The sequence below is a fragment of the Camellia sinensis genome, chromosome 6 (assembly GCF_055761805.1).
Source record: "Camellia sinensis isolate YWXY chromosome 6, ASM5576180v1, whole genome shotgun sequence".
Lineage (NCBI taxonomy): Eukaryota > Viridiplantae > Streptophyta > Magnoliopsida > Ericales > Theaceae > Camellia > Camellia sinensis.
Window position 1 is genome coordinate 23,728,107 of NC_138966.1, and position 72,089 is coordinate 23,800,195.

General features: G+C 36.5%; 6 protein-coding genes across 11 annotated transcripts; all 6 read left to right on the top strand.

The window, feature by feature from the left end:
* Nucleotides 1-4,104: 4,104 nt before the first annotated feature.
* On the top strand, nt 4,105-4,539 carry LOC145793215 (uncharacterized). The gene has a single exon (XM_082875975.1). The coding sequence runs from the start codon at nt 4,105-4,107 to the stop codon at nt 4,537-4,539; it is 435 nt and encodes a 144-aa protein (XP_082732101.1).
* Nucleotides 4,540-6,581: 2,042 nt separating this feature from the next.
* Nucleotides 6,582-7,067, top strand: LOC145793216 (uncharacterized). Its single transcript, XM_082875976.1, has one exon. The coding sequence runs from the start codon at nt 6,582-6,584 to the stop codon at nt 7,065-7,067; it is 486 nt and encodes a 161-aa protein (XP_082732102.1).
* A 6,213-nt stretch (nt 7,068-13,280) lies between these two features.
* LOC114279012 (ATP binding microtubule motor family protein) lies at nt 13,281-40,128 on the top strand. 6 transcript variants are annotated; one of them, XM_028221161.2, is made up of 23 exons: nt 13,281-13,961; nt 14,361-14,560; nt 14,740-14,863; nt 15,472-15,566; nt 17,382-17,517; nt 22,042-22,098; nt 22,562-22,627; nt 22,752-22,814; nt 23,021-23,071; nt 23,226-23,308; nt 23,391-23,505; nt 25,945-25,993; nt 26,098-26,300; nt 26,417-26,614; nt 32,099-32,185; nt 33,085-33,168; nt 33,244-33,312; nt 33,435-33,546; nt 37,020-37,129; nt 38,657-38,790; nt 38,903-38,981; nt 39,145-39,215; nt 39,715-40,128. In XM_028221161.2, the coding sequence occupies exons 1-22, from the start codon at nt 13,422-13,424 to the stop codon at nt 39,211-39,213; spliced, it is 2,724 nt and encodes a 907-aa protein (XP_028076962.2). In that variant the 5' UTR covers nt 13,281-13,421; the 3' UTR covers nt 39,214-39,215; nt 39,715-40,128. The 6 variants fall into 6 exon arrangements, with proteins under 6 accessions (XP_028076962.2, XP_028076960.2, XP_028076964.2 ...); XM_028221159.2 differs by lacking the exon at nt 39,145-39,215; XM_028221163.2 differs by lacking the exons at nt 33,085-33,168; nt 39,145-39,215.
* On the top strand, nt 34,015-35,598 carry LOC145792589 (uncharacterized). Its single transcript, XM_082873432.1, has one exon. It carries the CDS (start codon nt 34,400-34,402, stop codon nt 35,147-35,149), a length of 750 nt encoding a protein of 249 aa, XP_082729558.1. The 5' UTR covers nt 34,015-34,399; the 3' UTR covers nt 35,150-35,598.
* Nucleotides 40,129-58,436: 18,308 nt separating the features above from the next.
* Nucleotides 58,437-59,339, top strand: LOC114304210 (uncharacterized). Its single transcript, XM_082875978.1, has one exon. It carries the CDS (start codon nt 58,437-58,439, stop codon nt 59,337-59,339), a length of 903 nt encoding a protein of 300 aa, XP_082732104.1.
* Nucleotides 59,340-62,388: 3,049 nt separating this feature from the next.
* LOC145793217 (uncharacterized) lies at nt 62,389-65,322 on the top strand. The gene is made up of 7 exons (XM_082875979.1): nt 62,389-62,664; nt 62,777-62,939; nt 63,028-63,263; nt 63,388-63,609; nt 64,465-64,557; nt 64,633-64,737; nt 64,841-65,322. Exons 1-7 carry the CDS (start codon nt 62,389-62,391, stop codon nt 65,219-65,221), a joined length of 1,476 nt encoding a protein of 491 aa, XP_082732105.1. The 3' UTR covers nt 65,222-65,322.
* Nucleotides 65,323-72,089: the final 6,767 nt, after the last annotated feature.

A 72,089-nucleotide genomic window follows, 5' to 3' on the forward strand; every position in this document is an offset into this window, starting at 1 on the left:
TACTAGTTGGAAACCTATTAAGTTGTATTCTCAATTTGGTTGTCTGAATGAAATAGAACTGATTTCATGAATTGAAATATACAGTTGGTATTGCATGGTTTGTAAAAGAATTATGAAATGGCTTATCAATGGCTTTGTATATGCATATTACCCTTATATTTTCGTTAAGTTTCATATGTTGTATTGGATTATTTTTACTGGGCTTTGGCTCACCCCATATAGGAAAACCGTTTTCAGGTGTTGGTAATATGCCTCTGCTAAGGGCTTAGCTTGGGAGGACTATGGAACTGAAGGCTTATCTTGTTATTTTGCTTTTACTTGTATTTTGAACAAGCCTTGGGCTTAGACTTGTATTAGATTGAGAATCCACTTTTATTGTACTCAAGCAGTGACTTGAAAAGATGTAAGCCTTTAGGGCATATGATTACTTGTTTAGTTTTTATTACATTGGCGGTGTTTGGGAAGGATTTTTTTTTGGTTTTTTTTCACTAAAAGACAAATTGGTTACAAAACCAAAAAAACAAATTCAAACAAAATATCACATCAAACCCCATAATCATTTCATTTTTTCTCTCACAAGCATCACATCCAACCACAAAAAAACCCAACTATCTTCCCAAACACAAAAAAAAAAATTCTCCAATAATATCTTACAACCAAAAAAATCTACAAAAAAACTCATTTCCCAAACACCCACATTATTACTATTTGGTAACATATGTTGTAGATTCATGATGTACTATTTATGAATGTATATGGCATGTGTCACTTTTTTGTACAATCGAATATCATGTAATAGAAGAACATTATACTTTAATTCATAATGTTATTTGCTTATAGTTTTGGATGGTATATTGCATTTATTTCGGTGCATTACAGCCACTAGGGCTACAACAAATATGGTTGGTAGGAAGAACCTTCCAAACTTAGGTGAACTATACCCAATGTCAGGAGTATGGATTTGAATCCCCATTGGTGTATCGTACCTAGTGTCAAAAGTGTGGATTCAAGTCCCCGCTTATATACCAATCCGTGACTTACTGTTATATGGGTGAGTGACTCTGTTATGTATCAACCATCTAAGGGTGACCTCTAATGTCTCAACTCATTATAAGGTCTAACCCTAGAAGTTACACCTTTGTGGTTAGGCTTTTTACAATCCATATCAAAGAGGCACAATATCCCTTGTTATGCAGTGTCAGCCCGGCTCAACACGACTTGACATTTGTCCACTCTTAATTGGGGAGGCTCTAACACATAAAAGATTATAGGGTGTGTTTGGTTTAGTTTTGGGAGATAAGTTTTCAAAAAAATTTGGAGAGAGTGTTTAAATTTTTTTTTTGATTTGTTTAGTTATATATTTTGAAAATAGTTTTGGAGTATAGAAGTTTTGTTATAGGTAAGTAGATGTGTGTGGGAGAAAAAATGATTGAGAAGGAGAGAGGAGAGAGAAAAAGTGATTGATTGATGTGTAGGAGAAAGAAAGTGAGTTTGAAAAAAAATTTCAAAAAATTTCCAACCAAACAAAATTTTAGAAATTTGTTTCAAAATTTGCATTTTAAGAGTTAAACCAAACAAGGTCATAATTATTGAGAGGGAGATTTGCGTCGGACAAGTATGGCCGAGCTACGGTAACGCGGGTTATAGCGGGTGGCTGAGTCACATTGTTTGCTCGGTTAGAGCGGCTCCACTGGCCATCACACCGGGCCGAGCTAGTTCAGTCGATGGGAGCATAGGGTCATGCATGTTCCTGACCGAGCTATGATTCAGCTAGGCATTCGTCTTCCTGATCGGAACCGCGCCAAGCATAGCCTGGAATGAATTTAGACCAAGGCGAAGGCCGGTGCGCCTCATGGCCAGTCAATCCGGAAGAACCGACTTCTTACAGCTCGGCCGTATTGATCGTAGTTGTGTTTCTTCAAGGGATAGGTCGGTCATGATATCCCGGTTGAGTGTGCCACCTGGACCAATGATGTGGTGGAGGGAAAACTCGCTCCAAGCACGCGTCAATACCGCTTGGCAGTTCTGCATATATTGTTTGGAGGTTTTGGCCTTTACACGCGTATGGTAGTGAGAGGTGAGCACTGTCACCTGTCCAGGGAAGGACAGTAGAGGTAGTGCGCGCACAATCCCTGAGGCTGCATGGCCAGCCTAGAAAAAGGAAAGAAGAGGAACGTTGAAGGTATGCTATCTGAACAACTCTCTCTCTCTAAAACAATATTCTTCTTTCTCAAGTGATCTGACTTGATCGTCGGAGGGTCTATCCGACAACACACCGCCGGGCAGCTCACCGTTTCTCTGTTTCCAAGTCAGACGTCGTTACGTGAAGCTTGAGTTCTAGGAGTACGAAAAGCAAAGGATATTCCACCCCCGTGCAATTTGCGCCGTTTATGGGAAGTTTTTGATACACAAACCTTGCTCTTCAAGCTTTTTTGACCGTTTCCATGGCTAACAATGACGAAACTCCACTGTCCGTCGTCGATGGTGTCACACCAGAATCTGTTCGTCGGAAGAAGGCCCCCCAAACATTCCAGCCATGGCAGGCTAGAGACCTCTTCGAGAGGTGCGCGAGACAAACGCGCAAGGAGTACTGATCGCTCGAAGAGTCCAGAGGGCCGTCGTCGGCGAGGGGATTCACATGCACAACGCTTGGAGCACAAACTCAAAGATCATGATGCCCTCATTCGCAAGATGGCGGCTGAAATGGAGGTGCTGAAGCGCCAGATCAAGGGGAAGGGTGTTGCTTGAGAGGACAACCTCAATGAGCGCACCCCGTCTCCTCGTTCTGGCAGTCGCCGCCAAGGAAGGACGCATTCTCTCTCTATCACCAGGAGCTATGGGGTTAGGGACTCCAACCCACAGGAGGGCAAATCTCTCACTCGTGACAGCACCTACCGTCCCTCATGCCCATCATCGACGTCGCGATACTCTTTTTCTGCCCGTTCCAGAGACCTAAGGGATATGTTGGAGGAGAGGGCATGCCGTAAAGAGACTCAGAGATTGCCGGCGTTGCAGAGGCTAAGTTCCCAAATCCGGTATAGAGAGGAAGTAGCAATGCCAGCGCCCAGAATGGGGGCCCCAGCGCTTGTAGACAAAGAGCTGGCGAGACTTACAGCTACGCCATTGTCTCCTGAAATCGAGAGTACACCACTCCCTGCTGGATTCCACCAGCCTAAGTTCACCTTGTACGACGGCAAGACGGATCCGTACATGCACGTGAGTCATTATTGGCAAGTAATGGCTGGACACCGGCGCAATGACGCCTTGATATGCCTCATATTCCCAACAAGCTTGGGAGAACTGGGCCTGAAATGGTTCGAAAGGCTCCCGGAGGGGAGTATCGAGGGGTGGCAACAATTAGCGGAGGCCTTCGTCACCAGATTCATAACCAACACTCGAACACCAAATGAGGTCGACCATCTCCTAGGCGTCAAGATGGAGTCTGGAGGTTCGTTGAAGGCATATAATGCAAAGTATTGGGAAACTTACAATGAGATCCTCGACTGCCCTACCAATCTGGCGATTACTCAATACAAGCGAGGTCTCCCAGTTGGTCATAGGCTGCGAGAGTCGCTTACAATGCACCAGCCCATAACCATGGAATCCTTGGTGCAACGGATCAACGAATGCATCCGTATGGAGGATGATACCGCCTCTGCGACCAAGAAGGCTAATTCGGTCGCGGCGGATAGAAGAGTGGCGGGAAAGGTTCACTCAGTCGGGCAGAAGGACAACCGCTCAAACGACCGGTCAAAAGATCAACGTCGTAACTCAAACCGCAATGATAGAAACAAAGGCCGTAGAAACGACCGAGCTAACGCTTCCCGTGAGGGAGAGGAAGACGCCAAGAGGAAATTGAAGGCGTGAACTGGTATCACCATGGTCTTTAAGATCCCCATTTACCGTATCCTGAGTGAAATCCGAGGTGAGCCCTTCGTCCGTTGGCCAGCAAAGTTGGGGAATGCACAGAGAGACTTCAACTCAAGGTATCACTACACCTTCTATGAGGAACGAGGGCACCGAACGAAGGATTGCTTGCCACTCAAACAAAATTTGGAGGAGCTGGTGGCGGCGGGACATTTGGACTAGTACATAGATGGGGGTATGAAAGTCGCCCCGTCGGGGCAAACCGAGCCAAACGGCCTGGCCGCCTTAGAGGCAGCACCTCAAGGCGTAATCAATGTCATCCATGGCATCATTGAACCGGCAAGGGTCTACGAGCTAAGATGGATGATTAAGAAAGCCGAGCACATGAGGGAAGTGCTCTCCGTTCAGCCCGTTGTGAAGAAAGGAAAGTCCGAAGAGAATGATATCCTCACCTTTTCCAGTAAAGACTTAGAGAGAATTCAGATGCCCCACAATGACGCCCTAGTAGTGACTCTTCGCGTCAAGGACTTTGACATCAAAAGGATCTTGATTGACCTAGGAAGTTCGGTCGAAATCATGTATTACAACGCGTTCAAGCAAATGAAGTTGGAGGACAAGGACTTGGCCCCTATGATGTCTCCTTTGGTTGGCTTTAACTCTCAGCCAGAGTGACCGGTAGGAAAGATCATTTTGCCGATCAAGGCGGGTTCGATCATAAAACAAGTAGAATTATAGGTGCTCAAGGTCCCATCCACCTACAACTTAATCTTGGGCAAGGGCTAGTTGCACGCCATGCAAGCCGTAGCATCAACCTACTATCAGGTTCTACGCTTCCCGGCGCCAACCAGGCAAATAGAAGAGGTTCGGGGAGACCAGGTGATGGTGAAATAGTGTTTCGTTGTGGTGAACGGCAGCCGAGTCGCCAAAGGGTTCGTTCAAATGATAGAGGGACAGGAGAGAAATGAGGTCTTGGAAGACGTGGAGAGAAAGGCCGAAGAGAAATCAGTTGAAGATTTGGTGGAGGTGCGCATAGACGAGAATGACCCCAACAAGTTCTTTCTTTTGGGCTCATCCTTGTCCAGCACCGAGCGACATGAGTACGTTGACTTTCTGATTTCCAATATGGAAGCCTTCGCATGGACGCCTTACGATATGCCTAGCGTTGACCCTAGCTTCATTTGCCATCAGTTGAATGTCTTCCCTAATACACGGTCGGTCATCTAGAGGACACGTCGCTCGGCCTTGCACCACGCCGAGGTGGTGGCGGAAGAAGTCAAGAACTTGTTGGAAGCAGGGGCAATAGAAGAAGTGCAATACCCCGATGGATATCCAACACGGTTGTGGTTCCAAAAAAGAACGGCAAGTGGCGGGTGTGTGTCGATTATAAAACAGTCAACCGTGCGTGCCCAAATGATAGCTTCCCCCTCCCACGGATCGACCAGCTGGTGGACTTGACCGCTGGCCATCAAAGGTTCAGCTTCTTGGACGCATATCGCGGCTACCACCAGATAACCATGTATGAACCAGACCGAGAGATCACTTCATTCACCACACTGAGGGGCCTATATTGTTGCAAAGTCATGTCGTTCGGACTAAAAAATGCCGGGGTAACTTTTCAAAGGATGGTAGCTAAGATGTTCGCTCCCCTTCTGGGATGCACTATGGAGGCTTACATAGATGATATGGTGGTAAAGAGCAAGGAAAAGTCTCAACACCTCGCCGACCTAGCAGAGATGTTCGCTACACTAAAACATCACAAGCTTCGTTTGAATGCCTCAAAGTGCGCCTTTGGAGTCGGCACTGGAAAGTTTCTGGGTTTTCTGGTCACGAACCAAGGGATTGAAGCTGACCCATCCCAAATCAAGGCAATGCAAGAGCTGGAGCGACCAAACTCCACGAAGGACGTGCAACATCTCACCGGGATGACAGTCGTGCTGAATAGATTTATAAGCTGATCCTCAGATCGTTGTAAGCCCTTCTTCAAAACTTTGAAGGCCAAGTTCTTCTGGGACGACGAATGTAACCATGCGCTGGCGGATCTAAAAGTGTACCTATCCTCTGTCCCTATCTTGGTTACACCACAGCGGGGCGAAGAACTGTATCTCTACTTAGCGGTCTCTCAACATGCGGTGAGCGCGGTTTTGGTCCGTGCTGAAGGCACCCAGCACCTTCCCATCTTTTACGTAAACAAGACCTTGCTCCTTGCTGAATCGAGATATTTGCCGCTAGAGAAATTAGCCCTGGCCTTGATGATGGCTTCTAGAAAACTGGCACACTATTTTCATGCCCACACGATAGTGGTGTTGACCGAGTTTCCACTCAAGGTGCTCTTTAAAAAGGCAGACTTTACGAGGAGAATTTTGAAATGGGTCGTAGAATTGGGACAGTACGACATCAAGTTCAAACCGCGTACCGCGATCAAGGCTCAGACTCTTGCAGACTTTGTAGCGGAGTTTGCCCCTGGAATGCATCCGGTTTGCCCGGTTTATTTGGCTAGTGCGGATTTGGCACGGCCCATGGTAGAGGCAATAGAGACAAGTGTTGGGTCATAAATGGAAGAAGGACAAATGGTAGCCAAACTGGAAAAGTCGGATAACTCATCGAAAGACAAGCCTAACCGAGGCATGGAGAAAGACTAGAATGAACCGACCGGAACCTTGGAGTTGACGAGCTCCCAAAACCCATCCGATTGCTAGAAGTTGTTCATTGGCGAGATGTGGAAGCTCTTCGTCAATGGGGCCTCCAACAGACATGGCGCCAAGCTGGGTATCGTGCTAACTTCCCCGGACGGGCTGATTATCGAGCAGGCAATTATGCTCGGCTTCCCGGCGTCTAACAATGAGGCGGAATACGAGGCCCTCCTTGCCGGACTGAGGAGTGCATTAAGAATGAAAGCATCGGCTCTTATGGTATTCAGCGACTCGAAACTGGTGGTCAATCAGGTCTCTGGGGAGTATGAAGCCAGAGATGAAAGAATGGCCAAGTATCAAGCGCTGGTGCATGCAGAAATAAAGAAGTTTGCCGCAATAAGAGTGGAACAAATCAACCGTGAAGAAAATAACACAACTGACGAGTTGGCCGGCCTTGCATCTACGCAAACAGCTTTTCCCAATCCTTTGATGATAGAATTCCTACCTCGGCCAAGCATAGAGGAACCAGAAGTGTCCAAGGTACTCTGCATCGACGTGGGACCATCCTAGATGGACCCCATCATTGCCTTTTTAAAAGATAGAATTTTTCCAGAAGAAAAGAAGGCGGCCAACAAAATCCGGGCCAAATTAGAGCGGTTTTGGCTCTCTCCATCCGGAGCCTTGTACAAGAAGTCTTTTATTGGGCCGTATCCGAAGTGCGTCCACCTCGACAAGGTTGAAGCTTTCCTCTACGAGATCCATGAAGGCATCAGCAGGAGTCATACTGGGGACGATCTCTGGCTTACCGAGCGATTTCCCAAGGTTATTGGTGGCCATGCATGCAGACGGACGCACAGAAATACGTTCGTTGGTGTGAAAAATGCCAGAAATTTGCTCACTAAATCCACCAATCGGCTAGAGAACTGCTCCCCCTTACAAGTCCTTGGCTGTTCGCGCTTTGGGGTTTGGATATTATAGGACCACTCCCAGCTGCCCCGGGCAATTGCAAGTTCTTCATCGCTGCCACCGACTACTTCACCAAGTGGGTTGAGGCCGAGCCATTGGCGATCATAAAGGAAAAAGACGTGAAGAAGTTCGTTTGGCAAAATGTTGTCACTCGCTTCGGTATACCAAGGACCCTCATCTCAGATAATGGCACCCAATTTGATGGTAAACTTTTTTGCGGATTTTGCGAGGAGTTAAAGATTGAGTTCTACAACTCCACACCGGCCTACCCTCAGTCAAATGGTCAAGTAGAAGCCTCAAACAAGACCATCCTGGACAGGCTGAAGAAGTGGCTAGAAAAAGCCAAAGGGAAGTGGGCTAAAGAACTCCCCAACGTGCTCTGGGCATACCGCACCACGCCCAGACGCTCTACCGGGGAAACACCGTTCGCCTTAGCCTGTGGCATGGAGGCCGTCATCCCACTGGAAATTGGTATGCCTACCATCCAGTCTGAAAGTTTTGAGCTAGACTTGAACAATGAAGCAGTGGCATTATAACTTGACCTAGCCGAAGAAAGAAGGAAACGGGCTCTGATCCACATAGCAGCCTATTAGCAAGAGCTCTCCAGGAAATACAACAAGGCCATGCATCCAAGGCTGTTCAAGGTTGGGGACTGGGTCTTAAGAAAGGTGATGGGCAACACGGTAGTCCCTGGCGAAGGGAAACTTGGTGCAAATTGGGAGGGGCCATATAAGGTGACTGGCCTGACAAGCAAAGGGGCATACCATTTGGAAGACTTAGATGGAAAAGCTATCCCCAGACCATGGAATGCGGCTAATCTTAGGATTTTTTACTTTTGAAATGTAATCATTTTTGTTACTTAGCCTTTTGAATTTTTAGCCTTTTGGCATTTGATGTAAATCGCTGGCATGTAATGAGAAATAGCCCCATTTTTTTATATTATGAGTTTCTGTATAATGACATCATAGGGATATTGGGCCACTGAAGACGCCAGGGGCAAGAAGACCAACTTACACTGAGCCAACTTACACTGAGCCGAACTGACTTTTTCTCGTCGGTGTAGAGACAGACCGTACAAACAGTTGGTATTCTATCAAAATTGTATGAAGGCCGAGCTGATTTTTGCTCGTCTACAATGAAATGTTGGCGCTTGTCCAACTTCCTTAAGGGCCGAGCTGACTTTGCTCGTCCGTGTAAAAAGTTGGCGCTCTGACCAACCTATAAGGGCCAAGCTGATTTTGCTCGCCCAAACGAAATGTTGGCGCTTGTCCAACTTCCTTAAGGGCCGAGCTGACTTTGCTCGCCCATGTAAAAAGTTGGCGCTCTAACTAACCTATAAGGGCTGAGCTGATTTTGCTCGCCCAAACGAAATGTTGGCGCTTTGTCCAACTTCCTTAAGGGCCGAGCCGACTTTTCTTGCCCGTGTAAAAAGTTGGCGTTCTGACCAACTTGTAAGGGCTGAGCTGATTTTGCTCGCCCAAATAAAATGTTGGCACTTTGTCCATTTTCTTTCAGGGCCGAGCTGACTTTGCTTCTCCGTGTAAAAAATTGGCATTCTAACCAACTTGTAATGGCCGAGCTGATTTTGCTCGCCCAAATGAAACGAGCTGACTTTGCTCACCGCGTGAAATGTTGGCGTTTTGCCAAACTTCCAACTGGCCGAGCTGATTTTGCTCGCCCAACGAATAAGTTGGCATTTTGCCCAATTCATGTAAGGGCCGAGCTGATTTTGCTCGCCCGCAAACTTTGTAGCTGAGCTAAAAGTTGGCGTCTACATTTGAAATCGAAGAAAATTTGCACATTACGGACGAAAAGTAGAATTTTCATTGATAAAGCAAGTTGAGTTACAAAAGTGGGGCTAAGCCCAGTTACATTAAAAAAAAAAGAGATAGAAGAGATCAATCTAAATCTAGAAGGACATTTTGTTCGGCTAGGCCTACCTCGGCATCTTCTGTCTCGGCATCAGCGACCGCGACAACCTCTTGCTCCGCCTCACGGTCCTCAACCCCTTTAGAAGCTTCGGGGGGATTTGGCTCGGCTGGTTGTACGGTGGTTGCCTCTTCCTCAGCTGCCTTTTTCGCCTATTCAATAAGTCTTTTTTGCACGGCGCTAACGTAGGCCTACATATAGGCCGAGATGTAGGCAGTAGGCGGGTTTTAGAACATCTCGGCGTCTTGACCAAGGCTAACTTTTTCCATGGCAGCTTTCCAACTGCACTGGAAAAAGATGTCCTTGGTCGCTTGAACTTGCCGCTCATAAGTCCTTTCACCCTCTGCATACCCGCGGTCTTCAGTATCGCCTACCGCCTTACCCCTCTCGGCTTTGTGGGCATCCTGAAGCTTTCGCAGCTCGACGAGGTAGCGAGCCTTTGTCAGCTGAACGACCCTCTGCTTGTCTTCTTCAGCCCGGGCCAATTTTTGACTTAGTGTATTGTGCTCGGCCTCTGCCGCCTCCTGCGTAGCCTTCAGCTTAGTCAACACGGTCGTCTTGGCCTTGTTGTCAAAAATTGCATCTCGCAGACTTTGCCGCACAGCGATCATTCGCTCGTGGGCCAAGTAGTTCTTCTGCGCTGCCTAAAAGCACGTGAAGATTGTCAGAATGGAAAAACCGAGCAAAAACTTGATGAACAAAAGAGACTGTCAACTTACCAGCACTATTGATTTCATCGCCGAGCAGAGCACCTTTAGGTCGGACAGCTCGTCATGCTTCTTCATGTCAGCGGGAAGGAGCAGCCCCTTGGTCATGTTGAAACCAAGAGAGTAGTCCTTGTCCGCGTAAACTGAATCCGTAGTGGAGACAGCCCGGCCTTTGTATGATAACTTGGGCGACCAGACCGGGGGGGCACTCAACTTTTTGGATGGCCCGGTGATCGGTTGCTCAGTCTACTCTCCCAAGTCGGTGGAAGCGTGCTCGGTTGAATCCTCATCCGCTAGGTGTTGTTCAGCCTTATCCTTTCTCGGCCTCTTCTTCGACCGACCAACAGCTTGTTCGCTGGCCAGAGCCAACACAACATCCTTCCCTTGTGCGCCCGGCGTGGAATAAGTCCCCCCGACTGCCTCCGATGGCTGAGAGTCGCTCGCCTTGCCGGTGATCATCGATTTGATTGCTCGAATCTTGGCCATCTCTTGCTCGGCCGTTAGTGGGACCAATTTGATCAATGGAAGGTTTGGATCTGGTTCTGGGGAAGGCACATGCAAAAAGTCGGTTACCCTGCTCTTGCATGGTGCTGTGTAGTGGTAGGTCGGTTCGAAGCAGAGCAGTTTTGGTGACTCTCGCTCCTCGGCCGGATGGCGCAACACGACCCTTATAGCTTCCTGGTTAGCGCAGGAGTAATCCTCTGCCAAGAGCTTATAATCTGCAAAAAGAAGATAAGTGTTAGATCGGCAAAAGAAGACCAATGCGGAAAGAAAATAACACGGTTCACCGAGCTACTCACCGGCACTCCCAAATTCTTTCCTAATGTACCAGCTCGGTATGGGCGCCTCGGTGTCCTCATAACGACCGGACACCCACAGGAAATCGTCGTCGTTGATTTCTTTGTCCGAATTACCTTCAATGAGCTTTGCTCGGCCTTTCCTGACTTTCAGATTCCAGCAAAGCCCACCTTTATTTTTGCTAAGGGTATATTGGTGAAATATCTCGGCTTAGCTCGGCCACACCGTTTATTATTTTGTATGTATTGTTGGAAACCTGGGTCAGGTAAAGCCTAGTCTGCCTCAAAAACTTGCAGATCAGGGGCTAGATCGGGAAGCGTAGTCCTCCTTCCACTATGGACACGACCATGAAGGAACACTTGTCTAACTCGCCCCATGGGGTGTCTCCTTTCTTGGCGAGCTCCAGATGGACATCGTCTGGAATGTTATACTCTCTACGGAACTCAGCAAGGGCCCCAGGAGAACTCACCATGAACCGGTACTTCCCCATCTATCTCGGTTTTATTTATTGAGGTGACTTAGGTCGTATCTCGGTGAAATTTTTTTTGTGTTTGCTCGGACTTTGAGCCTCACCGGAAGTAATGCTGAATGGGCCTAGTCGGTCCTAGTTTGTTCTGCATTGTTAAGAAATCAGTCCAAGGGTTAGCGCGACATAAATTACACGGCTTCTATGTGGAGTTCCTAGCTCGGTAAAAGGTTTCTGGGGCGTTTTACTGGCTCGACCCTTATCTCGGCTCGACTATCTAGCCGATTTGGCTTTCCTAGTTCGGTTCTGATTCCCTATGTCCAGCACGGTCACGGCCTCAACGAGAAGCCACAAACTAGTTTTTGCTCGGCTGAAGTTCTATCTATGGATCTAAATTATTATTTTTAGCTCGGTCTTACCCAGATTTCAGGCTGTTCATCCCGAATACGGAGTTAGTGCTTTAAAACTTGGGGAAGCAAGGGGCATAGGAGCCCCATCTGCTTCTCCGATTCCAGTTTTTCCTAGGGTGTACCAATATTGCCCCTAAGAGGGGCACTGATAGGATTTCAATAGTGCTAGGCAAAAACGTGAAAAACAAGAATGAAGAACACGAAGAACAATGAGAGCAAAACGCAAAGAGGGGCAGGGAAACTTACGGATGATGGATGCATGGGCAAGATCAGCACACCTCGAGCTCGCTTGCTGTTTCTGAAAGATCGAAGGTAGTCGAAAATAGCCTGAGGAATGGCGATGGCGGTTTTGAGAACTAGGGTTTTGGGCTCGAAAACAAAGATGAACAGTGGGGGCACGAATGACCCCTCGTGTGTGTATAAAAAGGGTGGGAAACCCAAACGGCGACAGCCGTTTGAATTTTGCGTGTGAGGGAGACAGTTATGGGGCTGCACGGAGCCAATGGAGCGAAGCCACGTGGCAGCGAAGAGATGGTTCTGTCAGTACGGCTGTACGACTGGTGACAAGACTACTGGTGCAATTCAGAAGACCGACCAAATAGGATAGCTCGGTCATGGTAGTAATCCCAATCACGCTTAGCTCGGATGGGATTAAAGGGCAATTAAGAAGGAGATTTGCGCCGGACAAGTACGGCCGAGTTACGGTAACGCGGGTTATAGCGGGTGGCCGAGTCACATCATTTGCTCGGTTGGAGCGGCTCCACGGGCCGTCGCGCCGGGCTGAGCTAGATCAGTCGACCAGAGCATAGGGTCATGTGTGTTCCTGACCGAGCTGTGATTCGGCTAGGCATTCGTGTTCCTGATCGAAACCGCGCCAAGCATAGCCCGGAATGAATTTAGACCGGAGCGAAGGCCGGTGCGCCTCACGGCCAGTCAATCTGGAAGAACCGACTTCTTACAGCTCGGCCGTATTGATCGTAGTTGTGTTTCTTCAAGGGATAGGTCGGTCATGATATTCCGGTTGAGTGTGCCATTTGGACCAATGATGTGGTGGAGGGGAAACCCGCTCTAAGCACGCATCAATACCGCTTGGCAGTTCTGCATATATTGTTTGGAGGTTTTGGCCTTTACACGCGTATGGTGGTGAGAGGCGAGCACTGCTATCTATCTAGGGAAGGACAGCAGAGGTAGTGCGCGCATAATCTCTGAGGCTGCATAGCCAGCCTAGAAAAAGGAAGGAATGGGAATGTTGGAGGTATGCCATCTGAACAACTCTCTCTCTTTAAAACAGTATTATTCTTCCTCAAGTGATCTGACTTGATCGTCGGAGGGTCTATCCGGTAACACACCGCCAGGCAACTCACCGTTTCTCTGTTTCCAGGTTAGACGTCGTTATGTGAAGCTTGAGTTCTAGGAGTACGAAAAGCAAAAGATATTTTACCCTGTACAATTATCAAATCAATTTAATTTTTTAAATAAATGATAAGTACATTTTAAGAAGCGGGTTATAATGAGAAAAATTAAAGCCCGTTTCTAAAATCGGACCCCAATCCGGAAGTTCCAGATTTGAGAATTCAAATTTATGCTTTTCCGCCATTAGAGTAGAGAGAGGTGAGGGGGAGAGAGAGAGAGAGAGAGAGAGAGAGACATGAACAGTCCACCGCCGTGCCCCAACACGGTGACTGTCCGGCGAAACCCTCCCCGGAAAGCGAGAGCCACCCCATCCACCACCCACATCCCTTTCCCTCTTCGAAATACTCCCTCCTCCTCCTCAATCCCACAAGACATCCCTTCTTTCCCAATTCAAGACATTCTATCTATACACGTCCCTGAAAACCCTAAATCCGATCCACCCATTTCAGAATCACCGTCTACAAACGATCCTCCACTTTCGGAGAATCTGAAAGTTTTCCTGAGAATCCGACCCCTCACTCCTCACCACCAAAACTCGGACAAGTACGCCAAGAATGCTAGCAAGTCAAGGAGTAAAATTGCTTGGCCTCAAAACCCTACTGCGAAGACTAATTCTAGGGCAGGAAAGTCGAAGAAAATGAGTGAGATTTGTATTTCAGTTAACGATTCTCGTTCGGTTACGCTGTGTCCCCCAAAGGCATTGCAAGATGCCAAACGAATCAAGTCTGAAGTCTATCAAGGGTTTTCGCATGTCTTTTCTGCTGATTCCTCTCAGGTTCTTCATCTTTTCCTTTTTTTATTTTTTATTTTTTTATTCTTACTTGTTTGGAATATTGATTCAACAATGGTTACTAATGTTTCTAGGAAATTCTATAATAGACACCTAAAAAATGGTGTATTATATGTTTTAGTTATGACCACTCAATGTTGTGGTGTTGATTATGACTAAAATGACCTTTTTTGGTTGTTTTTTTGGTTATGACAAAGAGGTTTTTGGTTATATCACAAGTGTTGTTTCGTTTTGGTCGATTGTGGTCTCCTTGGTTACGACTGAAAGTGATTTAGTTATTACATAAAGTGGTATTAAACTTGCTTATGATCCACCCATTTTTTTGAGGGTGTGTATTGTAGAATTTCCCATGTTTCTAACGCTTTAGCTTCAAATATTATGTAGGATGAGGTATTTGCAAAAATGGTGAATCCATTGGTTGATGACTTTATCAAGGGTAAGAGTGGAATGTTGGCTGCGTTAGGGCCTAGTGGTTCGGGCAAGACACATACTGTTTTTGGGTCTCCTAGGGAGCCTGGTATGGTGTCTCTTGCTTTGCGTAAGATCTTTTCAAGTACCGAGGGCCGCAAAATTGAGTTATCGAGGTACTTGGTAATTTTGTTTCTGCCCTAAACTCACATAAACCCTTTCAATATATTGAGAAATCTGTGGGAGTTTAATTGGGTTCTAAAGGATTACAAGCATTGCTACTTACTGCAAAATTTTTACTTTCAAATGAGCAGTTGCCTTTGAAAAATCCTTTTTCATGATACCTTATGAACAGGATATTCTACCTATCAATGTTCGAAATATGTTCAGAGGGAGGAAAAGCAGAGAGGATAATTGATTTATCCGAAGATGTTGGTGATTTAAGCATACAGCAATCAACTATCAAACGCCTCCACGAGGTTGCTACCTGTTTTTGTACTATGTTCTAGTTATATATATAATCTTGCTCTAAGAAGCACGGACACGGACATGTGACACGACATGGACACACATACACGTAAATTTTCAAAAAATGCAGGACATGACACATTGGGGACGTGTTCAAAACATATATTTTTATATTTTTATTATATGTATATTTTTAAAGTTTTAATATGTATTTTATGTCAAATATTTAATTTAATCAAATTTATCAATCTTAGGTATGCTATTTTAGTAAAAAAATTAAAATTTTTAATTTTTTTTGACGAAAATAGTACTCAGCGTGTCCCTAACGTGTCCTTAGTGTGTCCCTAGGGTTTTCTCAACGTGTCCCTCGCGTGTTCTCAGCGTGTCCCAACGCGTCCGCAGTGTGTCCAAAAGTGTCCCAGTGCGTCCAACTCTTTCCAGCGTGTCTGACATATGTCCGGAGCGTGTCCGGCGCGTGTCCATGTCTGACACGTGTCAGGCACCTGTACGCGACCTCCGGAGAGGTGTCCGTGCTTCATAGATCTTGCTTTTTGTTCTGATTTATATTTGTATGGGATATTAATAACATATTCTGTCATTATCTGGTTTACTTAAACAGGTCAGCATCTCTGATGTTCAACAGGCTGAATCTTTAATTGCTCGTGGAATGTTAAAACGAGCCACAGCTATGACAAATTCAAATAGTCAGTCCAGGTTTGTGGTAGTTAAAATACGGTTTGAGTTTGTAGGATTCATATTCATGTGATGACAATGTGGATGCAATTTTTTCCCACAAGGGCTTAATTTATTGTTTAGAGGGTTTCATGAATGTTAGCTGATGAATGATAAATTATTTTTTCTGTGCCACCAACTACTTTAATGGGTAGAATTATCTTCTATAGCTTCTTAGTTGGCTTGATAAAACAATCTTAGTTATGTCAGATTATTTTGGGCTTTTGTTGCTCAATAATTCATGTTAGTCTAAAAAAAAAAAATTTATTTGTCAATTGGGAAGTTAATCTCAAAATTTGCATATGGCTTTCGATGTATTCATTTTATGTGGAGGTAAACTTAGTTTTATGTAATTGGTAGATGCTAACAATAAGTAAATGTCACCTGTTTTTACTTCCTAGGGCTAATCTTCTAGGTGCTTTGTGTTGGGGGCTGGCGGCTGCTCTTTCTGTTATCAATTCCAGGCCCATAATTGTTTGTCAATATCTTTTCCACAATTATATACATAATAAATGGTGGTTGGTGGTGCCATCTTGGGGCAATAGAGGTTGGTGGTTGTGTGAGGTGGAAGTAGGGGTTGTAATGTTCACCATAAAGTAGGTTATGGAAGTTCCTGGGTGGAGTGAGATAGTGGGGGTTGGTGATTTAGTGGAGGGATATTAATAATGGTGTGGTGGTGTCCGGTAGGAGAGGGAAAATAGAAATAGGGGGAAAGGGATAGGAGTGTGCAGTGGGCTAGATATTGGTATGGTGGAGCACTAGATGGATCAGTGTTATTAAAGGTGCGCCTAGTTGTGCGCCTAGGCCCAAGTCCCATCCAGGCCCAAGGTTTCCGCCTTGTAGTGTTCCAGGCCAGGCGACTTTGATAAGGCGCTCCTAGGCCCAAGTCCCGTCCAAGCCCAAGGTTTATGCCTTGTAGTGTTCTAGGCCAGACGACTATGATAAGGCGCCTGATTGGCCCAAGGCTTGCATCTTGAGGGCTTTTTTTTTTTATTGTTGCTTTAATTGGTTTTGTTTAAAATCTGACCATTAATTTAATATGGTGTAGCTACAAAAGATCCCTACTCTTGTTCCAGATGCCAATACATTGGATTGGGCATTCAACCCCAAATCAATGATAGAAGAAAAATTAGTCCTAATTCCTAATCTCCAAAAAACACTAAATGTTAACATTTCATTTTATTTATGTTGAACCTTAAATTATTTGCTTATATTAAATTATATATATATATTTTCGTAAAAAGATGCGCCTCACTTTGGTGAAGTTTGTGCCTCGCCTTGCGCCTTGAGCCTAGGCCCTAGGAAACCTTGGCGCCTTGGTGCGCCTATCGCCTTTAATAACACTGAGATGGATGGTATTTACATTTTAGTCATACCAAGGATGAAGAATGAGGTTCTCCATCCAGTAAGTGAGGTGTTGTGGTACAATATGGTTGGATTATAAAAATATTTCAAATTATATTTAATTTCTATGAGGACAAAGAAGTTATTTTGACATTTCTTTGACTTGATTAGGGTAGAATTGGTATTTTAAGATGTTTGTGTTGATGTTTGATTTTTGCATCGAGTAAATTAATGACCTTTCAATGCAAGGGAGGTCCCTGCATATTGTTAATAGCGTAAGGTAGTGTAGTGAAATTTCAAAAAATCACAAGGAAGGTCCTCGTAATTGTCAAAAACCTTACTGGAGGGCAGTGTAATTTACTCTAAACAAAGATAAAAAATATTGCCCAGAGTATTATTGTTTTTGTTCTTATTTTGCACTAATGGATTTTTTTATTTAAAATATACTTCTAGCCGTTCGCAGTGCATCATCAACATCCGTAGCGCTCCCAACAAGATTAACGAAGAAGTTGATCTTCAATCAGACAGTGTTGTCTTGACTATCGTTGACCTTGCTGGAGCAGAAAGAGAAAAGAGAACAGGGAATCAGGTACTAATCTTTTGTTAATTATTTTAACACAACTACAAGTTGTAATAGACTCTCAAAATGTATTGGATACTTGATATACTTTCTAAATTGGATACTTGAAATTAATTTTCTTTAATTTTTAGTAGTATCGGATACTTTAGGTCACGTATCCTAACTATTATGAAATTAAGATTGTAATAACTCTTGCATAATATTAGAGTGTAATTATTGGGATAGATACAAGAATAATTTTTCAATACTTTGCTTACTTTTTAAGGAAGAAGAAAATAGTGAGATTATAGTAGTATCCTACTTTATGTGAATTTATCAAATTGACGTATCCATAGTGTGTACGTGTGTCCCACATTCATATTGACATAAAGTAAGGATAAATAAAAAATATAATGATATTAAAATCAAATTTCAACAATTAAAGAAGAAAATAAACTTGCATACAATATTTTTGTTTATCGCACAAGTGTGAAAGGGAAAGCACAATGACAGTAGAAATAGTTTATACTTAATTTAAATGACAATACTAAATGGCACAAAAAATGAACCTAGATTCAAGGAGATCGGGTTTTTCTTTAATGGCGTTTGGTGCCATTTAGATAATTTGTTAATATGCACAAATCGTTAGTTCCTTAGTTGGAATTTTTATTTATTAAGTGGATGCAATTGAAATATTAGCATATTTTCTTAACAATGCACTAAATCTATTGGTATTTGAATTATGGATTGGTTCATTTTGACCTGGGCATCATGGCTTCAAAATACAAAAACAACCTCTTTGCATATGGGGGTAAGATTGCTTACCTTTGACTGTTCCTAGACCTTGTAGACTTGTAGTGGAGGGAGTTTTGACATACTGGGTTGCCTTAATTTCCCTTTTTGGTATAATTTATTAATTTTAAATAAGACCCTTTGAAAATATAGTTACTCAACAATTTATGTTTCGTGTAAAGAACATTGTTTCAAAAGTCTATGGTTGTCACTTGATATCTTTATTTGTTTCTATACATAAGCTAGTATTGAACGTTAACCATTGTCTTGTGCCATTTCATTTGGATGGGTTTACTTTGTTCAATTAAGGCCTTGTTTGTCATAACCTAAAAAAGTCAAAAAGTCACATCATCTTATTTAAGTCACATCACCTCTCTATCACATCACTTCAAACTCAACTCATACCCAACCCATATTTCATAAAAAGTCAAAAAGTGCACATATTTAGATCATCCCAAACAACCCCTAAGTTTAAAAGTTGGGTGAATCAAGTTGTTGGACTTTGTGGGAGCCATTGCATTTAGGAATCTCAAGCAAATGAAGCAAACTCTCTATCCTTATCAATTGTTTGGCTTTTTTTCTCTTGATGCTTTCTTTAGTTTTGGCTCGCATTAAAAGGATAATTGTTGAAGTTGTTTAAGGACTATATTGTTTGCACGGGGGAGAAATATTAGTTGCGTTCGTACTCCTTGAGTCCAAGCTTGTGTTGCTTCGAACGGCGTCATGCTTCCTAAAATACAATAAAGGTGAGCTACCTGGCAGGTGTTTTGTTAGAAAACCCCTCCGACAGTTAAGTTAGCACTCTTGAGAGAAGGAGAATAGAGGAAGTGAATAGTGCAAGTTTGCTTATCCTTCTCTGAGGGAAGTTGTGCGCCTTATCTAGGTTGCTGCCTTGCTTTCCAAGGTGCGCACACTACTTCCATTGTCCTTTGCTGTACATGTGGATGTACCATGGTTGTTAAAATCGCGATCCGGATCGTAGGATCGTACGATCCTACGATCCTACATTGCCAAAACGATCCAGATCGTTGTAGGATTGATGTTATAACAGGATCGCAAGTAGGATCGTGTAGGATCGCATGGGATCGTGTAGAATCGTATGGGATCGTATAGGATCGTAGGTAGGATCGCAAGTAGGATCGTAGATTTTATAATTTTTCACCTTATTTTTAATATGTATCATTTTAATTTTAATTTTTATCTTTTTTTTTAATAGAAAGGAGGATCTTACGATCCTCGATCCGATCCTACGATCCGATCCACCAGACCCTCTCACCGATCCTACTTAGGATCCCGATTTTAACAACCTTGGGATCCTCTTCTCTTCTTACACGTGTACTCGTCAATACTGTTAAACAATATTAGCCAAACTGCCAAATGGTATTGATGCGTACTTTGAGCGGTCTCCCTTACTTGCATTGTGGAACATCCAAACTGAGTTACCACTTTTAATCAAATCTCAATTCAACTATCCTCAATTGCACTAACCCGGAATGCTCTTACGCCAGACCAACCTAGGTCGGCTTCACCAGATAGCCTTACAGCTCGGTGGCGCACTTCAGGGTTCACTGTGCTTAGCTCGGTCAGCTCAGCTGTTATCTTTCATGGCTCGGCCAACTCATTTGCTTGTCGTTCTGACGGCTTTCCATGTGTTAGCTTGACCGATACCTCTAGCTTGGTCCTAGCTAGCAGCCTCAATCCTGGCTTAGCTCGATACATTACTGAAGCGCGGGCACAACTCAACACATGGCCCAAACCCACAAGATAGCTCGGTCCAATTCTTTGGCCTACACAATAGTTCGATCATTTGGTCAAGCATGAAGGCTCGTGCTGGATTTTAGTCGGCCCATTGTTTGACACAAATTCCCCTCTCATTGTTGTTTTATCAATTGATTTGCGATTACATGTCAAATACTAAATATTAATTCCTATACAAAGTACTTGCCAAAAATATTCTTAAAAGGTTTGGAGTTGAGCCTATATCCTTTGGGAAATTTTATTTACACACTACCTAAGAAGCATGGACATGGATGTGGGCACGAACACAAACATGGATATGGGCAAGGACACGGCAATTTAAAAAAAAAATAGGGATAAGGACACGGACACGGACACAGTGGGGACACGACAATAAAATATGTTTTAATATATTTTTATTTGATATTTAAATTAATATTACATCCACAAACAATCAATATTAATAAAAATTAACTCTAATTCTATATTTTCTTTTATTTTATTTTTTTTAAAAAATAAATAAATTAACACTTACCGTTTATATCTTTTTTTATGGATGATCTATTAAGTATTTAAATCTAAGAAAATAATAATAAACATTCAACATTCATCAAAAGCGCTAAAAAAAATAGGAGAAAAAACAAGTTGGCATGTCTCTAATGTGTCCCCAAAGTATTCTTGGTGTGTCTCCTGAAAATAAACTAATTAAATAAGGGGACGCGACATGTAGCGTGTTCCATACGTGTCCCCAAAGTGGCTGCGTGTCCCTAAAGTGTTCGTGTGTCCGACACGGATATAACACTTGTTTTAAAGTGTTGGTGCTTCATACCACACTACCATTCCTCTCAATACAAACGATTACTTAGTTTTTCTTAATTACCATTGTGCCCTTGAAGGAAATTATCTTTTTGGACAAAACCCTAAAATCCAATCTCTCAATACTCAACCATTACTCACCACCATCAACACCAACCATTGCCACTACTATCACCGCCTGTGAACCACTTCCCTCTGCCACCTCTTGCCTAGTCTTGTTGCCTGCTGCGACCCTATTTCCTAGCCCCATTGTTTCTCTACTTCCACTGCTGGCTACCCACCATAATAGCAACTCCCAACCCCGGCAACCACCACAATCACAAATTCCAACACCGGCGACCCACCACCCTGTGACCACCACTATCACAACTCTACCTTCGGCAATCCACCACCCCCATGATGCCCATTAGCTTCCCATCTCAGAGAGAGAGAGAGAGAGAGAGAGAGAGAGAGAGAGAGAGAGAGGAATGGTAGCAATGTCTGGAGGGGGCGATGGGGTTGGAGAGAGGGTGGTGGAGGGGTTGGGGATCAGCAGTTGATGGTGGTGGTTAGGTTTAGAGATTGAAGAAGGTGGGCATTTTGGTATTATTAAAAAATTAATGGTGTGGATTGAGAAAAAATCCAAAAGAAATCAAAGTGTGTGGTGTGAACTAAGTGGTGTGTACGTAGAAGATTTGTGTTATGCAAATAGAAGCTCTCATATCTTTTATAGGTTTTAAAATTCAATATTGGCATATAATCAAAAAGAAAATTGAGATACAAAAGACTATTTTATTTTTTATTTTTTTAAAAGAACCGTGTTCCAGCTGGTTGTTCCTTTGCCTAAGGTGGTGTTTGTTTGTGTAGCAATTTACTGATGTCTTGTTGTCTATGGGCTTTCAATACTTGGTAAAGGATTTTGTCCTCTTGATATGTGTAGTGAAGGTTATGCACTTCTTGCTATATGTTTGCTATTTCTATTTTTTAAGGGGGATGCCCTTCTTGTCTGTGCTATTTGGCTTTTATTTTGGAGTCAATGGCTTTTTTTTTTTCTCACTTTTGTGTTCATTCTTTTTCTAAGCTTACTTTTCCTAGAAAGAGAAAAGAAAAATAGAATGAAAAAGAAAGTGCGTATTTCAAAATGTTTCTTATATGTATGTATTTTTTCCTCTTTTTGTGCTTCCTTTGGAAATGTATGTTGAGTATGCCTTCTTCATTTTATTGCATTAGGTAACACATTGGAGGACTAGATCATGTAACAAGGGGAAGTTCATGCATTTTACCAATGTAGGGTCTCTTTCTGATGGGACTCAAAAGCCACAAGATATATGTTGAATGGGTTTTCCATATGGTTATGATTTTGGTGTAATTTTGGTCACCCATGAATTGAAAATGTAATGGAAACTCAAGGATCCAGATATGTGTTCAGTCCATGTGGCGTTTTGGAAGCACTTGGTTTGCCTACCATCATTACTCAAGTGCTAGAATAAGATTTCAAACATTTTCTTTTCTCATATTTCATTGTATTTATATTTCAATTTGTGTTTTTGCTCTTAATGATTTATTCTTAGACCTTTTTCTCCGACCATTTTGGTTGAGGTTGTAACTAGTCACCTCTGTATTGAACCTTAGTTTTTATGTTGATTTATTTATTAGGTTTGCTCAAAGGCTTTTTTAGATTTATTCTCATTTGTGCCTGTAGAATACTTTTTATGTCATATATGTTAATCATGTACTTGCTGGCTTACAGGGGGCTAGATTGCTTGAGAGTAATTTTATCAACAACACATCAATGGTTTTTGGTCTGTGCTTGAGAGTATGTAACCTAAACTTGTTTTTTATGACATGAACTGATTTCTGATGTCTTAGTGCTGTAATGTGCCACATTTGTATTCTTGTTTGTGTTTTTGCTATAATTTAGATTCTTCCTTTATTTTCAGTCATTGTTGGAGCACCAGAAGAATCCCAAGAAGCCATTGCAAAAGCACTTCCAAAGCTCTTTGGTGATGCATTTTCATTTTTTCAGTTGTTACTAGTTCATTATATGGTTTCTTTAATTTTCTCCTCTCAAATGTGTGATACCCATTAATTCTTTCTTAGCCTCTAGTTAATGCTACAAATGGCTTTCAGATGATTTTTGCTCTTTAAAGAATATATTTTAAGTATACATGCAAGACAGAATTTGATTTTGGTGTTAATTTGTAAACAGTTAACTCGGTATTTACGAGATTACTTGGAAGGCAAAAAGCGAATGGCTTTGGTATGCTGTTTATGTTACACCATTAGTTTGTAACGTATCTTACATTACACTTTGGGAACACTAATTTTCAGAGGATAATTTGTGGTTTACTTCAATTTTTTTTACTTTTATAATGTTATGAGCTGGTCATATTGATTGGTTAGTATATTTGCAGATTTTAACTGTGAAATCGGGAGAGGAAGACTATCTTGATTCATCCTTTCTACTAAGACAGGCTTCACCTTATATGCAAATCAAGTAAAACTTTTCTTGACTGCCAAACATCCTTCTACTTATAATAAGCTTTACATCTAATTGGCATCATTACTCATATGTGTAGGTTTAATAATGTCGAACAACCGTTGAATTCGCTTTGTACTAAGAGGCATTTTCAGACTTTGCCTAGAACAGAACAACTCAAGAGAATGAAGCTTACTTGCCTTGAAGCATGTTCGGTATTCAATCTGCCCTTCTGAATGTAAATCTTTTACATATTCATTTTATTGGATAAGTGTGTAATTCGGCTTTAGCTGGAATAGGTCGGTAGATTTCTTTGAAGGGTGCCCTCTGGTCATTTTTGGGAGGTCTTGTAACTCTGCAACTAACAATTCCCTGGATATGTTTTATGCCCACAATTATATTGTTATGAAATTGGAAGATCATGAAAATTCATGTCATTGTGATGACTAGACTTCTCCTTGCTTACTAGGGCATGCAACATTCTTTTGATACACGAGTCGCTGCATATTTTAGACTTAGTAGGAAGTTAATACACAGAATATAACCTGTTTGTGGTTTCATAGTTGGTGCCAAGGCCTGACTTTGGCACCGGATGTTAAGCCAGCTCATTTTTTGAATGAGTTATAGTCTTAAGTGATATTTTTTTTTTTTTTTTTTTTTTGTCTTTTTGCAATTTGGTCCAAGAAGCATCTAAAAATATAAGGTGTCGCTTGACAATGTTGACATTTTACCTTTTCTGTTTACAGAAAATATTGAACAAGTTCATGTTTATTTTTGGTAAAAATGTAAACAAAAACATATTTGGTACAACTTGTGTTTTAAAAACAATAGAAAGGGGTGGCCGAAAATGGTTGGGTTGGAGAAGGTGGCCGGAGGTGGTTGCTAGTTGGTGGTGGAAGGGAACCGATATATCACGTTTTTAGACAGTCTGACCTTGAATGGGTGATTCAGATTGTGATCTATTGGAGGTGGTGACCGGAGGTTGTTGCTGGCTGCTGGAAGTGGTTGGCAGTGGCCAGAGGTGATTGTTTGCTGTGGGAAGTGGTGGCTGGTTGCAGGAGGTGATGGCCGAAGGTGGTTTTTGGCAACCAACCAGCTGCTGCAGGTGGTTGTTGAAGGTGGTTTCTGACAAGAGGTGGTGGCCGTCGATGGCTGCTGGTCTTAATAAGCGGTGGGTGGTTGTCAGAGGGATGGGAGAATGAGGAAGGAATGAAACTTTTTTTTTTTTTTTCCCTAAACAAGTGAAACCAACTTTTTTGTTGTTTCAAAACTTTAGGAAGTGTTTGGAAGAGTTTTGGAAATATGATTTGAGAATAGAGTTGTATTTTGAGTTTGTGTGTTTTGGAATTATGATTTGAGTGTAGAAAATTTGTTCGGTTATGTGTTTGAAAAGAGCTTTGAATTGAGTGGGGAATTTTTGATGTGATATATGATATTTGATACAAAAACTTACAAGTCAACCAAACCTACGACTTAAGAATCTATTAAAAGATCATAAAAAATTTTAAATTTTTTTGAAAATATTGTTTTATTAAAAATATAAAAAAAAAACAAGTGCCAATTGCCAAAAAAAAAAAAAAAAAAAAAAAAAAAACATGCCCTGTTCCGGTTGACCGGCCGGATGACTGGTAAAGCCAAATTTCAAAAAAAAAAAATCCCGCCTGACACTGAATTTTCTATAGAGTTTTTTTTTTTTTTTTGTTGTGGAAATATAATTTGAAAGATGTATGCAAACATGGCATTGAAATGTAGGGGTGGAATTATAGTTTGATAATCTATCCACACACAGCCTTACTAACTTTTGTAAACTATTTATAAGTTTTTGAAAACGAAAATAGATACCAAATGGATTTTTGTTTATAGTTTTCAATTTTTCTTTTTCTTTTTTTTTGTTGTTGTAAATATAAATAGAAAATTGTAAACATAAACGTTACCAAACAAACCTTAAAAAAAGGACCAAATTTGAAAAAGGTCAACTAAAGACAAACAAATCGAGTTTGTCTTTAGCGGACCTTTTCAGATTTGATCCATTTATTTATTATTTTTTACTTTTTTTTAATAGGGACTTCTAGACTAGAAGCATCTAAAATGTAAAAATATATTAGCTTGGCAGTAGGTACCAAAGAAGGGTGGGATGGTCCATGTTGAAGATAATGCTAGTTGAAGGGAGACTGTAACTAACATGGGCTGAGACAATGAGGAAAAGACATTGTGGTTCAATTGAAATTATGATAATAGACCAGGCGGAATGGCCAGACAGGAGTCATCTTGCTCACCCCAAATAATTCGGACAAAAAGTTGTTCATAAATTTGATGCCTTGAATTGAAATTACACGAAAGAAACAATGCACCTTATGTGAACTAGGGGTGTGTGTGTGTGATAGCTAATATTACTTTACCATGATTCTTATACTTGTGCATTTTAAAATTTAATGGTACGCTGAGCTTTTTATTTTTCTTTATGGCATCTTGTTTCTAATTGATGACTATTAGGTTATGCTGGACTTTTCCATTCTGTTCCCTTGTGGCATTGTGCATGTGGGGTTAATATGTCATTAATTTTCCTGACAATGGATTACACCTTGTATTGGTAACTACATGATTTTTTATGTACATGCTTTATCATTCATGTTAATTTTAGGCTTTTATTTCAGACCACTGGGGGGAAGGGTGCTGGAGAAGAATGTGAAGTTGATAAAGAAGGTTGTTCGAATTGCGCCTATAATTCAGCTTACACCACTTTGTTATTTTTTACTCTTTGATTTCTATCAAGAACGTGGGATATATTTTTGCTTCTTTTGAAACAGAAACCCTTCCACAAGAGGTCAAGGAGGTTAAACCTCAGATATGTTCAGATCATCTGGCAACAACTATTAATTGGGAAGTAAATGACGGCACATCCCTTGAGGAAGGGTCCACTGAATTGGCAAAAGAAAGAACAAACAAGATTATGCAAAATTTTGCTAAAGCTTTATGGAATGTCTTGAAGCAATATAAGGGGAAACTTGAGGTAATAATTGGTGTGCATATATTGTGTGCGTATGATGGTTTAACATGGTTATGGATGCAATGTTTCAGTACTAAAGAAATCTGAGAAATCAAATTGACAATTTTGCTTGTGAACAGGTAGCTGAAAATCAAATTCAGAGTCTCAGAGAAAACCTTGCCAATGAAAAGGCAAGGCGTTCTGAGCTTGAAACTGAATTGAAGAATTTAAAGTCTTCCCTTTTATGTCAGAAAGAAGTTTCTTTGATTAAAGAGGATGAATCTGATGGCAATAGATCTGCAGACCAGGAAGCATGTCAGCCTAATAATGTTGATGAGGTATTCAAATAGCAATTTCCCCAACCACAGAATCCCAATCTTGTTTCATAATGCATAAATTCCTCTTGCTATCCTTCTTGTTACAGTTCTCACTCTAGAGTATTGCTAATCATACTCATACAGTTATGCTTTGTGAATTAAATTATATTACAGACTTTAATTCATGCTCAATCAACTGTGTGTGAGGGCTCCCTAGAAAAACTTTGATTTCATTCTGGGAATATCCAACTGTTAGAATTTACCATAAACCTACCACCACTACCACCTCACCTACTCCACTAAACCTAACCCACTACACCACTACCACCTCCACTTCACCTACTCTCCACCTACTCCACTAAACCTAACCCACTACACCACTACCACCTCCACTTCACCTACTCTCCACCTACTCCCAAACACACTCCTATATAATAGGAATCCTTGTAATTGTAATATATACTACATCAAGACAATCAATCAATAATACATACATTTTAACAAAAAAATAAAAATAAAAATAAACATCAATCAATAATACATAAATTTTTACATGGTATCAGAGCAAGGTTAAGACCTTAGTATTTCTCGCTTCACCGGCGGGCGGCAACCTCGCCTTGGCCGCCCGCCGGACCTCAACCTATTCCGCTTATTTTCTACACATACCTTGACTTCTTCAACATTTTCTTACACCCCTCCTCCGCTATGTCGGCGGCGGCACCCGCATCATCGTCTAGCCTCTATCGCCGTTCACCTCGCCTCTCACATATCCGTGGTTGTACTCTTACTCGTCGTCGTCGTTGGCGTTTCTGGCGCTGCTTTTCTGCTCGTCACTGCTGTTTTTTTTTTTTTTTTCCCGATTTGCTCTCTCTCTCTTAGCCATGGATTTGGGTGTGGGGTGTAGAGCTGTGGCTCTGTTGTTGGTAGCCATGTTTGCTGGCTTGAAGGTTTCAATGGCAGCAGTGTACAAGGTTGGGGACTCCGCTGGTTGAACCATCATTGGGAATATTGATTACAAGGCCTGGGCTGCTTCCAAGACGTTTCATGTTGGAGATGTCATCATTTTCGAATACAATTTTCAATGTCACGTGTTGCAAGTGCCCCACAAAGAATACCAAGCCTGCAGAAGTGTAAGACAGTAACATGCATCTTCACATACAGCTTGGGTAATGTGTAACTATCAAAAGCACAAGCTTCTTGGACATCCCTCTCTCTCTCTCGCCATGGACCCAACATCATCATCATGCACCCACTCTATCTCCCTCTCTCTCATCTTTTCCCACTTTCAAACCCACTTTAATCATATCTCTCCTTTCTCTTAATTTATTTCATCCACGTTCTTTCACCCTTTTCTTTTATTTTAATATATATATATATATATATTTTATTATAATATATTTTCCCTATCCCTTGTTAGTAAGCATCACCCGTTTTCCATTCTCTTGTTATTATTTATTTTATATTCCACCAAAAAAAAAAAAAAAAAAAAAAAAAATTCACACTGCTGTTTTTCTTATCACCCATCCACAAATATTTTTCTCTATTTTCTTTATCCATTATTTTCTTTTCTTTTATTTTTCTTATTAAACAAAACAACACCACAAAATAACACCAACAACATTCCACAACCTTGTCATTTTATTCATATCAGGGGATCAACCCCGATCACACTTTTACATCAAAAAAAAAAAAAAAAAAAAACCCACACAAACAAAAACAAAACTACCACACCCACAGTGGGATTTTTCTTCTCTACTCAGCCGCCGGTCTTTTCTTCTTGCCTCCGTCCTGGGTGGTCCTTGCCGGTGTTGCCTCCGTGCTTCCTAGACCACCAAGCAAGTTGCCTCCTCCCTGCTCCTCCACTACAGCATACGGTGGACCTCCAAATCGGAACATCACGGTGGCCTTCCGCTTCAGCTCCTTATTTTCCGCCTTTAGCACACTTAACTCTGCTCGCGCATCCTTATACATGCGTTAGAGCAGAGCCAGTTGGGCGTTTAAATGCTGCACCTCATTTGTCCTACTCTGCAGCCGGTTCGACAAGTTTGTGACCGCCGTCATGGTTTCCACACATGACTTCAAAGTATACTGATTGGCCTCCACATCCGACTGCACTGCCATTCTTTGCTCCACAGACCGCATCGGAAAGTTCAACGGAGCAAACTCCGGGGCGCTTGGTTGAGTTTCCAGTGCCACCGCACCAGTTCTCTCTCTCGTTGACTCGTTGAGGTCGGGAAAGAGGGTGAGCAGCCCGCGGGAAGACGATGAAGCCATTTTTTAGGCAACAGAGTGTTATACAGAATCTCTCTCAGAAATCTCTCTCAGAATATCTCTCGCAGGTTTTTTTGCCTCAGCCTCAGCCTCTGTCTTATAGCCGAGGCAGCCACGCGCATCGCGCGCCTCTTGACGCCCGACAAACTGGCACGCCTTTTCATGGCACATCTTTTGATAAAGTGGGCACGCCTTTTGATGGCACGCTTTTTGAAAAATTGGGCACACCTTTTGAGGGTGCGACTTTTTAAGGGTCCGACAAGACTCTGTAAACTGTCCCGACATTGATTCCAGTTAGCTCCATCAAGGGTCCGACAAGACTCTGTAAACTGTCCCGACATTGATTCCGGTTAGCTCCTTTATGGGTCCGACAAGACTCTGTAAACTGTCCCGACATTGATTCCGGTTAGCTCCTTTATGGGTCCGACAAGACTCTGTAAATTGTCCCGACATAGATTCCGGTTAGTTTCTACAAGGGTCCGACAAGACTCCGTAAACTGTCTTCTACAACGGTCCGACATGACCCCATAAACTGTCTTCTACAACGGTCCGACATGACCCCATAAACTGTCTTCTACAACGGTCCGACATGACCCCATAAACTGTCTTCTACAACGGTCCGACATGACCCCATAAACTGTCTTCTACAACGGTCCGACATGACCCCATAAACTGTCTTCTACAACGGTCCGACATGACCCCATAAACTGTCTTCTACATCGGTCTGACACCACCATCCAGTGTCCTCTACACCGTTATGACACCCCCATACAGTGTCCTCTACAACGTTATGACACCACCATCCAGTGTCTTCACCAATGGTCTGACACGACCATACAGTGTCTCCTATCCTTTTTTATTTTTATGTATTTTCTTGTTTTGTTACTATCTCCAAACTCAAGTTGGTTAGTTCCTATCCCCCTTGAGTTTGCGGGGGGCTGTTAGAATTTACCATAAACCTACCACCACTACCACCTCACCTACTCCACTAAACCTAACCCACTACACCACTACCACCTCCACTTCACCTACTCTCCACCTACTCCACTAAACCTAACCCACTACACCACTACCACCTCCACTTCACCTACTCTCCACCTACTCCCAAACACACTCCTATATAATAGGAATCCTTGTAATTGTAATATATACTACATCAAGACAATCAATCAATAATACATACATTTTAACAAAAAAAAATAAAATAAAAATAAACATCAATCAATAATACATAAATTTTTACACCAACTTATCCTGCTAGTTCATATCCTAGCCACTATTTTTATCTTCAGTCCTTCCAGTCTTATTAAGAATCTCCTACTAGAATGTGGTGAATAGTTTGACATACATTGTTGGGTCCATTTTCTCAATAGCTAGCTTTTAGGGTTGAGTTTTTCTACTTAAGACTGTGTAACATGGTATTAGAGCCGGAGTACCATGGATGGGTAGGGTGTATGTCCCTGGCATGTATGCCACAGGTAGGGGTGTACAAAAAACCCGAATCACCCTACGAAACCGACCAATCCGAACTGAAAAATCAATTCACGGACGGTTTCATAGTGAGAAACGGTTGGCTGCGGGTGATTTTAATAAAAAATTTCAACTTTTCAGACGGGACGGTTCAGTATATATTGAAATTGATAAAATCGACCGGACCGATTTTTATTGCGCATTGATATTATTGGCTGTCCATATTCCCATTATCTCTAAGCAATTATAACCTGACAGTGGACAATGACTTTTTAGCATTTGATTTTGATATATATCCTGACAATGAGTTGTCTCCCTCTCTCTCCTTGTGTATCTTCTGTTCTTGTACCTCTTCAATTTTTCTCTCTTTCCCACGCATGCACCTCTCTCTCTTCTCCCAAAATAAAATTAATTATTCATATCTCTTTAATTCTTTTACTCTCTCTTCTATCTCCTCCCAAAAAAAATTTGATTATTCTGATTTTCAAAACCCATCATTGATTCTTACTCCGTTATGTCTCTTCAAGTCTCTCTCTCTCTCTCTCTCAAAAAAAAAAAAATGATTTTACCGATTTCAGAATCCATCCTTAACTGTGTATCTTTCCCTTCTCTTTAGTCCTCTCTCTCTCTCATTCTCCTCCTCCCTCCCCCCCCCCCCCCAAAAAAAAATAAAAAATAAAAAATTCCTTCATCTATTTTGATTATTTCGATTTCCAGAAGTCATCCATAACTCGAAGGTAAAGGGACAAATCCTAAATTGTGTTATTCCTGGTAAAAGTTGATATTGAACAGCAACCAATCGAAAATTGCCCAACAAAATGGTTGAACAATTTAATGATTCTTGGTGAGTCTTCCTATTTCATTACCTTTGTTGTTCTATGATTTCTTCCTCCCTCAAGAAACATTGCTTGAAACCTGTTTGGTTTTTCAACGACTCGTCAACTCAACCGAGACCGACCGCAAAACCGAATCTCTCTCACGGTCGATTTCAAACACTGCATCGGTTGAAAGTGGTTGATTACTTCATCAACCTGCCATGGTCGAGGCTTTTGTCGATTTGACCAAAAAACTGACCCGACCCGACCCGTGAACATCCCTAGCCGCAGGTGCTGCTGAGTTAGCATGTTGGGTGTGAAAGAGGGTGTGAAGCGAAGTCCCACATCACCTGAGTACTAAAGTAATATGAAATATATAAGTGTGAGGTCACCCTCACCTCAATAGTTAGCTTTTGGGGTTGAATTCTACCCAAGACTATTTAACATGGTATCAAAGCACAGGTTGAGAGAGGTCTTGGGTTTGGTCCCCATTTGGTTTCTTCTTCTTTGTGTAGTTGTTTGCTTCTCTTCCTATTTTGGTTCTCTGGTTGTTTCTCCACGTGCAAGATGGGGTTGCAAGTGAGAGAGGATGTTGAATAGCTTGATATACATTGTTGGGTTCATTTCTTAACAGCTTTAGCTTTTAGGAAAATAATATGCTCCGTTATTCTTTCCTAGCTCTGATACAAAATTTCAAATAAGATTAATCTGTCATGCCTGTCTTAAAAATACACATAGCACTAAACCATGTGCATTAAAGACATTGTATGACTTTTCCCTCATCCTATGCATCAAAGCAACTGTGGTGTTATTAAAACTGATTGATCTCTCTTTCTATCAACTATTGACTCTTTAATTCCATAACTAAATATAGAGAAAGGCTTAATATTACTAGTGTTATGTGCTTGAAACTGAATTGAAGGATTTAAACTCTTGCTTTATATGTCAGAAAGACGATTCTTTGATTAAAGAGGATGAATCTTGTGCCAAAAGATCTGCAGAGCGGGAAGGATGTCAGGCTAATAATGTCGATGAGGTATGCAATTGGCAATTTTCCCCATCCATTGAGTCCTAATATTGTTTCACAATGTATAAATTCTTGCTACGCTTCTTGTTGCAATTCTCACTCGAGTATTGTTTGTCATACTCATATAGTTATGCTTTGTGAATTAAATTATATTGTGGGCTTTTCTTTCATGCTCAATCAACTGTGTGTGAGGGCTCCCTAAAAAGACTTTGGATGTGTTTGGTTTGTGTTTTGAGATAAATTTTCAAAAAAAATTTTGGGAAGTGTTTAGAAATTTTTTTGGTTTGTTTGCTTGTATATTTTGAAAATAGTTTTGGAGTTTGGGATAATTTGATATTTTGTTGTAGTTGAGTAGATATGTGTGAGAGAGAAAGTGATTGAGAATGTGAGAGGAGAGAGAAAAAGTGATTGATTGATGTATAATACAAAGAGAAGTAATTTTGAAATTTTTTTGAGAAAATTTGTAACTAAACATGTTTTTGGAAATTTTCTTCCTAAAACATGTTTCAAAACACAAACCAAACACACCCTTTGATTTCATTCTGGAAATATCCAACTTATCCTGCTGGTTCATATTCTAGTCATTTTTTTTTCTTCCTTCCAAACTCTCCTGTTTTCTTTCAGTCCTTCCAGTTTTATTAATGAAGAATCTCCTCCTAGTATGCTCAGTCATTTCTTTCCTAGCTCTGACACAAAATTTCAAATGACACTGATCCTTCATGCCTGAAAATATGCATAGCACTAGACCCTGTTTTATATCTGAAAGCATTTACTTGAGTTCATGATTAGGGCAATTATTCCAACTTGTTTCTTTCTCAGGGTTTTCAATTTCAATTATGTGTAATCATCTTATCTTTTGGGTAGTCCATGAATAGTACCATTCTTTTTTAAGTTTAGAATATGTTCAGTTAAATGCAGTAGTTTCTTCATTAAACCTGGATGAATCAGAGCACAATGCCAGTGAACAAAGATCCGATAACTCTGATACCAATGTAAGGCAGATAACCGTTTTCTTGTGTTTGTTTTGGAATACTTGCCACTAATATATTGTGTAATTATTCCGCCAGGTGAATAATTTTGGTGTGGTCATTGCTTCATCCCTTGCCGTTGAAACCTTTGAAGAGCAGAGCTATCAGGTACTTTTTAGGAGACATGAGCTCAGGACATGGGAATGATATTATAGATATTATCTGTAGGTTTCTTTGTTTATTTTTGGGATTTGTAAACCAGCTCACTAATTGGAATATCCATGCTGCAGTGCACTGATCAGGAATGTGAAGGCTTTCCTGGTAGTATTGACAGTGGTGAAGATTCGAAGGACTTAAAAGATACGGGAATAGACAATGTTCAATTCAATGGCAATGCATCAGGTTTGATCAAGAAGTGATACTGAACAGTTTTTAATATATTTTGATTGGTGGAAGCCAGCCAATTTTCAGTAATTGGACACAGTAATATATGTGGAACAGCAACTGGTGTGAGGGTATGAGTCCCGTAGTGGAGATGTATGCAGTATGACACTAATAATCAGCCTTCATGTGGAGATGCCCACATAGTTTTGGGATACAAAAACGTGAATCACTCCGTTGTCTCATACCCAAATGCCATATGCAAAATCAACCTAGATGTGTTTCTTTTAATCTGACTAGACGTCATTGTGCGAGTTGATGTCAAAATTATTTTGAATATTACCTTCTGCAGTGTGAAAACATAAGAATATATATCTGATCTTTAAGCATCACTAAATATTATGATTTTTTTATTGGAGGCCTTCTTTAGTGCTGTCTTCATGGTTTTTAAGTTTCTCAATTGGGACATTTGTTTCTGTGTTATGCTGCATTATTGTTAGAATATATCATCACCTACCACCTCCACTCAACTCACCTACCACACACACTCACCTACTCCCCAATCCTCTCCTATATAATTAGTACCTCACCATCTGTAATTTACACATCAATCAATATATCAATCAATAATACATAAATTATTACATGGTATCAGAGCAAGGTTAAGAAGCTAGTAATTCTGCTTCACCGGCGGGTGGCAGCCTCACCTTGGCCGCCCGCCGGACCTCTACACATACCCAGACTGTAACTGCATCTTCCTCTCTCTTACCTTTCGGCTCTCTCAGACCATGACTGTCTGAAGGTGGGTTCCAGGAATTCAAGTTGCTAGAGCGACTCGGGGAAGGGAAGAAGCTACAACTTTCAAAGTTTTCAAATGCCAATCTTCATTATGTTTGATCTCTCTGTTCTTCTTCTTCTTGTTCTTCTACTATCATCATCATCATCACTGCCAGCACTTGCAAATGAAGAAGGGGATGCTCTGTATGCATTGAGGAGAGCAGTGAAAGACCCAAACAATGTGTTGCATAGTTGGGATCCGACGTTGGTGGATCCTTGTACTTGGTTTCACGTCACTTGTGACTCTGCTAATCGGGTCACCCGCCTGGACCTTGGAAATGCAAAGCTGTCAGGTAATCTTGTTCCCGAGTTAGGGAAGCTTCAACATCTTCAGTACCTGGAACTCTACATGAACAACTTGGTTGGGCCAATACCAAAAGAAGTTGGAGGTTTAAAGAGCCTATTGAGCTTGGATCTTTACCACAATAACCTCACTGGGCCTATCCCTTCTTCACTCTCCACCCTCTCCAATCTCAGATTTCTGAGACTAAACAGTAACAGGCTCACAGGAAGAATACCAAGAGAACTTTCCAAGCTTGGAAACCTCAAGATCTTGAATGTGTCAAACAACGATTTGTGTGGTACCATTCCAACCTCAGGCAACAAGAATCTCAAGAACAACAACAAGAAGATCATCAACTCGACAACGACGATGACTCCGAGTCTCCCGATTCCTCCACCCCAGCTTTTGTCAACCCTTTCGATCTCCTCAACGACGACGATCATGATCGCGATCAGCTGCAGGGTAGTGAGCCAGAAATTGCTGATGACAGAGAACCCTCAGTGACAGCTACTGTTAACACAGTTCCATCTTCCAACCACTAGTCAATCCCACTAACCAATGCCCTTTACTCTCTCCTCATGGTCTCCACTTTCTTTTCTTTTTTTTTTTTATAGTTATTTTACTCCCTCTTTTTTGATCAGAAAACGAACCATACACCCTTCATCTCCTTTTTTTCATTAGTGTCGGCCCCGTCCAAATACATTTGAATCTCACATTCCTTTTTAATTTTTTATTCCTTTCACAAATCCACCACTAGCACTCTTTCACACCATTAGCACCCTTTTTTCTTTTATTTATTGATTTTACTTTTTTTATTCTCTTTATCCTATACCCTTCCGTCCATACTCTCCATCCGCCCACTTTAATCATATCCATCATATTTTATTAAATCACCATCTACACAATTTGTTTTTGTTTAACAATATATATATCTCAAAAAAAAAAAAAAAAAAAAAAAACCAAAACAATTTATAAATTTGCACAACACCCATATTTTATTCATCTCAGGGATCAACCCCGATCACCATTTTCCAAAAAAAAAAAAAAAAAAAAAAAAACAAACAACCACACCCACAGGCGGGATTTTTCTATCCCTTCTCTACTCTGCCGCCGGTCTTTTCTTCTTGCCTCCGTCCTGGGTGGCCCTTGCCGGTGTTGCCTCCGTGTTTTCCACGCCGCCGAGCAAGTTCACTCCCCCATACTCCTCCACTGCAGCATATGGAGGACCTCCAAATCGGAACATCACGGTGGCCTTCCGCTTCAGCTCCTTGTTTTCCGCCTTTAGCACACTTATCTCTGCTCGCGCATCCTTATACATGCGTTGGAGCAGAGCCAGCTGGGAGTTTAACTGTTGCACCTCATTTGTCCTGCTCTGCAGCCGGTGCGACAAATTTGTGACCGCAGTCATGGTTTCCACGCATGACTTCAGAGTATACTGATTGGCCTCAATATCAGTTTGCACCGCCATTTTTTGCTCCACCGACCGCATCGGAAAGTTCAATGGAGCAAAACCAGAGGTGTTTGGTTGAGGTTCACTGGCCCCCGCACCAGTTATTTCTCTTGTGGGCTCGTTCAGTTCTGGAAAGAGCGTGAGCCGGTTCTGGGTAGCTGGACGGGAAGAAGAGGCCATGTTTTGGGTTGCTAAGTGTTTCAGAGTAGGGTTTACAGTGTGTTTCAGACTGCCAAAATTTAGAGGTTTCAAACTGGTTTGCACAGCCTCTGCCTCAACCTTGGTTAAATAGCCAGGGCCGATCCGCGCATCGCGCGCCACTTGCCGACAGACGACAAACGGGCGCGCAAGCCAAGGCGCCCACGTGCCTCGCCATCATGTCCGGCACACCTTTTGATGAATTGGGCACGCCTTTTGATGGCACGCCTTTTGATAAAATTGGGCACGCCTTTTGAGGGTGCAACTTTTACAACGGTCCGACATGACCCCATAAACTGTCTTCTACATTGGTCTGACACCGCCATCCAGTGTCCTCTACACCGTTATGACACCACCATACAGTGTCCTCTACAACGTTATGACACCACCATACAGTGTCTTCACCAACGGTCTGACACGACCATACAGTGTCTCGTATCATTTTTTTTTTTTTTTTTTTTATGTATTTTCTTGTTTTGTTACTCTCTCCAAACTCAAGTTGGTTAGTTTCTATCCTCCTTGAGTTTGCGGGGGGCTGTTAGAATATATCATCACCTACCACCTCCACTCAACTCACCTACCACACACACTCATCTACTCCCCAATCCTCTCCTATATAATTAGTACCTCACCATCTGTAATTTACACATCAATCAATATATCAATCAATAATACATAAATTTTTACAATTATCAACATTACAGTCTAATTATCTGTTAATTACAGATTCAGGATCCTCCGAGTCTGTGGTGAGCTCTCCTAAGTCGCTTGTCGTAATTACGAACGATAGTTGTTCCTCAGTGGAGGGGTACCAATCACATAATGACGAGTACAAGGTTAAATTTCATTTTACATTTAGAATTATGATGATTCTCTTAATTACTGTTTTCTAGCTTCTGTTTGTTTAACTTTTGTAAATTATGCTATAGTTTGTCTACCTTATGTTCGTAAAACTTTTAAGTTTTATTAAACTTCTATTTGTAAAACATCCATGCAGAATACATGACCTAGAAGGTTGGGTTGGTTTGATGTTTTTACCATGTAAAAGCCATGGTTTTGCTTTTGCGCTATCTGTATGTGCATTAAAAGCCATCATATGAATTTTCCTCCATCCTATGCATGTCAACTGTGGGGTAATTAAAAGATGATCTTGATCTCTCTATCAACTATTGACTCTTTCATTCCACAACTCGATATAGAGAAAGACTTAATTTTGTGGCACCAACAATCATTTGACAAAGAGTGTGACTTGTTAATCTTTCTAAACAACACGTGTCTGTGAATGGACATATCATGGGCCTGCTGGGAATAATGACGAGTCAAATAAATAGACCGTGGACAGGTTGCGAAATTGTTTTCAAATCATGAAATGTTTTGTTAAAATAGTGAGTCATGAATCGCATTGAATTTTAAATCGTAAGATTTACTTTATCGATATAACTATTAATATACAACGTCATTTCATGCATTATGTAGCAAGACCAAATTTGAATTGTAGTGAATTGAAATTGAACCGCATGATTCATTCAATTTCTGTTTCAACAATGCAATTGGAATCATTTTGGTTGAAAACTCTTATCGAATCCTGAATCAAGCAATCCTAACAATCATGGTTGGGGATGTGAGAGTTGGAGTGGTCTTGGATAGAGAGAAAGAGAGTGGTTGTAGAGAGCCTCTGAATCATGCATATCTTCTTGTGTGGTGGAGGCCTCATTTTATGCGACGGTCAGGCCATGGGCACTAGCCGCTAGCTCACCCTTGCACTGTGTCCCATGCCCAGTGTAACTGGACAAGCGGCTCAGCTTCATATCAAAGAGCTGTGGTGAGTTGGTATGAGAAATCTTATGGAGCATCACATATCTTGATCAAAATATAATTGTGTGCAGACCTTTCTCTCTAAAACCTGTCAAGGTGCAAGTCCTGTCAAGGGAGAAGGCAGCGAAGAACCTTGGCAAATTCTCAATTCTGTACTCTAAGCCACAGGTTCTCTGTTGATCTCAAGCAGATGTCAAGGTGTTTGGAACTAGGCCCAACAATGCATATCAAGCTATCTAACATACACTTTTTGACATTTTTTGTGAATCTTTGTATCCAAGTTTATTGCATTCTTGCATAGATACTGATGGCTTCTCATTTACATTGGCAAATATAAATAGGCCAAGTTGATTATATGAATTTTCCATTTGAAACATTCGTTTATTGACTGGAGAAGGTTGTATGTATAACACAAAATAGACGGAAATCTTCGGTTTCTGTGGTTGAATATTATTCTTCTATTTCTTACATCATGCCCAATTTGTTAATTTTTTAGTTTTTAAATGTTGGTGCAAGATTTAACTATTTTGCTTTGTCGTCTTATATAGAAAAGACTGGATCAGGCAACAATGCCTGAGGAAGATGTAGAATTAGCCCCAAGATGTGATGTCACTAGTGCTCCAAAAAGTGAGCCAAAGCTTAATTCTTGCTGCAAACCTTTGAATGCAGAGAAACCCAAAAGGTCAGTGGGGGTGTGAATTCATCAATAATATGTAGTTCATTGTTGGTTTTTCCCTAGTTTTCTTTTAAAATGTGCACTTATTTGATTTTTTCCCTGTTTTGTCAATATTCAGGAGACTTCTACCTGCTTCATCCATTTTATTAACCAATATCAGTAGTCTGGATTTTGAGGATGAGAATGAAAAACCAAAGGTGAAGTTCAAACTTTTTTGTTTAGTTTATTTTAAATAGCAAGGTGAAGTTCTTTTAAAATGCCCCCCTTTTTTTTTTGCCAAAAAGTTTTCTCGTGAAACAGTGTATTGAAACCTCACCCTTCTTGAGATCCTCTCTCCTTTCTCCATGATATTTCAAACAGGATCCATTTCTTCAGTGGCAGATGGAGGAATTGCAACTAGGAGGGGCCAAACTATGTGCTAAAAATTGACAGTAAAGTTTTGATTATTTCATTCATAAGAAAGGCATCGTACATAAGTTGTACTAAATGATAAAGAAAAACTTTTATAAACATGAAAATTAATTTTTTTTATTCAATTCGTAAATAAAATTCTCAATCAATATTAATTACATAGATATGTACAAAACTAAAAACAACAAAAAAATGAAGAGACTGGAGGGGAGTTTCTTTTAGTAGAGCCTTGGCCGATGCCCTACCACTTATATTGTAGATACCAATTACACTAATCTAGTGAAACAAATGCTACCTAAGATAATAAATAACTATTTATACACAAATACAATTATCATAACAATATTAAATTTCCATGGTATTGAAAATTTATGAACATTAAATAATTTTTTGAGACCACTAATGAAATGAAATACAAACTAGGAGGCTTCTACTTTTTGCTAGTACATTTCTTTATATATGTTTCTCAAATCTAGGTTGATGCAACTACTGTTCTCTAAAGAAGCTACTGATTTTCAGGGAACTAGACGAGAAATGAAGTTGGCTTTAGATGAAAGAAACAGAACTCAGGGTAGCATCTCTCTCCTCCGTATGCTCACGAGCAACCTTCGTCTCTAGTAAAGCCACTTCCTATTTTTCTATTGATTTTCAGTGTAGTTTGGACATTTTGTTTTGTTGGTATCCCATAGTTTACGGTTTGAGAATGAAAGAAAATATTTGTAACTTTCTAACAGAAGGCATTTGTGAGTGATGTTTGTGAAAGAACAGTTGTACAAGTCATGTGCCTTTCATGCCCTTTTGTAAGTCACATCCTGTGCCTTCTTATTTGAGCCCAGGGCTCCATGTGTTAGCTTTTTAAGATGAAGTTGTAAAGGACAGTTGTGCAGCTCAATTTAATAGAAGGCACAGATAAAGTAGCCCAGGGTTTATTAAGGGTGTTGAGACAAGGTTGTAAACTAGTCAGTAGTTGGTCTGAAACCTTGATGTGCTTTAGAATGTGTTCGAACTTAGTTTATTTATATTCTTTTTAACGGATTTCAAACAAGTTTTAATCAAGTCGAGTTTGAGTAGATTGATTTTTTTATAGAATGTATAATCAAGTTGAGTTGAATAGTAAGTTCAAATTTGGCTTTAAAGCTTAACAAATACTAAAATGAGTTCATATAATTGAGTTTGTTTATATAATTGAGTTTTCATTTTCTTATCCCTCGCATTGGTGCAACTAATATCTTAAGTTTATTTAGATGGTTTTCTCTTTCACAAATAAATAAATTGGAGCTGCTATCATATCATATAAAATACTAGTAAAGTGACTTTAAAATGACACGTCTACGAGTGAGATGCATGTTCATATTAGAATATGACGTGTACTTATAAATATCTCTTGCTTTAATTTATTTACTTTTTTTAAGGGTAAATTACACTTGTCTCCTTGAGATTTTTGACAATTATAGGGACTTATGATGTGGTTTTAATAATTATATTAATCTTTCTTGCTTTTGAAACTATTATTAAGATTCTTTCACTGTCACCCTCTGACTATTTAACAGAATTTGCTAATGTCATAGGTTATAATATCAAAAATGATGAAATTGCTAATTAGTTACCTTATTCATTTAAATGAGAAATTTTATTCACATCTCTTGAGGTTTTGCATATATATTATCAAAGATTCATATATATTTTAGCATTATTTAATAAATTTTTTAAAATTTGTGCAATATTAAATAAAACCATAAATTATTAAGACATTATTAAATCATTTAATAAAAGAAAAAATAATTTTCATTGAAAAAAATACCTAAAAATAATCTCTCTAAAATTAATACTAGATAATATCTTAATAATTTAATATAAGACATATTTCACATTATATAAACAACGTAAAATTTATTATTTTAAGTAATCTATTTATTGTTTGAATTTTTATTAAAAGTTTAAGTAAATGGATTTATTTTTTTCTTGACAATTTGCCTTATTTATTCATATGTAAAAAAAATAAATATATTATTTCATCTTTTTTTCTCAATCATATATTATTTTTAAAATTTAATTTTTATCTTTGAGTTATTAAAATTTTAGCCGATGCATATTTAAAAAATGCAAGTTAATATTTTTTACATGATTAAAAAAATTAAAAAATAAATATAGAAGTAAAAAAAAATCTAATTGCCTCAGAATAAATTAAAATTAATTGATTGAGAATGCATGATTAAGAAATCATTTGAGAATAATAAACAATTCAAATAATTTGTCATTTCTTACACTTAAAATTAAAATTTATCCTTACTTGAATGGAGAAATTATTTGAGAATAATAAAATACTCAATTAATTTGTTATGAATGATACTTAAAATCTATTTCTCCATCTTTTATTCATCACATTTAAACTATTTTTATTAAATTAAATTTTAAAACTAATTTTTCACCTTCATTAACGGTTGATTTTTTTTTATGTTATTTTTTGTTTATAAAAGTTCAAAAACTTCTTGTGGAAAAAAATAGAGTGAAGAAATTACATTTATATTTTGAAAAAGTTATGAATAATAAATAATAATTTCATATATATTTAATAGGATAAATTAAATTTATTGCATTTAAGGTTAAGATTAGTGTTGATAATGGATGAGTTTGGTTTAATGGTCAAAAATCTCAGAGGTTAGATTTTTTTACTTCTATATTTATTTTTTTCATTTTTTTAATAATGTAAAAAATATTAACTTGTGTTTTTTTAGATATGCATCGACTAGAATTTTAATAACTTAAAGATAAAAATAAAAATTTGAAAATAATATATGATTGAGAAAAGATTAAAAAAAAATAATTTTTTTTATGTATGAATAAATAAGTAATGCAAATTGCTGGGAAAAAAATAAATCCATTTATTTCAACTTAAAAAAAAAATTCAAATAATAAATGGATTACTTAAAATGATAAAGTTTACTTTGTTTATGTAGTGCGGAATATGTCTTATATTAAATTATTAAGATATTATCTAACATTAATTTTAGAGAGATTGTTTATTTTTAAGTATTTTATCAATGAAAATTAAGTTTTTTTCCATTAAATATTTTAGTAATGTCTTAAGAATTTAAGGGTTTTATTTAAATATTGCATGAAATTTAAGAATTTTGTTAAATAATACTAAAATATGTATGGGTCTTTAATAACATATATGTAAAATCTCAGGAAAGACAAGTGTAATGTACCCATGTTGATAATGAATGAGGCTTCTTGATTTATGGGTATTTTCGTCTTTTCACATGTAAACCAAAGAGTAATATAGTAATTTTTACACTCAAATAACGCCATTTATACGAGCTTAACAAGTTGGGAGAATTTTGATATTGTCAGTAAAAGTACGTGAAGTTCCTGTAATTATTAAAATCATAGGAGAGATCCTTATAATTATCAGAAACCTCAGGAGTGATAAGTGTAATTTATCCTTTTTTTTTAGATATGCGCATATTTTAAATTTTTTAAAAAGTCTCTTGTTTTTTCCTAGTAAAATGTCTTTTCATTTTCTCATCAAATTCTGTAACTCTTCTCCATATCATGAATCATTTTGATTTGAGAAATGTTCCAGTGTGCAATATACCGTATGTAATTTAATTATAAAATTACATAAGTTTTTATAAATTTACATAAGTGATCTCACAAAAATACGTAAGTTAAACACAAATTCGTGTAAGTTCGTGAAAACTCCGTGTGGTTTAGTTTTGATAATCAGTTTTGAAAGATAGTATTTTGAAAAGAATTAACAAAATTTGAAAACTTATTTAGTTATATATTTTGAAAATAGTTTTGAGATGATTTGTTGGTGAATAGATAGATGTGATAGAAAGATTGATTGATTGATATATAGGATGCGAAAAAATGAAAGAGGGGAGAACAAACAATTTTGAAAAAATTGTAAACTAAACAAATTTTTTGGATTTTTCATTTTAAAAATTGATTTGAAAATCCAATCAAACTCAACTTAAGATTTACACAAAGTTCAACTTATGTATTTTTTTTATGTAAATTTATAAAAATTTACATAATTTTGTGGTAAGATGTGTGCATTTCATACCAAAAAAAATTTCTTTTTGATTTTGCATTTATTACTGTTTTGGTGGAGAGTCAAATATTGGATACAAAGAGAATTCGTTCTAAGCAAATATAAATAAAGCATGACTTTACAATGCCAAGTCTAAAAGGGAGATACATGTTCATCTTAGAATATGACATGTGCCGTACTTAAAATGTTTCTTACTATTTTTTTTAATATTTGAAATATGTATATCTTTTAAAAGTTTTAAAATGTTTCTTGCTTTTTCCTTCTAAAATGTCTTTTTATTTTCTCATCAAATTCTGTTACTCTTTTCCATAGTCAAATACAAGAAAAAAAGAGAATTCATCCTAGGCCATGTGCCATATATAAAATGCCTCTGACTTGTTTTTATGAGTAATGCTAGAGATCCCAAATATTCTACCAAAAATTTTATCAAATGTCTCACATGGGTTGTGGGTCCCACACCCATGTGAGACATTTGGTAAAACTTTTAGTAGAATTTTTGGAGCTTCTAGCATTTTTGTTTTTTTATATATTTTACATTTTCTATTTTTCACTGTAAAATGTCTTTTCACCTTCTCATCAAATTCTATAATTCTTCTCCATACAATGCAAACCTTTTCATTTTGCATTCATTACTATTTCGTTGGAGAGTGCAAGATTGGGGAAAGGAAGAGGATATATAAGAGAATCCAAACCCTATGTTAAATATCGTTGTCATGGGAGATGGATGATGCATTTTTTTTCTTATTTTATTATCTATTCCATATTTGTATCTCTATACTCAGGTTTTGTCAAGATCATTTATGCTATCTTTTATCTATATATATGGATAAAATGTATATAGATGGTTTAGATTGTGTATATTTAGTTTGACAAATGCTAACAAGTGCTCCCTAAGTATTGTTTAATATTGTGAAGTGTGTAAAAAATGTTTTACTAATATGTGAAAATATTAACAAGTGTATTGATTTCAATAAAAGTGTATTGAATTTAGTAAAAAGTGTCTTATATTCTTTAAATTTTTTTTTTTGTTTTTTACTTGTGTCTTAAAGGCACTTGTGTAACAACCCCGATCCGTAATTAGTTACTAAACTGTGATTAAGGACGTTAATCAAGTGATTAAAAATAATTATATGTTAATTGTGTATTTTTGCATGCTATTTGATTTTCTATCTGTTAATCATAGTAATATCTGTTGCAATTTTCGCTTAGAATATTAATTTGATGGCCCGAATAACGTTAGAAATGGAAATTGACCGCATGGTTGGACTAATTAGAATTTTTAGAACATTATGGTAAGTTTAATTAAAAATTGATTCAGAACGATTAAATTAAGTTGCGTTTGGCAAGTCTTATGTTCTAATTATTGTATAAAGGCATCATAGCTATATATATGAGCTCCTAAGCTCATTCTTGAGCTCAATTTGCCCCAAGTGAGTGGAAAATTCTGAGAATTCATTTTAGAGAGAGAGAGAGAGAGTGCAATTCTAGAGAGAGAAAGGAAGAGATTGAAGAGGAATTGAAGGTTTTGTGTTGAGTTCTTCAAGATGGTGTAAGGACAAGAGATTTTGAAGACTCTAGGTAAGAATGCAATCTCTAATTTATGAATCTAGTCACCTAGCATGAGATTTCATGAAGACTATGTATTTAAATGTGTATATTGAGCTTATGAGGAAGATTTGAGTTGCAATTCATGCATGCATGCATATTAGATCAAGTTTTGTAAATAAATTCCATGTTTGATGAGTTTTGGAAAGAAGTTTACATGCATGTTGGGTTTTGCCATATCAAGTTTGATTTTGATCCTTCAAGTAGAAATTATGGATAATTGGCTCATGCATGTCTAAATCACCAGTTATTACATTTTAAAAACATGTTTTGAAAAAGAGTTTTGTATATGTGTTGAAGCTCAATTTTTCTATGAATGTGGACTTTGAGAGAAAGAGTTAATGAAACCTACATGCATGGGAGTTTTAAGCCCAATTTTGGTTAAATCCATGAGTTTTGAGTAAAAGAGTTTGTGAAAATCATATACTCATGTTTATGAATAAGTTTTTCCAAGTTTATGAACAAGCTATGCACGAATTTGCCATTGAATTTGCATTTGGAAGCTTAAGACCCTGTTTTGAAAACCCAAAATTTTTGAAGGTCACTCGAGCAGACATTTCGTGCATCCAGTAGTTTTGCAGGCTATTACAGCCCACTCGAATGACCACTTGGACGCTAGAGCGAACCCTTTGCATATTGTTGATTCGCTCGAGCGTGGAAGTTGTAGCTCGAGCGTAGATTGAGACCAACCAGTACTTTCTTCAAGTTTGCAGACCACTCGAGTGAAGGAAGTCTCGCTCGAGCGACCCCTCTCATGTTTGCATGTCCGCTCGAGCGAGGAAAGCTATGCTCGAGCGGGGACCTTATTTTTTAGAAAATTTACCAAGTGTTTCAATTCATGTTTTGGCATCCTCATTGTATCTTAGGCATTCCTAAGCCTTAATTAAGCCTTAGTGATGAGGTTTTGGAATAGAAACACACTAAGAAAAGAATGTACTAAGTTAAGAGATTACAAAAGTGTGTTTGGAACAATGTGTTAAGCAAAAAACCTATGTAATGAGAAAGTTAAGCCGTGTAGGCCATGTGTATGTGTAATGATATGATATGTTTGCGTTATGTACCTTGTGGTTGTAGGTTAAGACTCAAGGATTGATTGGCCGTTTACGGGAACCACTGTGAGTAACATTTCTATAAAGATATGTTCATATGAATTATGCTCCAAATGTTGTATGTTAAGTTGTGATTTCTGACATGATATATGTTTACGTGAACGAATGTCCTATGTTTGAAATCTATTATGGCATCCATAGATAGTCCCAAGTCATGGGGGACGGCATGCTAATGCGGGTCCATGACATACATGTGATTATGAGATCTCGTTAGCCACTTCATTGTGGTGATATGTGTTTAATCGGTATCCAGAACCGATTACTCTAGTCCGAAGACGATATGTGATGTGTTCTACGGATGTACCACTATTATGTTCAGATCCGAGAATGATTATGCTATGATTTGTTTTACGCTTATGATATGTTCGGATTTCATTCACTAACCTCTTTACCTTAATATTATTCACTGGGCTTTAGCTCACTGTGTGTATATATATGTATAAGTGGGCATTTTGGAGACCGAGCCTAAGGGCTTTTGTTTGGATATGTGTTCTATTGTCAGCTAACCTTTACGCTTCACATGGAGGTTTCGGACGTGTCGTATGTTATGAGTTCTAGTTACTTATGTATATCAGACTTTGATGTTTTTGTTGGTTGTACTTAACTATGTGTGTGGGTATAATGCAAGCCTGACCTTTGGTTATGTATATAAAGTTTTAAATATTATGTTTCATGTAAGTTTACACAGCTTATTAGACAATTATATTTATGTATTTATTTCTGCTAGCCCCTTAATTTTGTTAATCTGTTCAGAGGCCTTTGGTAATCCAAGGATTACTGGCCAGTTATGATGCTAAACCTATAGGGGTGGGTTTGGGTCGTGACAACTTGTTAGCAAAATCCAATCGCAAATGTGCTTTGATCGATACACTACAACAAAAAAGGTCTATGGTGACGAAAACGCGTGACGAAAAAATATTTAGTCTCCAAATATGCATGTTTTAGTGATGAAAATAAGATTTCGCCTCCAATTATATTATTTTCAGAGACGAAAACCAAATTTCATCACCAAATGCTTAAAATCAAATAAAAAAATAGGTGACGAAAATTTTATTCGTCTCTAAATTTTATTTTTCGTCAGAAAACAATTTCCCGCCTTTGGAAAATTTGGTGGAAGATTTGGCGCCATTTTGGAGACGAAATTTGTCGTCACCATTGTAAAAAATTTTAGAGAGGAAATAATTTCGTCTCCAAATGTATTATTTTTAGAGAGGAAAACCAAATTTCGTCACCAAATGCTTAAAATCAATAAAAAATACAAGAAATCTAGGCTATTGTGACAAAATTTGGTGACGAAATTTTTTTTGTCTTAAAATTTAACCCAAAGATGACGAAATATTAATTTTGTTGTTTGTTTTAATTTTTCTCAAAAGTCTAGGAGACGAAAACAAAATTTCGTGTGCAAAAATGAGGCGCCAATTTCATTTGCATTGGCGCGAATTATTTTAGCTCATTGGAGACAAATATTTTTGTCACAAAATATAATTTTTTTTGTGACGAACGTAATTCGTTGCCAATAAATTCCATACCTATTAAACGATGTCGTTGCATATTTCCATTTATTAGGCGACAGATATATTTTTGTTTGCGAAGGATAAGTTATGGAAGACGAAAATATTTCGTCACTAATAAACACTCCATCATGCAGACAATGTCATTTCATCTTTCTATTAAATAGGTGACAAATATATTTTTGTTTCAGAAGAATAAGTTGTGGGAGACGAAAATATTTCGTCACTAATAAATTCTAATTGATTGCGTGACGAATATATTTTTCGTCTCATAAGGTTAAGTTGTGGAAAACAAAAATATTTCATCACCAATAGTAAATTCTTTGTTCTGGTATTGAAGGATACAAAAATATTTTATCACTAATCATTTTTCTTCATTAAAATGCCGTGGTTTTGTGTTTCAAAGCATTGGAACTGTGACCCCAAGAGATACACTCTGATGCTTATCACTCATTTTCATGTACAAGGACCTTGAAGTCGTGACCCAAGAAAACACTTTCTACAAACCCTCATTTCTCTCTCACACTTGAGTCTACTCCTCTCTCACAAGTATTGAAGTCGTGACTCAAGAAGACACTCTGTAAATTATTTCTTCTATTTTGCGCTAAAGCCTATCTCTTCTGTCTCACACTTAAGCCCTTCGTGCATGCCAACATTGAAGCTATTATCCAAGAAGGCACCTATGCAAACCCACTATTCTTTCTCACAGTGAAGGCCCCTCCGGCACGCAAGCACTTTTTCTCATTGTCTGAACCAACTCTACCCTTTTCGTCTAGAACACCCATTTCAAAAAAATCGAAGGTCAAAACCTCTCTCCAACAAAAAAAAAAAAAAGAAAATAATTAATGTAGCTTTTTTTTTTTGTGAGAAAAAATACAGAGAAACAAATAATAAAAAATTTGTAATTTTCAAAATTAATAGAAAACATTACCATGTTTAGTATGGAGTTTTCAATAATTAATTTTTAAAACTTGGTGATAAAATTTATTTTCGTTTTAGAATATAACCCAAACATGACCAAATATTACTTTTGTTGTTTCTTTTAATTGTTTTCAAAACTATAGGAGACGAAAAAATAAATTTGTCAGAAAAAAAAGAGGCACCAATTTTTTTTCTTGTTGGCGCCAATTATTTTAGCTCATTGGAGATGAATATTTTTGTCACAAAATTTAAAGTTTTTTGCGACAAAAGGAATTCGTCACCAATAAATTCCAAACTTATTAGACGATGTCGTTTCATTTTTTTATTTATTTGGTGACAAATATATTTTTTTTCTGGGAAGGATAAGTTATGGAAGATGAAAAAATTTCATCACCAATAAACCCTTCATGCTCGTTTTATCTTTCTGTTAATTAGGCGACAAATATATTTTTGTCTCGGAAGGATATGTTTTGGGAGACGAAAATATTTCGTTACTAATAAATTCTCCATGTGTCGTGTTGCATTTTGATTGATTGTGCGACGAATATATTTTCGTCTCATAAGGTTAAGTTAAAGGAAACGAAAATATTTCATCACCAATAAATTCTCCATCCCCACACAACATTGTTTTTGTATTTTTGTTGATTAGGCAGCGAACATATGAGTTTGAGATGAAAATATTTTCTCACTAATTATTTCTCTTTATTAAAATGTCGTCAGAAACTAAGAGACGCTCTTACCTTAATCACTTACTTTCACACACAGACAAATACTAAAGTCGTGACCCAAAAAGACACCCTCTACAAATCCTCATTTCTGTCTCGCACTTGAGTCTCCTCTCTCACAAGTATTGAAGTTGTGATTCGAGAAAACAATCTCTATAAACCATCTCTTCTATTTCGCACTGAAGTTTCTCTATTCTCTCTCACATTTAAGCCGTTTGTGCATGCAAACATTGTTATCCAAGAAAACATTTTGTGCAAAGCTACTATTTTTTCTCACAGTAAACCCCTCTCCACAAAAACAAAAAAATAATAATAATAATTAAACAAGGAAACAAAATACAAGAAATCTAGGCTATTGTGACAAAATTTGGTGACTTAAAATTTAACCCAAAGATGACAAAATATTAATTTTGTCGTTTGTTTTAATTTTTCTCAAACGTATAGGAGACGAAAAAAAATTTCGTTTGCAAAATTCAGGCGCCAATTTCATTTGCATTGGCGCAAATTATTTTAACTCATTGGAGACGAACATTTTTGTCACAAAATATATATATTTTTTGCGACGAACGTAATTCGTCACCAATAAATTCCCTACCTATTAAACAATGTCGTTGCATATTTCCATTTATTAGGCGACAAATATATTTTTGTCTAGGAATGATAAGTTATGGAAGACGAAAATATTTCATCACCAATAAACACTCCATCATGCGAACGATGCCGTTTCATCTTTCTATTAAATGGGCGACAAATATATTTTTGTCTTGGAAGAATAAGTTGTGGGAGATGAAAATATTTCGTCACTAATAAATTCTGATTGATTGCGCGATGAATATATTTTTCGTCTTATAAGGTTATGTTGTGGAAGACAAAAATATTTCGTCACAAATAATAAATTCTTTGTTCTTGTATTTAAGGAGACAAAAATATTTTATCACTAATTATTTCTCTTTATTAAAATGCTATGGTTTTGTGTTTCAGAGCACTGAAACCGTCACCACAAGAGACACACTCTGACCCTTATCACTCATTTTCATGTGCACGGACACTCAAGTCGCAACCCAAGAAGACACTTCCTAGAAACCCTCATTTCTCTCTCACAGTTGAGCCTACTCCTCTCTCACAAGTATTGAAGTCGTGAAGTAAGAAGACACTTTGTAAACCATTTCTTTTATTTTCGCACTAAAGCCCCTCTCATATGTCTCACACTTAAGCCCTTCATGCATGCCAGTATTGAAGCTATTATCCAAAAAGGCACCCTATGCAAAACCGACTATTCTTTCTCATAGTGAAGGCGCCCCTTGCATAAGCACTTTTTCTCATTGTCTGAACCAATTCTACCCTTTCCGTCTAGAAGACTCATTTTAGAAAAATCGCAGGTCAAAACCCCTCTCCACAAAAAAAAAAAAAAAAAAAAAAAAAAAATATTGTGAGAAAAAAAAAGAGGAAAAATTAATAATAATTTTTTAATTTTCAAAATTAATAGAAAACATTACCTTGTTTAGTATTGAGTTTTCAATAATTAATTTTTAATTTTTAATCTATATTTTTTTAGTGAACATTTTTAATATTATAATTTTTTTTTTTACTTTTTAAATCCCTTTAATTTAGATGAGGGCAAATTGCAGCAATTGTCCCGGTACTTTGGTCCTTGTGTCATATAAATGGTATGTGCCATATCTATATCTATCTATCTATCTATCTATCTATCTATCTATCCATCCTATATATTAAGCAAAATGAGGTTTTTAACCTCAAGCCATGTGGGAGCTCCAATCTCCCAATCTAAATTTCTTGATTTTTTTTTTATTTTAAAAAAAAAAACTTAGCATTTATTAACTTCTCTCAACCCCCAAGTCTTACCCTCATAATAACTCTTTAATGCATTAAGAACAAACATAAAAAATTCTTTGAAATCTAACACATGAATTCCTTGAAAAGTCTCAACACATATGATTATTATCTCTCATAATAGCACTTTAATGCATTAAGAACAAGCATAAAAAAAATTTCTTGAAAAGTCCAACACATATGATTATTATCAAAATATTAAACTTTAATATGATATAAAAAAAGAAAAAAAGAAGACATTTAAAAAAAAGAAAAAAAAAGAAGACATTTAAAAATCACAATTCACATATATAGATAATTGTAAACACAATCCGTGCATAGCACGTGTGATATGCTAATCTATACTATATATTAAGCAAAAGGGGGTTTTAACCCCCAAGGCTTGTGGGAGCTCCAATATCCCAATCCTAATTTTCTAATTTTTTGATTTAAAAAAAAAAAAAACCTCAACATTTATTAATTTCTCCCAATCCCCATACCTTTGGGGAGATTTGGTCAAAACCCCCTCATAATTAAACTTTAATGCATCAAAAATGCTAGAGGCCCCAAAAATTCTACCAAAAGTTTTACCAAATGTCTCACATGGGTGTGGGACCCACATGGGACCCACATTGTGTGGGTCCCACACCCATGTGAGACATTTGGTAAAACTTTTGGTAGAATATTTGGGGTCTCTAGCATTACTCTTAATGCATTGAAAACTAGCATAAACCAAATTCCTTGAAAATTTCAACACATCTATCTATCTATATTATATTATCTATATCTATATCTATCTATCTATCTATATCTATACTATATATTAAGCAAAAAGGGATTTTTAACCCCCAAGGCCCGTGGGAGTTTCAATATCCGAATCTAAATTTTTTATATTTTTTATTAAAAAAAGAAAAACTCAACATTTATTGATTTGGTCAAAATCTCCTGATCAACATTTATTAACTTTTTTCAATCCACATGTTTTTCCACATGCCTGCATTTATTGATACAATCTCCTGATCAGCATTTGAAATCCCCTCATACAAATAATTATAGATACAATCCGTGTATAGTTACTACAGTACCCTTTTTAACTTCTCTCATATACTATGCTTAGTGATAAGATTGTTAAATTATTTTTATAAAAACTCTTAAAAAACATAATTTATATATTAAAAAAAATCTAATACAAATATAAATATTTATAATTATCTATACTATATATTAAGCAAAAGGGGGTTTTTAACCCCAAGCCTTGTGGAAGCTCCAATCTCCCAATCTAAATTTCCTGATTTTTTGATTTAAAAAAAAAAAACTTTAGTATTTATTAACTTGTCCCAACCCCCAAGTCTTACCCTCATAATAACACTTTAATGTATTAAGAACAAGCATAAAAAAAATTCTTTGAAATCCAACACATGAATTTCTTGAAAAGTCCAAACACATATGATTATTATCTATCATAATAACACTTTAATGCATTAAGAACAAGCATAAAAAAAATTTCTTGAAAAGTCCAACACATATGATTATTATCAAAATGTTAAACTTTAATATAATATAATTAAAAAAAAGACATTTGATTCCTTGAAAAGTCTAACACATATGATTATTATGAAAATATTAAACTTTAATATAATATAAAAAAGAAAAAAAAAAGACATTTAAAAAAAAAGAAAAAAGAAAAGATATTTAAAAATCGCAATTCATATATATAGATAATTGTAAACACAATCCGTACATAACACAGGTGATATGCTAGTTTATACTATATATTAAGCAAAACGAGATTTTTAACCCCAAGCTTTGTGGGAGTTCCAGTCTCTCAATCTAAATTTTTTGAAAAAAAACCTTAGCATTTATTAACTTCTCCCAATCCCTAAGTCTTACCCTCATAACAACACTTTAATGCATTAAGAACAAGTATAAAAAAATTCTTTGAAATCCAACACATATGAATTCTTTGAAAAGTCTCAACATATATGATTATTATTACTCATAATAACACTTTAATGCATTAAGAACAAGTATAAAAAAAATTCAAAAATGCTAGAGACCCCAAAAATTCTACCAAAAGTTTTACCAAATGTCTCACATGGGTGTGGGACCCACATGTGAGACATTTGGTAAAACTTTTGGTAGAATTTTTGGGGTCTCTAGCATTACTCAAAAAAATTTCTTGAAAAGTCCAACACATATGATTATTATCAAAATATTAAACTTTAATATAATAATAATAATAAAAAAGACATTTAATTCCTTAAAAAGTCTAACACATATGATTATTATCAAAATATTAAACTTTAATATAATATAAAAAAGGAAAAAAAGAAGGCATTTAAAAAAAAAGAAGAAGACATTTAAAAATTACAATTCACATATATAGATAATTGTAAATATAATCCACGCATAGCACGAGTGATATGCTAGTCTATACTATATGATAAGCAAAAAGGGATTTTTAGCCCCAAGTTTTGTGGAAGCTCCAATCTCCCAATCTAAATTTCTTGATTTTTTGATTAAAAAAAAAAAATCTTAGCATTTATTAACTTCTCCCAACTCCCAAGTCTTACCCTTATAATAACACTTTAATGCATTAAGAACAAACATACAAAAATTCTTTGAAATCCAACACATATGAATTTCTTGAAAAGTCCCAACACATATGATTATTATCCCTCATAATAACACTTTAATGCATTAAAAACAAGTATAAAAAAAATTTCTTAAAAAGTCCAACACATATGATTATTATCAAAATATTAAACTTTAATATAATATAATAAAAAAAAGACATTTAATTCCTTCAAAAGTCCAACACATATGATTATTATCAAAATATTAAACTTTAATATAATATAAAAAAGGAAAAAAAGAAAACATTTAAAAAAAAAGAAAAAAAAAATTTAAAAATCACAATTCACATATATAGATAATTTGTAAACACAATCCGTATATAGCACGGGTGATATGCTAGTATTATATAAGAAAAATATGATTTTTAACCCACAAGTCTTGTGAGAGCTCCAATGTCTCAATCTTAATTTCTTAATTTTTTGATTTAAAAAAAATTTCAGCACTTATTGACTTTTCTCAAATCTTTTTAACTTCCAATACACACCCTTTTCAAGTCTTGAGAGAACTCTAATATCCCAATTCTCATTTCATAATTTTTTGATTTAAAAAATAATAATCCCACTCACCATTTAATTTCAATTTTTTCAAAATTTAATAACCTTAATCCTACTGTCACAACCTTTTTGACTTCCCCTACCTACTGCGCAGCCTATTCAACTCCTTCCACCATCCGCCATCCGCCATCCGCCATGTATTACATATAACTTCAAATAAAATAAATAACTCTTTAAAGAAAGAGGGAGAGAGTTTAATGGGAAAAAAAATGTGATTAACAAAATTTGGGGAAAAGTATAGAGAGAGTTGGACAAAATCTGAAGAAAAAGGCCGACACCTTCATAGTCCACAGAAAAAAAAACTTGTAAGTAATTTTTTTTATTTTTTTATTAGTTTCTTTTTTCGTTTATTTTTTTTATTATGAGTCAAAATGTGATTGTGATTTTTTAAATTGATTGGATATTTTAACTCACTGTATTTTTTGAAAAAAATAATTGTATTTTTAAAATATATACGGTAATTGTATTTTTAAACTGATTCAATTTTTAACTTTGTGTGTTTTTTGGAAAAAAAAAAAATGATTGTGTTTTTTAAATATGAATTAAAAAAATTTGTAACTCACTGATGAGAAAAAAAAAAATTTGTTTGAGTTGTGACAATCTCTGTGTTTTTTATCACATAATGATTAGATTGTATTTTGTTTATTAAAAAAAATTTATAATTTGATTTTTAACTCACCGTATTTTTTGAAAAAAAAAATGATTTTATTTTTTAACTATCAATTGACTTAATTTATATTGAAATTTTTAACTCATTGTGTTTTTTTGAAAAAAAAATAATTAATTTTTTTAATTACCAATTAACTTCATTGCTGATATAAAAAAATATATTCGCTATGGTAGGATGCATCTGTACAATCACAACTCTATATTGCATAATTTTTTTATTTGCATTATCATTCATTTTAAGTTTTCGTGAGAGTTGAATCATAGTTTATTTTGTTAGGCACATGGATTAAAGTACTTCTTCTTCTATGTGATTATTGATCATTGTCTTTAGAATGTGTAAGAAGATCATAAATACCAATGTGATTGTGGAAATTTGTAACTCACTCATGATAAAAAAAAAAAATTTGTTTGGATTGCGACAATCTCTGTATTTTTTGATCGCATAATAATTAGATTATATTTTGTCTACTAAAAAAAAATTTATAATTTGGTTTTTTAACTCATTGTGTTTTTTGAGAAAAAAAAAATGATTGTATTTTTTAATTATCAATTGACTTAATTTATGATTGAATTTTTAAGTGACTATATTTTTTGAAAAAAAAATAATTATATTTTTTAACTACCAATTAATTTCATGGTTGATAAAAATAATATATTTGCCATGGAAGGATGCATCTGTACAATCACAACTCTATATTGCATAATTTTTTTATTTGCATTCATCATTCCTTTTGAGTAGAGAGAGTTTTATTTAAAAAAATGTGATTCACAGAATCTGGGAAAAGTTTAGAGGGAGAGAGAGTTGGACAGAATTTGAGGAAAAAGACTGAAACCTTCAGAGTCACAAAAGATCTGTAAGTAATCTGTTCATTTCTTTTTCAATAGTTTCTTTTTTTTATTTTTTTATTTTTTATTATGTACAAAAATGTGATTGTGATTTTTTAAACTTATTAAGTTTTTTTAACTTATTGTATTTTTTGAAAAAATAATAATTGTGTTTTTTAAATATACGGTGATTGTATTTTTAAACTGAGTGAGTTTTTGAACTCAGTGTGTTTTTTTTTTTTAAAAAAATAATTGTGTTTTTTAAATATCAATTAAAAAAATTTGTAACTCATTGATGACAATTTTTTTTTTTGTTTGGATTGCGACAATTTCTATGTTTTTTGATCACACGATGATTAGGTTGTATTTGACTGGAAGGGACTCTCACGGTACACATGTATCCCTCTTTCCCTCCCTCTCTTCCCTCCCATTAGGAACAATCAATACATATTTATATGACCTTCCAATAAGACGTATGTATGCGTGGGTTTGATCAATTGATTATCGTCGCTGGAAATTTATACATATAGCCACTTGATAGTTCAATATACAGTACAGATACATATACACATACAGATACAAACTAATAGCAAGACTGTCCACTATTAAACCTGACTAAACGATATAATTATTTATCTGATGTGTACACCAGAACTGACCTTGAATTAAGGAAAATAGGAAGAAGAAAGTGGTGGAGAGGGCAAAAACGCTCTCCCTCTCTTTCTCTCAGCCGTGGACACATGCACATGGAGAGTGCCTAATTTCAAAACCTTAGGGGACGCCAATGCAATTTAACCTCTAGACTAAAATGTAAACATGAAACAAGAACAAATATGCTGCTATCCACAAGCTTTTCTCTTCTTTTTTTAATTATAACTGAATGAGTTACTTTTGTGATTTGTCCAAAATATACACCACCAATATCATAATAAATACCCCAGCAAAAGATAATGCTTAAAACAACTTTACCTGCTGTGTTTTGTCACCATGAATGGTAGTAGCAGGAAACCCATTCATACACAACCAATGTTCCAGTGAATCAGCTCCTTTCTTCGTCTCCACAAAAACCAGAGTCAGAGCTTGCTGCAAAACCAAGTGCAGAAAAGCAACAATCATGTAGATAATGAAGGTCAAGTTTTAAAATTAGCTTAAAATATGAAACACCAATAAAAATGTTAAACAAAAAATTACCCCATTAACAACATTAAGAACACTAGCACTTGTATATCAAGAGATCAGCTCCTTTCTTTGTTTTGTTTTTATATATATATATATATATATATAATCGGCATATATATATTATCCTCTGTTTTGTTTTAAGTCAGCGGTTTGGTTTGTTTTGTTTATAATATGTGATGCTCTGTTTTGTTTTAAGTTATTCTCTCATAATTATATATGTTATATATATATATATATATATATATATATATATATATATATTATCGGCATAGAATATATAATTTTTTATATATATTTTAAATGCACATATGCTCAATATATATATTTTTATATATATTATTTAAAAGATTTAATCTGTCAGATTTTTTATTTCACATTTTTTTTATTATTTTAAATTTTTTAATCTGTCAAATCTTTTTATTTCAGATTATTTTTATATCAGATTATTTTTATAGAGGTTTAATCTGTCAGATTTTTTTAAAGAGGTTTAATTGTTAAGTAAAGATGTTTAATAACAAAAAATGACAAAAATAACAAAAATCACTAACTTAAGGAAGACAAAATTTGACAACAACTGACCAACCTTAAACACACAACATTACTAAACAGGTCATGAATTAAGTAGTGACTTGAAAGCAATTTTTGTGTTCGTATTAATGCTAATAGTCCTAAAAATTTAAGCTTTTAGCACAGCAAATAAGGTTATAGAAAATTTCATAAAGCTACAAACCAAAACAACCAAACTGTTACATTCCACAAACCAACTTGGTAAAAGCACTTAAACATCAAACAGTAAATTAATTGAACCAAATTGAGCATAGTGAGAGTAGAGCACTAACAAAGGACAAAGTGGCTAGCTAATGACTACAAAATAAAAAATGATGAAAAAATATAGAGAAAAATTAGAAAATTACCATGGAAGACGACAAAAGGTAGAGAACATGTGGTTGTTAGTGTACAAGTCAAAGTGAAGATAAATAATTCCATGGCTTGGTTTGAACTTAGAGTTACTAAAGAACATATCAAGTGTGATGTTGTTACATGATAAGTTAAGTAGTGTGTACAAAGATCTCTCCTAAAAACTTAATGGATGGATAGAGGAAAGAATTAGTAACTCTAAGTTCACCTTCTCTTTAAAACGAAGGCAATAAAAATAAGAAAATAGAAGAAATGAAAGGAAGAACAAATAATATTGTGCCTGATTATCTTCTTTTCCAATTATATCGTTATTAGAGAAATCTGAAGCCACAGTTACACACCATAATCAATATTGCCTCTATAAACAGTCCAATCAACTAAGATTCTTTTTATTTCTTCAAAAATAACTAGTTTCCTAAATGAGCAAATTTTCTTTTATTCCTTTTAATGTACTAATGTTGTAAACTTGTCAGGAACCATTTTTTTTTTCTACTCTATCCTTTCCCATAATACTTCCATCTTAATCTATGTTATATACTTGGAGAACTAAGGAAAGATTAGATATAGACAACGTCATATGATTTTCTTTGTATGATACACATTGTGCATTCCTAAATGGAATAGGTTAATAGTACACATGATGCGTTTTATGACATAAACAAATTGAAAAAAACTTGATCTTTCATTTGTGATCAGACATGGACAAGAGTTGGATTGCATTGGGTAAGACACCTAATGGAAGGATGAGTCAGCCATTTATTGATGGGGTGACATCATTTATCAAATTTGCAATGGCAATTGTTGACCAGGAAGGTAAAATTCCGTGCCCATGTTTGAACTGTGTGAACTATTATTCCCCAAATCTTCGAAATGTGCAAATTCATTTGCTTCAATATGGGATTATGCAAACGTACACTATTTGGCATGAGCACGGGGAACCACGTGTATCAAATGAGGCTTATCATGAAATGGCAATTGATGAAGATGAGGTTTTAGGTGGTATTGATGCCTTAGTGGAAGATCGAATAAGAGGAGAACCCAACGATGCACCCCAGAATGAGGAAGTACAAACGTTTGATAAACTATTGAATGATGCCAAACGTGAGGTGTACTTAGGTTGCACAAACTACACTCTGTTGAAGTTTGTCATCGAGTTGCTTAATATGAAGGTAACAAACCACTGGATCAATAAGTCGGTTAACACACTATTGGAGTTTTTAACAAAACTTTTACCAAAAGATAATTTGGTTCCAAAGTCATTTTATGAAGCTAAGAAAATACTTCGAGATTTGGGATTGTCATATGAGTTAATTGATGCTTGTATAAATGATTGTGTACTCTTTTGGAAGGAAAATACAAGGTTAGATAAATGTCCAAAATGTAAGGCATCCAGATACAAGATCAATCGTGGCAGGGGTAAGAAGATTCCCCATAAGGTGTTGTGGTACTTCCCATTAACACCAAGGTTGAAAAGATTGTACATGTCAAGAAAGACTGCTGAGGACATGAGATGGCACAAGGAGAAACGTATAGATGACGGAGTATTGAGATATCCCGCCGATAGTGATGAATGGAAGGAATTTGATGTGCAACATTCTTAGTTTGCCCTGAAGCCTCGAAATGTGAGGCTAGGGTTGGCTGTTGATGGGTTCAATCCTTTCGGGAACATGAGCAACTCATATAGTTTATGGCCTGTAGTACTCATTCCTTATAACTTGCCACCTTGGTTGGTTATGAAAGATCCTTTTCTTATGATGTCACTACTTATTCCTGGAGAATCACAACCAGGGATCGATATTGATGTCTACATGAGACCTCTGGTGGATGAGTTGAATGAGTTGTGGGAAAATGGTGCATTATCTTACGATGCTGTAACTGGTGAGTCTTTCCAGATGCGTGCAGCTTTGATGTGGACTATACACGATTGGCCCTCATTTGGTGACATATCTGGGTGGAGAACAAAGGGTCATTATTCTTGCTACACTTGCAATGATGAACCATATTTTCAATCCTTGAAAGGTAAGACTGCATACACTAACCATCGATGCTACTTGCCTCAAAACCACCCCGAAAGGCGAAAGAGTAAGGCTTACAATGGTAAGCATGAGAAGCGAAAGAGATCTTTAAAGTTACCAGTGGAAAAGATATTAGAGCAATTGGATAGAGTGACAGGTGTCACATATGGGAAGCATCCATGAAATAATAAAAGACTCCGTTAGGCACCAAATTGGACAAAGGTAAGCATCTTGTATGAGTTACCATACTGGAAGAAACGGAAGCTTCGACACAACATTGATGTTATGCACGTCGAGAAGAATTTTAGTGAAAATACCTTTGGAACTATGTTAGGCATTGATGGAAAGAACAAAGACACCGACAAAGCACGGATGGACTTGGAAGATATGGGTATAAGGAAAGAGTTGTGGTTAACACGTCATCCTGATGGAACTTATGTCAAACCTAGGGCAATCTTTTCATTGACCCCTGAAGAGAGGGAGGGTTTCTTTGAATTCTTGAAATCAGTGAAGTATCCGGATGGCTATGCTGCAAACATATCAAGATCAGTGAATGCGAGAAATGGTAATTAACAGGCTTGAAAAGTCATGACTGCCATGTACTCATACAACGGATTCTTCCAATTGGGATGCGTGGTTACGTAGACAAAGAGATTAGTAAAACACTATTTGAGTTAGGTAGCTTTTTCCAGGATTTGTGCTCAAGGACACTGCGCCGTAATGAACTTGAGAAATTAGAGGAACGTATAGTACACATATTATGCAAGCTTGAAAAGATCTTTCCTCCAGCCTTCTTTGATGTGATGGTTCACTTGGCCGTTCACTTGCCGCGTGAGGCTATTCTTGGAGGACCGGTGCAATATCGATGGATGTACCGGATTGAAAGGTAATTGTTAAATTGAAAGGTTCATAATTATATGTTGCATGTGTAACCTTGCTCTTAACTAATTCTCTTTTCAAGGTTTCTCGGAGCTTTAAAAAAGTTTGTTACAAACCGAGCTCGACTAGAAGGTTCAATCGCAGAGGCTTACATTGTCAAAGAGTGCATTACTTTTTGTTCAATGTATGTTGATGGGATCGAAACAGTGCATAATCGACCCGAACGAAATCAAGATCGTGGCGAACGTCACAAAGGGTTAACTGTATTCACAGAAACTGCCCGTCCTATTGGCCTAATCACAAGGGATGCTGATATGTCACAAGAATATCGTGATATGGCTCATTGGTTCTTGTTGAATAATAGCCCCGAGATAGAGAAGTATCTAGAGTATGTTTTTCATTTAAATATGTGTATTCTTAGCTTTGTTAATGTAGTTAGCAGTGCATAATAATCACATTCTTTTGAGTAGGATACAAAAAAATCTATTACGGACTCCATCTGACCAAGGCATAATCCGTATACAACAACAAGAGTTTCCCAAGTGGTTCAAAGAGCGGGTAAGGCATTTTCAATTTTAAGACATGATTAAAAATTTGTATAAGATTTGATCATTTATTAATTTATTTTTACTATCTTAATGTACGTTATATGTGAATGTAGATAAATATATTGAGAGAAGAAAAGTCACCAGAAGCAACCAATGATTTATGGTCATTAGCAAATGGCCCAAATTTACTAGTAAAAGAGTACTCAGGTTGCATAATCAATGGCGTACGGTTTCGTACAAGAGAAGTAGACAATCGCCGTAACAGTCAGAATAGTGGTGCGCTTACGGAAGGGGATCATGAGAGAGTGACGCATGAATTTTATGGTCACTTGTGCAATGTTTGGGAATTGGAGTACATGTGTCATAACAAAGTTGTATTGTTCCAGTGTGAATGGTACAACATAGGAAATACAGGTCGAAGTAGAACATTGCGAACCGATGATTATTGCACAAGTATTGATGTCACAAGTCGGTGGTATCAACACGACCCTTTTATCTTGCCTAGCCAGGCTAAGCAAGTCTTTTACCTAAATGATACCAAATGGGGACAACCTTGGCAAGTCGTTCAACGAGTGCAACATAGGGGTGTCTTTGATGTACCAGAGGTAGGCGATGGAGAATCATTTCATGAACCAGAAGAAAACGATGTGTTCCAACAAGAAACTATTACCGATGTTGTTCCAATTGACATCGGCCCTAATGTTCAATGTTATAGAGATGGTGTTGAAGCAGAAGTTGTTACAAGGGTTAGGTTATCTGATGAAACAATGATACAGAAAAGAGCTGACAAACAAAATGAAGAGTGTGACGAACCTGATGTGGATTACGATATGGATCTTGATGTAGACTAGGATTTGTAGTTATTTTGCACTTTCTATATGAACATTGTTCTTAATTAATGTAGTTGAATTTCAGTTGTGGGGTTCATCCACTGTTATGTAGGTTTATCATTGATTGGTCATATTGTGTGTCTGATGGCTTTGTAATTAATTTGTTTTATGATAAGTAAATGGTAAAAACAAAAATCATCCATATCACTCTAGCCATATTTCAATGATTCAGAGCCTATATGACATATCCAATTGTTGAGATTGTTGTTGCTTTATGCTTTATATATAGAAATATATAATTATCTTTTCTTTACATCTAATGTTCAATTATGCGTATCCACCAAAAAAATGTTCAATTATGCTTTATAGTTGGGCAAAATGGACGCTACAAAAAAGCAATTGACCAAACCAAGTACCGCAACTAAGAAGGTAACGAACTATGAGAAACAAAGAATGAAGAATATTAATAAAAACCGTGAGAGAATGAATGCTCTAGGAGTGAAGAATATAGCAACTTGTTTGAAGGCTACGGTTCAACATAAGAAATTGAGGAAGGAAAAACAAATACCAATTGAGGAAAATGATGATGATTATCAACCGTCAGAGGCTGAAGATGGCAGTGACACTGAAACCTATGATTCGTTTGAGCATGAGGTACTATACATTTATGCATTGTGAAATATATTCTTTGTTGTTACTTTCAATTCATACACACATAGACATGTATATCTTTGTACATATATTCATATTTTATTATGTTATTCAGCTGTTAGAGATACCATCGAGAGCCCGTTCACAATCTCATAATGAGGCATTGACCCACACATTAGAAGAGGGGGATACCTCTTCACGTCCTGAGGTGACTAGCAATCCATCACTACCTCTCAATGTGGAGCCTCAACTTGAGGTGACTGCTGGTAATACTATTGGTAAGACACACTCTTTATTTACATTGATTTGAGATCTTAATTAAATTTGTTCACATACTATTTCAATATTATGGCTTCACAATATCAGCTACTAAGCGTGCTCGTGGCCCGACTCGAGGCAAAGAGGTTCAAGGCCTTGTTGATAAAGATGGAAAGCTTAGCGTGCCTATCCCTCCAGAATTTCGTGCACCGGTAGGGGACTATGCCTCAAAACTAGCCTCAAAGATTGGTATAGAAGTGCGAACTCGTTTACCAAATCCAAGTGTTCGTAGGTGGAAGTATGTTGATGCCTCCGTTAAGGAGGTGATGTTTCAACGCTTGAATGTAAGTTCGTTGTCTACTTATAGGAGATTTTACTCATTTTTATAATAGGTTAGAAATCTTAATTATTTATTGTAATTATTTTATTTTTTATAAGAATTATCTATGACTTATCTATTTTTTGCAGGATCAATTTGATTTACAAGGAGACCCTGTTGATATAGAGAAGGCAATGAACACAAAATTTGGTCGGAGATTGAGTAACCATACCTATAGGCTGCACAAACAATTCATGGAGCTGAAGGAGGCTAAAGGGGAGGAGTATGCAAGAAACCACCCACCAAAGAATGTCGATCCTACCAAGTGGATAGATCTTATTGATAAAAAGTGGAACACTAAAGAATTTCTGGTAACATTTTCATCTTTTTTATTATATTAGCGAAGAAAGAATTTGATTAGAATAGGGAGAGATTCTAAAACAACTAGAAAGAACACAATCAATTTGCTGTGAAATTCCATATGTATTCTTTTCCCTTTATCTTCTAGGCATGTAAGTGGAACATAATAAAAACCAAATAAGTGAAAAAATGAGAAAGGGAAACTATTAAACATGGATTGGAAGGCTCGTATAATAGGAGATTAATTTATGGTTCCTTAAAGTGCATCTTTCACATCATAGAATAAAGAACTAAGATTTCAGTTTCTATGATTGTATTAATTTTCTGTTTGTTCTTGGGTTTGGTTTGAAGTTTCATGATAATGGTAAGCAACTAGCTAAGTAACTAATATAGGGTATTGAGACAGAACTTTAGATTTGATAGAGTTGCGGAAGAAAGAAAGGGTTATGAGTTTGGTATCAGTAATTGTTCCATATCTTGTAAAATGTAAATGGATTTTTTCACAATCTATCTTGCCCATGCTTATATGCCCCCTATTTGTGAACGGTGTAAATTACTCGTTTTTCTTTTTTCACCCAGAAAAACCATCTTATGATGAAATCTCAACAAGTCCTCTAATATATTTTTCACAGAATTGAATGAAACTAGTGAATAATTTGAAATATCTTTTAAGTTGAAATGATATATAGGAAAATGATAGAGAGGAACAATGCAATTTCTTTATTATCAACCATTAAATTTGTTTTACTAGTGATACATTTCATTGTTATATTGGTTCATTATTCCTTACAGGAACAATCAAAAGCCAACATATTTGTCTTACTAATGATACATTTCATTGTTATATTGGTCATTCTTCCTTATAGGAACAATCAAAGGCCAACATCGCGAACAGAGAAAGGATGTATACAAAACATAGGTGTGGTTCTAGGTCAATCCCTGTTAGAGTAGAAAAATTGGTACGTATCCTTGCACTTTCAGAATTATATTAGATTTTTAGCTTTATTTATTGAATATTTGGTCTATCGAATTAGGCACGAGAAAAGAAGATGCTACCTGATCTAGCAGAGTTGTATAAGGAAACTCACTATAATGAGAAAACACATGAGTGGATCTCATCTCAAGCTCAGTGTAATTATGTGAGTATATATTGCAATTTTTATTAACAAAATTTTAGAATACTATTTGTTATAATCTTATTTAATTTTCTAATAATTATTTAATTTTTTTTATATTTGATAGGAAAATATGATACAGACACAGGCTGATCACCTCTCACAGCCAGGATCAACCCCTTTGACTGCAGAAGAGCTATCAATCAAAGTCCTAAAGCCAAGGTTTGGCTATGTGAAGGGACTTGGCATGAGACCTTCATCCTCTATTAGGAGAGCCACTACCATATATGCTGAAACAAATGATTATGTGAAGCGCCTTGAGATGCAAATAGAGACACAAAAGGAACAAATACAAATGCAGAACAATAAAATAGAAGATCTTGAAGAGGGTAAGAAGAAGCAAGGGGAGATAATGGCTGATGTTGTCAACTTTTTGAGGACCAAAGGATTCACTGGACACTTTGGAAGTGGAGGGGACTCATCCACAAGTGGACATACTTCTTGGTAAAGTATATTAACTTTAATATAACAAATTTTATAAAAGAATACATGTTTGAAGAATTAGGAAGTAATGGAAACATGCATATGACATCCAATTTGTACAGGTGCACATGATGTATAAATTATGAATTAGTCTAAAAAATATATTTTTTTTCTCTATACTTAAAGCTTGAAAAAAGGCTGTCGAAATGCTAAATTGTCACACAATTATAGATTTGTACAAGAACCAATAGAAACACCTTAGGAGGGACCAATATAAGTTGTATGAACTTACGGCACATTAATGGGAATTAGCCTTAAAATTAATTTTTTGTTCTCATAATCTAAAAAAAAATCTGTTACAGGGATAAATTGTATAATTGATCTAATTGTAAATTGATGAGTTACTAATGTTTTTAATCTTTTGTATAATTGATTAATTACTATAACTTTTAATTTATTTTTTTGCAGATTGGATTGGGGTGGCATTTTTGACGTGCAACAATGATGTAATTTGTTTGAATGTTCATTTTTGTTTGATAAGGATACACATACTTTTTGGAGTTACACTAGTTATTGTCGGATTTTTGGTGGAATTGAACAAGTTATAACTTTTGGATATTTTGTGGATATTTCACTATTTTATTATATCAGGATGAAATTATTTGTAATGATGAATGGATATTTTCATTTTGTTAATTCGTAAATGTGTTGATAATAGGTTAGGTTAAGTTGTGATGGAATTGTTATATTCAACAGGTTTCAACATGAACAGGGTCATATTTGTTGAACTAAAATTTAGATTTTGATAAAATAGGTATATAATGTGGAAAAAAATATTACGAAATTATTGACAAAAATTTCCATCCCTAAAGAAGGTTTTTTTGTCTCTTATTTGGCTTAGGTGGATGATTAATTTTGTCATAAATTCTTTATTTCGTCGCTAAATGAATTTGTCATGACAAAAAATATTGTCACATTTTGTCACTTTTACCCTCAATGTGTGACGAATTTTTTTTGACATTATTTCATCATTTTTAATGATAAATTTGTTTTTATCTCTATTGGTAGCTTCTTTGACAAAAAATTTTCCTCTTCGTTTATATTAAACGTGACAAAATTATTTTGTCTCCATTTCTTATATTTATGACAAAATACTTTTGTCTCTAATTTTTCCTTTAATGACAAAATATTTTGTCGCTAATTACTTATAAGTATGTTCCCAACAGAGTGTATTGGAGACAAAAAAAATTCGTCACAAATTTATCATTTTTAATGATGAATTTGTTTTTGTCTCTATTGGTAATTTTTTTTGTCTTCGTTTATATTAAACGTGACAAAATTATTTCGTCTCTATTTCTTATATTTATGACAAAATACTTTTGTCTCTAATTTCTTCTTTAATGACAAAATATTTTGTCGCTAATTACTTGCAAGTATGTTCCCAACAGAGTGTATTGGAGACAAAAAAATTCGTCACAAATTTATCATTTTTAATGATGAATTTGTTTTTGTCTCTATTGGTAGCTTCTTTGACAAAAAATTTTCGTCTTCATTTATATTAAACGTGACAAGATTGTTTCGTCTCTATTTCTTATATTTATGACGAAATACTTTTGTCTCTAATTTCTTCTTTAATGACAAAATATTTTGTCGCTAATTACTTACAAGTATGTTCCCAACAAAGTGTATTGGAGACAAAAAAATTCGTCACAAATTTATGATTTTCAATGACTAATTTTTTTTTTCGTCTCTAAGACCCTTTAGCGATGACCCTTTGGAGACAAAACGGGTGACGAAAAATGTTCGTCGTAATTAGTTTGGGTGACGAAATATATACATTTTGGGACAAATTTGTTTCGTCTTTAAATCCCAAATTTGTTGTAGTGATAAGAGAATATGAAATCCTTGTCCTTTCTTAATGAGAGACTAAGCTTAGGATAATTTTTGAATTTAATCATGCAATAAATTTCAAAATCACGCCAGTGTTATATTACTGAACAAGTTTTAATGTATGAAATTTTTTGATTAGTGTAATAGGGCAACAAAGTTTTGTGTTATATATTGAAATTTAGTAAGATTTTACAATTTAAGCTTTGTTCTTTGGTATAGCAATTCCGGTTTTGAACCCGTTATCTATTGTATTCCAGACTCAAGTTGGTATGGGTTAGAATGGTTGCTCATATCTTGTTTCCCTTATTTCCCCCATATTTTGGTTATCGGGTTGTAGTTGTGTGTTTGGAACATGTTGGTTGCTTATTTTCCAAACCTTCGTTGCCCAGAATTTGGCTCTTCCGCTCGAGCGGGCATTCTTACGCTTGAGCGGGCTTCACAAATTTTGTTTCTTCACTCGAGCGGCCATTCTTGCGCTCGAGTGGGATATGTCAACTTTTAGTATTTTTTTGCAGTTTTGCAAATATTGGGAGAGTGCATTGGATGCTCGAGCGTCCAGTCTCACGCTCGAGCGGGGTACTTCGTCTGCAAAACTTCTGGAAATGTGCATTCTACGCTCGAGCTTTGCTTCTTGCGCTCGAGCGGACCTTTGTGTCTGACACTCGAGCGTCACTTCCCATGCTCGAGCGGACTGCGTGCATATCAGTCCGAGAAGATGGCATTTTGAATCACTTTTTCTTTTCTGTCTCTCTTTAAAGCTTCCCAAAACCTAGATTTACACATTCTCTCTCTAAAACTCACTTTCTCTCTAAGATTTTATCTAGATCCATTGGGATTTCCACCCTAGTGCCTTTGAGAAAAAGGTAGAGTGCATTAAGATCTTCATTTTGATTCGATTAAAAGTGGGTTTCGTCATTCTTTGAATCTCACTCTTGCTTCGCTCATTTTCTTCCTTTGAGGTAGGAATTTTTCTACACTCTCATATGGTTTTTAACTTAGTTATTTGTTATTGTGTAACAACGGTGGGATTTGAGAGTAGTTTGATCAAACCTAGGGTTTGAGAGTGAAGTTAAAAAGATTGGTTTTTGGTGAATATGGAATAAATGAGTTTGGAGGTTGAAAACATGTTTAAGTTGTGTCAAAATGGTAGATTTTGGTACTTGGGTTGGTATTTAGGAAAAATGAGATTTTTGCCCTAATTGAACCAATTTGCTATTTTGTATAAATAATTGAAATTGATATTAAAAATGTGAAATTGGATAATCTTTGATATAAATGGTGGAATGGAACACGTATTATTTCATACATTTGAAAGTTTTGAATAAACTATCTGTTTGAGAATGAATACCTGTTTAGAGATAACTGTATTGGGCTATCGGTGGAGGATAGTTTTGATTGTTGTAGAAATGGCATGTGGATTAGGCGAATTAAAACTAATGTTTTGATGGTTGTCATCGAATATGGCCATGTCTATATACATTGTACATGTATGATTATTCGGGAGTGGAAATGGGATGTACTCCATTGTTTGATTTTGTGTTTATATACATTGCATATATATGAATGATTGTTTGGGAGGAGAAAGGGGATGGACTCCATTATAATTAAGTTGGCCGGAGTGTCCTGGGTGAAAGTCTCAAAATTATACATGGGTGCCTAGCCTGCGGACGGAATATCCGTAAAATTGCAATTGTAGTGCTTGTATAGCCTACGTTTACATGGGTCCCGTTTGACGGCTGCCCGCGGGCGAAATATCCGTGAAATAGAAGTTTGAAGTGTTCCTGTGTATGTGTTGTATGATTTGTAAACCATTGAGTTGTAACCTTAGTTTGGTTGTTGAAAAAAAATGAAATTGACTCATGAATTGAGAAAGATAGGTGAACGGCATATGAATTGAAAGAAAATGGATTAGGACTTGAATTTGTATCTTTAACTTCATGTAATGAAAAGACTATTTACTTTGATTCATGTGATTATTAATATATGTTTTGGGTTGTATCTATTGTGTATTTTGGGGACATTACATTTGGTTATTTTAAAAGTGCACATTATAATTAAGAAAATTTCTTTGGGAGGCAATAACTAAGGGTAAGGGTGCTTGCAGGCCAGTTCTAGCCGGGTCGACTGTAGATTTGACTTGACCTGCAATAGTGCGGGTTGAAGAAAATAGGCCCGTATTTGCCCTAACTGCAAGTTGTGGTTTGTGTGGGTGGGTTAATCAGTTATGTGGGTGGGTGTGGATCGGTTGGGTGTGTTGAGCTTTTATTTTTTTTGTGTGATTTTTTTGTTGGGCTTCTGTTTTTTGCCCTTTTTTTTTGGGACTTGTTTAGTACTATTTAATTAATTTTAATAGGCCAAAATAGTTAAAAGCCATCCAAAATACTGAACTTAATAAAAACTAGTTCTCCATTAATTTTACATTAATCCAAAATGCAATAATAATAATATTAATAACTAGAACTAAATAACTTGTTCATAAACTTCATACAAAACCCAAAAGAAATAAAATAAAACCAAAAAAGAAAAAAAAATGCTAAACTTACTAAAAACTAGTTCTCCATTTACATTCATTCAAAATACGATAATAATAATAATAACTAGAACTAAAATAACTTGTTCATAAACTTCATCCAAAATCTAAAAGAAATAAAATAAAACAAAAAAAGAAAAAGAAAAAAACTATGTTTGCTGCTTAGTTTTGCTACTAGGTTTGCAAGAAAACAAATCTAGGGTAAAGAATAAAATGCAATCCGACGGTGGAGATATAAAAAAAAATAATAAATAAAAAGTGCTAGCGGGTTGTGTAAAACCTATGACCCGTCTGCGATCCGTGAACTAAGCTAAAAGTAGACTCATACTTGACCCTACGCATCCCTCAAAAATCGCCCAAAATTGTATGGGTCAAGTAGGATCAGGCGATTTGTGCACGCTAATCCATTGTCCACCCCTAACCCCTAACCCCCAACCCTAAAAGAATACAATGAAAGACATGAATTAACATTTTTTGTGTCGTAAGAATGAATAAAATTTGATTATTGTGTCACGTCTCACTGAAGGCATATTTTCCTTATCTGGTTTAATTATACCATTTTTTTATACCATTTTTTTCCCAAACGGAGCATATTTTCCCAAACGGAGCCTATGTGACTAAACATATTTTCCTTATCTAGTTTAATTATACCATTTTTTTTTCGGGATTAAGGGTCACTAAAGGCATAGCAGTGACTGTTGTGCCTCAATTTGAGGTGTTTTATGGGCTTATTTTTATGATCCGAACCGTCATTTTGTAGGGTTTGTTGAGTACTTCATACCTATCAAAACTCATATTAATCGGATATCAATAACTATATGATCGAATTACATATTGTTTATGCTATTTCTCAAAAAAAAAAAAAAAACTTATTGCTTATTTTTTTGATTATTGGTCATATAGTTGTAGATATCCAATTAATATGATTTTTGGTAGACACGAAGTACTCAACAAACCCTACAAAATGAACGGCCCAAATCATAAAAATAAATCCATAATACACCTCAAATTGAGGCACAACAGTGACCCTTAATCCTTTTTTTTCTTATTCGCTCTAACATTTCACTTGCTTAGAATGGTGATATTGACATCATTTTGTGTACACCTAGGATGGAGGTGTCTAGATACGAAAATTCTCTCATATGTAATTCTATCACAAAATTATGTAAGTTTTCACAAATTTACATAAGTGGTCTTACAAAAATACGTAAATTAAACACAAATTCGCATAAGTCTTAAGTTTTTATGAAATTACGCGAATTGTTGTTCAACTTACGCATATTTGTGAAGATCAGTTATGTATATTCATAAAAATTTATGTATTTTTGTAGTAGAGTTACATACTGTGTACATTGGATATCAGAGCATTTCCTGTTCAGATACGACACAAAAATTTGATTGTATAGATATTGGAAGGAATTTTGTTTTAGTTTTATGAAATGAATATTCCGTGCGTAGTTTTCTATAATGTTCTATTAATGAATGTGTTTCAAGGGAGGCCAAAGTAAAATAAAGTGAACAAAACATACTCATTTTAGTTTAATTTATATCAGTATAATTATTCATCAGAAATGTAATAATTTTTTGGGTTAAGTAGTTATATATATAGTGAATCAAAACATTTATATAAAATTACATTTGTAAAATAACCCGTGCATAGCATGGGCCAAAAACTAATTATATGTATTCTATCATAGTATATATAACATAATCATTTTTTTTTCTCACGAAAATTGTTCATAATATTTCTCATCATAAAACTAACATTTGTACCATACCATTCGTACAATCACATTTATTACATAACTATAGTAGTTTGTGACTTTCATTTTAGGATTGCATATTATAGATCCATCATTATTCAAAATGTAACATAGCACACTACAAATATTTATAATTTTTAGGGTGAATTATATGAACAGTTCTTATAATTTAGAGCTTGTGTCACTTTGATCCCTGACCTTTCAATTGTGATACATTTGACCCTAAATTTTGAATCTCGTTTCAAATAAAGACAATTGAAGACAACGTTACTCCATTTCAAAGGCAAAATCGTCAATTTGATAAAATATAAACTAATTTGACAAAAATAAATGTCAAAAAATTATTTTTAAATTTTAAAAAATTATTTCTACCCACCAAAGATAAAATTATATAAAAATGATATATATTTTGTATTTTTTTTTATTTTTTACCAAATTAATCTCTAGCATGTGTTTGGATGATCATCATGTGATGTGTGGTTATTTTTGTTGATGTTTTTGCATGGTTATCACATAATAGATGGTTGTATTTGTTATTAATAAATATTTTTGGATGGTAATCATGTAATGGATGGTTATTAGGTTCTTAATGTGTAATTGATATGTTTAGTACATGAAATGTTTTTAATTTTGAATTTTTTGGTTTAATAGATTGGTTTAATAATGACATCAAAGTTGTTGCCATGTTTGACTTTTGAAAATATAAAATT

Coding starts and splice junctions, on each gene's coding strand:
- LOC114279012 (XM_028221159.2), top strand. CDS start 13,422: ATGAACAGTCCACCGCCGTGCCCCAACACGGTGACTGTCCGGCGAAAC. Junction 22,815..23,020: donor AGCACTTCCAAAGCTCTTTG/GTGATGCATTTT, acceptor ATTTGTAAACAG/TTAACTCGGTATTTACGAGA. Junction 32,186..33,084: donor AGGCTAATAATGTCGATGAG/GTATGCAATTGG, acceptor GAATATGTTCAG/TTAAATGCAGTAGTTTCTTC.
- LOC145793216 (XM_082875976.1), top strand. CDS start 6,582: ATGTGGAAGCTCTTCGTCAATGGGGCCTCCAACAGACATGGCGCCAAG.
- LOC145793215 (XM_082875975.1), top strand. CDS start 4,105: ATGAAAGTCGCCCCGTCGGGGCAAACCGAGCCAAACGGCCTGGCCGCC.
- LOC114304210 (XM_082875978.1), top strand. CDS start 58,437: ATGGACAAGAGTTGGATTGCATTGGGTAAGACACCTAATGGAAGGATG.
- LOC145793217 (XM_082875979.1), top strand. CDS start 62,389: ATGGACGCTACAAAAAAGCAATTGACCAAACCAAGTACCGCAACTAAG. Junction 62,665..62,776: donor ATGATTCGTTTGAGCATGAG/GTACTATACATT, acceptor TATGTTATTCAG/CTGTTAGAGATACCATCGAG. Junction 62,940..63,027: donor GACTGCTGGTAATACTATTG/GTAAGACACACT, acceptor TCACAATATCAG/CTACTAAGCGTGCTCGTGGC.
- LOC145792589 (XM_082873432.1), top strand. CDS start 34,400: ATGCCAATCTTCATTATGTTTGATCTCTCTGTTCTTCTTCTTCTTGTT.